This window comes from Zalophus californianus, chromosome 4 (assembly GCF_009762305.2).
Source record: "Zalophus californianus isolate mZalCal1 chromosome 4, mZalCal1.pri.v2, whole genome shotgun sequence".
Classification (NCBI taxonomy): domain Eukaryota; kingdom Metazoa; phylum Chordata; class Mammalia; order Carnivora; family Otariidae; genus Zalophus; species Zalophus californianus.
In genome coordinates this window covers 17707980-17779699 of record NC_045598.1, presented here as the reverse complement: position 1 = coordinate 17779699, position 71720 = coordinate 17707980, and the positions used below count along the sequence as shown (strand labels likewise).

The window sequence follows — 71720 nt, the reverse complement described above, 5'->3', positions numbered from 1 at the left end:
TTCTAAAGCTAAATACATGCCTACCTTCACATTCCACAATTATAACCCTAAGTGTACACCCAAGGGATGTGACTGCACAGAAAGACACGCAAAAGCATATTCCTAGCAGCCTGAATGGTAATAGCCAATGGCCAGAAACAATTCAAATGCGTCAAGAGATAAACGGATAACAAACTGGTGTAGCCACATGGTGGGTACTACTCAACGGCAACAAACAGCCATGTGCACACTCAACAACATGGATGAATCTCAAAAACATAGACTTATAAGCAAAAAGGAGCCACACACAAGAGCACGTACTGATATATGCAAGAACAGGCAAAACAGGACAGAAGTCAGAATTGTAGTTACCTCCAGGAGGGGGCTGGCATAGACTGGGAAAGAACACAGGAAGCTGAATGGTTTGCTGGAAACCTTCTCCATCTTCATGTGGGTGGTGGTCACATGGATGTGTCCACATGTAAAAATCCACTAAGCACTTAGGGTTGGGACAGGCTATGAACTTTGTCATCTGTATGCTATTCCTCAACAGCAAACAGAGAGGAAGGGAGGGAGGCCGGCATCCTTCTTAGGAGGCATGATAAGAAATCAAATTGTCTATAATCATCTGCTGACTACTTAAAGAGGGGTACGTGCTTAAATCTATCAAATACGATGTGGCTTCATAAATCCAGATGGATACATGATAACCACATGAAAACCAATGATAAAGAGAAATTTCAAGCTGCTATAAAACCTCTAAAGGTTATTCGAGGCAGTGCACAAACTGGACAGTTGCCACTGAGGAACACTAAGAAAAATCCTTAGAGTACTAAAAAGGGTCCAATTGGTTTTATGTCTGTTTCCTCTTTTATGACAAATAGTGACGCCCTGAATCTTCCTATGGACAAATAAAACTGCTCCTAATCAAAAAGGCAGTTGGCCAAACATATACATAAATCCCAGAAAACGGGGGTGGAAATGGTTCTGATATAATGCTTATCCAACTATAATTTGATAATTATTCTTTGGAATAATGGAGGAGAATGTGGAGGTCTGGCTGCCACTTGGTGTTTGGGCAAATATTTCAAAAATTATGCTTCCCTGTCTCCCCAATAAAATATAAATATCTGAAGCCACCTGACCAAGTTGATGACCAAAGCCAGTTCATTAACTCAAGACATTTTTCAGATGGCTGGTCAGCTACACAAGTTTCCCCACGTTCAGATAGTCCATATAGTTCAGCATTTGATTTTAAAAGAAACAATGCGATGTCCCACATTAGGGGTAACCCAGATAGGTCGTGATATAGCCATACCTTGTAATATTATAGAGTACTTAAAAATCATAAAGTCTTCAGTCAAAAAAAAAAAATCATGAAGTACAGGTCTATTTAAAAAGATGCTCAGTTTCATTGAAAATCAAAGAAATGTACATTTAAACCTAAAGATATGTATTTTACAGAATTGTCTGTAGAAAAAATACCTAGGAACAACCTAAATGTCCATCAATAGGGGAATGATTACGTTATGGTGTACAAATACCACAGAATACTACGTAGTCACAAAAAGAATGAAGTAGATCTACAGCACTGACAAGGAAAGGTGTCTATCATACATAATGAATTGTTTTTAAAGCCACAGAATAATATGTATAGAGAAGCTTTTCAACTTAAACTTCAATGTCTACAGTTTCACGGAAGTAAAAACCCCAGAAAAAAAAAAAAGCATGTTGCTCTTACCCTCCACCAACAGGTGGCATTGGCTATAGGGAAAGGTCGTTTTAGATTTGCCACCGTGAACAACACAGTTGGTGTTGCTGTCCTTGTGCCCGAGTAATTTTTCACACGTCATTGACCCCATGATAACCAATAAGCATAAAGCCATTGTGTCTTCAAAGTACTAAGATGAGCAATTACAAAAGAAACATGTAAAAATAGTATTTACATCAAAAGTGGTGAGAAAGTGAGGAACGTAATGGTACATGTGCTTATGGAAGGAATTGTCAAAGTAAGAACAGTTTTTATCTATTTTATTTTCTTTTTCTTAAAGTAGGCTGCACACCCAATGTGGGGCTTGAACTCACAACCCTGAAATCAAGAGTTGCATGCTCTACCAACTGAGCCAGCCAGGTGCCAAGGGGTCGGTTTTACATGCAATATAGGGAAGGAGCTGTGTCCATTCCATCAAAGATGAGCCAGACAAAAAGGAAAAGTGAAACTCATGGACAGAAAAAAGTTTCCGTCTGTGGCTAAATCATCAGGATCCAATCTGATAGCTCTGCACTAATTTGTCTGGAAGTAAGCAGTGGGAAGGGTGGAAGTTACAGCCCCAATTTAAGTCAGCCCTGATGAATTTAAGGAGAGGGAAGGGGCCAGGAGCCGCAGGTAGCTGTGGATCCTCCGGTTGCCCACCAGCCCACCAAGCTCTTCCACTGCTCGAGGTTTCGACACGCTTCTACTCCTTAGAGAGAAACAGTGGGAAGGGGGTTGATTCCCCAGCCCTGGGGGTTGGAGGAAGAGGGAAGAGTAAATGATGCTTCTGCTTGCATGCTAACCCTGGCAGGGTTTTTGTATTGCCAACATCACCTCACACGTACCTGTGCGGGAGGAACGTGAAGATTTGTCCTAAGAGGCTCAAGGTACAGGCAAGGCAGACCCATAAACCAAACCAAACAAGTCTTGGTCGCAAAGGCAGTCATCCAAATAAATCCCCAAAAAGGAAGCAAAATCGTTTTCCTCCAGGACCCCCCCCAACTGCCCCCCCACCTCCCCCTGCCACAGCAGGCCTCCCTCCCCCACCCCACCCCCACCACTGGCTGCAGTACCTCCCTCCCACATTCAAGTTCAAGGCAGCCTCCCTCCAGGGCTGGCGGCCTCTGTCCAGGGCTGGCCGAGGGGGAGGGCGGCCTCATTATTTTCCATTGGTTCTGGAATCTATGTTTCCCTTTGGCTTTCATAGTTTCTCCAGGGCTGATTTTAAGGAAGAGAGCTAATGAAACTAGTCACCAAGGAGTGACCAGAGCAGAGAAGCGAAATTAGCTTTTTCCCATTTCTGCCTCTTCTCGGAATGCCATCTGCCACCATACCCCTATAAGATAACATTCTTGGGGCGCCTGGGTGGCTCAGTCGCTAAGCATATGCCTTCAGCTCAGGTCATGATCCCAGGGTTCTGGGATTGAGCCCTGCATCAGGCTCCCTGCTCAGTGGGAAGCCTGCTCCTCGCTCTCTCCCTGCTTGTGTTCCCTCTCTCGCTGTGTCTCTCTCTGTCAAACAAATCTTTTTAAAAAAAGATAATATTCTTGCCTGATGCCATGATAACCAAAAGTTAATTTAATTGTTTTGCAGGAAATCAAGATTTCATCAAGAAGCCACACTATGGGCCGCCTGGCTGGCTTAGTCGGTAGAGCATGCATCTCTTGATTTCAGGGTTGTGAGTTCCAAGCCCCATCTTGCGGGTAGAGCATACTTAAAAAAAAAAAGAAGAAGAAGAAGAAGAAAAAAAAAGCCAGGCTGAATTGAACCAGTCAGGACCAGTGACCTCCTCTTTGAGCTCAACAAAAGGAGATCAACCCTCCTTTACTTAGTGACTTCTTCTATCTGATTTTGAATCAAGTAGCTCCTCTCCCAGATCCTTTTCCACTTGCCCTTAAAAACATCTCTGACTCTACCCTTTGGAGAGGTGGATTTGAGGCTTGTGCCGCCCTCCCCCATCTCCTCTCCTTTTTCGGCTTTTCGAATGAATTTTTCTTTGCTGCACCCTCAACATCTCTGCAGTGGGCTTTGCTGCATGTCCGGCACACATGAACGTGGACTAGCAACCCAAACTAGTCTATCATTTAAAATGTGGGAGCTCACAGTGTCTTTTAAGGTTTTTTAAAAATTATTGTTTAAGTATAATTTGCACACAGAAAAATGCACAGGTCTTAATTAAGGTGTACAGTTTGATGCGTTTTGATGAATATATAAAACACTAATACCAACACCTAAAACAAGTAGAAAGAGTTAGGAGTCCCCGGAAAAAGAAAGATGAGACATAGTTTTCTTGCCATAAGAAAAGTCACGCTAGGCCCCCAGACATCTTGCATGATCTACGCCTAACCCGCACTACTTGCCCAAAGCACATTTCTTGCCGACATTCCTGGGATATGTTGAGATTGCAAAAGAATCGACCCCGGGAGTCAGTGATTTTAAGGGAACAAAAGAATATAAGAACAGTCACTATCGGGCCAGGAGATAACCTAATCATATCAAGGACAATAAATCAGTGGTAAAACTCCCAGTGCTGATTCAAAAGTAAAGATTGACCTGATACACATTCTTGAGTTATCTTTGCAGGACTTAAACCCCTTTGAACACTCAGATACCAGACCAACGAAAGCCAGGGAATTGGTGCTGACCCTCACTGGCTTCGTGACTTCGATCCACTAAGACCTTGACTCTGTCACGTGAAGATGACTTTTGCCCCAACACCACACTGCATTCTCCATCGTGCCACCCCCTTCATGAATCTGTGTGCACCCTTGGCTTCCAACTTCCCCAGCTTTGTTGTTGGAGGAGACCCCACTTTGGGAAATAACCCCCGTGTTCTCCTTTACTCATTGCAAGTGAAACTCCTCCTTTTCCTATTCTTTTGGCTCAGTTGCGTCTTTGGCTCAACATCCACCAAGAGGCAAACCCAGGTTTGGGTAACAGTAGGAACTTTTTATCAACCATGAACCTTCGTGAACCTTTGCCGGTCGAGCCCCTTCAGAGGTGATCCCTGTTCTGACTTTTACAGCCATATATTAGTTTCTACCTGCTCTTGAACTTCATATCAAGTGCAATATTATGTATATCTCAGTCAACCCTGAATACGTTTTTAAATCTAAAAAAAAAAAGTTTAATTTTGAGTATAGGTTGGGAGGGTGGCTAAATTCATCTGGCAGAAGCCCTTGTGTCAGCTAAGTACCATTTACTTTGGGGTACCCCACTTCACTTAGCATGTGCCTGGCTCCACTTGTCTGGGGAAAAAAATCTGGAACAACAAATCATCTTAACACAAAAATACAGAAGGAAACATAGTTGACTGCAAATAATATCACAAACATTAAGTCCACATATAAATATTGAACATTACTCGAAATCCAGGTTTGAAATTATTACTCTTGGGGCTACTGGGTGTCTCAGTCAGTTAAGCTTCTGACTCTTGATTTCGGCTCAGGTCATGATATCAGGATTGTGAGATCAAGCCCCGCATTGGGCTCTGCACTCAGCAGAGAGTCTGCTTGATTCTCTCTCTCCCTCTCCCACTGCCCCTCCCCAAGATAAATTTTTTTTTTAGATTTTATTTATTTATTTGACAGAGAGAGAGACAGCGAGAGAGGGAACACAAGCAGGGGGAGTGGGAGAGGGAGAAGCAAGCAAGCTTCCTGCTGAGCAGGGAGCCCAATGCGGGGCTCAATCCCAGGACCCTGAGATCATGACCCAAGCCGAAGGCAGTTGCTTAATTGAGGCACCAAGGCGCCCCGATAAATAAATCTTAATTAAAAAAAAAGAAAAGAAAAAGAAATTATCACTCTTGGTCCCCATGAGGCAGGCAGGAACCTCTCCTGTCTGTAGAGCAAGGCAAAAGGGCCCACAGTGACCACAGAGCTGACTGCAAACAGGTTCATTAAGTGATCCACTTTGAAATAGCCATAGGCCCTAACTGACCAATTACAACCAAGAACAGGCCCTAAGATTACCAAAAAAGGGAAAATTCCAGACATCCTCATACTCCCTCACTGCACCCTATTAACTGTGGCTCCTCACCACCGCCTTGGGGCAGACAGTCTCTCCTGTGGTCCTACCTGCCACTCACTCCCTGATGGTGTTTTCAGTAAACTTCCATATCTTTTATTCTGCCTGGGGTGAATTCTTTCATTGCCCGTGGAGCCAGCTCCACCTGACCCAAGCGCCCCACATTTGGTGGACCCCATCCCAGACGAGCCCCCACATTGTCCTGGGTTCTCAGCTTCATACCCTGTTTCCAGCTCTCTTCCCCTGACCCCCATGGTGCTTCCTAAATTTCCCATAAGTCTGACCTCACCCTGAGAGCCCCCTTATATTTGCCAAGTGCAGGCAAAGCCTTCCAACTCATTTCCCATTTATTAGAATTTTCTTCTCACTATATTTTTTTCTCCACAAAAGGAAGTTTTCTCTCCTGCTGGAAAAAAGAAAAAAAAAATTCTTTCAGTCAGGTTTAGTGATCGTGACCCTCAGAAATGATACCCAACAAAGAGATTCACAGGTGAACAGGAATGTCCCAGAACTGCCACAGTGACACGCGGCAGGGGGTGGGGGGGGGTTGCTTCTGTGGTTTGTGTGCACAGATGAAGTCCTATCAACAGAAAGTTTGCGGGTTTCACCAGCTAACACGTGTGGAAGGGCAGGATGCCGGCTGCCTCCTCTCTGGGGCTCCTGGCCCCCTACTGGATCTCTCCAAGGGCTGCCAGGGGGCATCTCCCATGTCTTCTGCCCACGCCAACCCGCTCCAACTACACATCTTTCGGCCCCTCTTGGACCAAAGCCCCCGCGTACCGTTGGAATGACCTCTAATGTAACTGCCAACACTGCCCAAACCACTCCTGCCCCATGGCCACCTCTCTGGTGCTACCACCGTCACTCACACTGACTTGGCCACCCAGCTCAGCTCTGATTGCCCCGCATCTGGTCTGCTGCTCTGAGTTCCCAGAAGCCGTTGCCACCTCCTTAGCAACTGTCAAACAAAGCTGGACATGAGTGAGAGCGGCAAAAACGGATTCTATTCCGTAACTACTGACAGTTGGGAAAATTGCGGGGCTCTGTTCCAATTTGTGCAGAGGTGACTGGGTGTTTTAAAGGAAAGTTGAGGGAGGAGGGAGGGGAGAGACTGGGAGATGATCCTTCCCGACAATTACTCTTCAAAGGAATGGCTCTTAGGACCTTGGGAAAGCCACTCCTGACTTGTAGGAGATACTTACTACATCTCAAAAGGACAGAAGAAGGAATTCCAAGCCCCTTTTAGTAAATGGCCTAAGAAAGAGAGGTCAGAGTCTATGCCAGGTTGTGGCTAGAACACAGTGAGTTCTTTTGACAGCCCTGAGTTTTTCCAGACAGGACCTCAAAAGGGGGCTGGGTCAACCCAGAGACTCCTCCATAGGCTTCTAGAAGCCCTGCTAGGGTTGGTCAGGTTCCTTAGTGTGGGGGTTGGGACAGAGTCATCATATCCGAAACTTCTTGCAGTTCTCACTACCCATCACCCTGATCCTCCACCTTAAGCTAGTGACTAATGGGCTTGCCTTTGCTACTTGCCTACCTGCCTCCAACCTCTGTTCCTGCCCACAAGCTGCCAACACCACCACCGATGGCCACTTATCTGTCTCTGCTATTGCCTGTCCGCTGCTGGCAGGGGAAGAACTCCACTTTCTCTGTGCCTTGGTCTCCTGTTGCTACAACCCTCTCAGCTTTTCCACCCAGAGCACTCTCCTTGCCCAGTGTAACCAGGAGCCACCACCAACGGGTTCCAGCCACAGCCTCACCCTGGGCAGAAAGCCACGGCTCACATCCCACCCAAGGCCCCATGCCTGATCTCAGAGGGGGCCGGATTCCTTCTTCCCCATTGTCGCCTCTCTCCCTGGACCATAATCCACCTACAGCTGGGTTTAAGAGGATCCATCCACCCCACTACCACTCCACCCCACCCCACCCCCACCAAATATGCTCAAATAAATTCTATCCCAAGTAAAAGCAAAGTTCAAATTATTTCCCCCAGGCTTATGTAGATAAACAGCTCTAACCACACAGCAGGTACTATTTTTTTTTCTATTTTACAATGTAATCCGATGTGGATTTTATCTTTTAATCCTTCCCCTCATCAAGACGAAGCTAGGGCATCTGAAACTCTCCCTCTGGGAAGTGATGGAGGGTGTAGCAGAACAAAGAATCCATTCTTAGCTTTTGAGTTTCAAAATAGACCTTGAAATTCATGGCCAAGGCCATATTTGAGGGGGGAAAAAAACAGGGGGAGGAGGACAAGGGAAGGAGGAAGCTGAATTTTAAAATCTAAGTCATGAAAGATTCAGCCCATAAAATTTATGTCTTAATAAATTCCGAAGAACGTACAATAAAGTGGGAGCAGTTTTTCCAGTCCCAGGATTGCAAGGAGAGCAGGGAAGCTTAGTGTTGATATGGCACTGAGAAGGGGCCCTTCTCCCTGCCACCCTCAGTCCCTGGTCCCTTCCCAAGAACGGGAATAACAATGGAATCCCATAAAGGCTCACTGAGGGCGCAAAAGCAGAGAAGACCAGAAGTGGATGCCCTAGGGGGCTCATGAAACTCAAGCTCTGGGCCCCTGACTTCCAAGGCCCTACACCTGATTTTATAGTAGTAATATTTTATTTTCTTGAGAGGGCCCCCAGAACTGCATAAGCTCCAGGATCTGCCCCTGAAGGTCCTTGAGCTCCCTTCTGAGCAGAGCCAGGGAAAGGAGCAGGCCTCAGAGGACCCAAGCCTACCATCCTAAGAAACCCAGGCAGCCTATTTGAAGATAAAACCACAAGGAGCAGGGACTCATCCTCACTGAGGCCCCAAGCAACCCACCAGCTGACTGCAGTTGTAGAGCGATCCCAGCCAAGACCAGCAGGAGAAGCACCCCACCCTGGCCCACATAGCTGACCCACAGAAGCCTGAGCCAATAAAATGATGGTTGTTATAAGACACAAAGCTTGAGAGTGGTTCATTACACAGCAATAGGTAGCTGATAAAGTTCATTTGGACAAAACATTTATTGGTAAAAAGAAATAAAAAACACAATCATTTCTATAGCATGAGCCTTCTATTTTTAAAGATGTGTATACCTATGTATTCTGAGTATATGCAGAGAAAATGTCTGGAAGATCACACAAGAGACTGAACAGTGTTTGGAGAAAGGGGCTGTTGGAGAAGAAAAGACACCTTCCATAGGTTTGGGTGTTTACAAATGTGCATTACATTTAAATAAAAGGAAATTCACTGAGTACAACTTGTCTATGTACCAGGTACTGTGCTAGGCATTAGGGTCCAAAAATTAGCTAGACATTGTCCCTGCCTTCAGGAAGTTCCCACCTTGAGTGTGACAACATGCAAGCAGACCAGTGGAGCCATGCAGACACTATGATAGTGATTTGGGGGGTGGGGGGGCAGGCAAAAGAAGCCATGGGACAGGGAAGGAAATGAGCACACCGAGACATACTGAAAAAGTTCACAGGGGAGACTAAAAAATGGGTAAATTCTAGCTGAGCAAGACTCAGGGCCTGAGAGTCGGGGCAGAGGGCGGGGGTGGCACTTCCCTCTCTGGGCTTCAGATCTTCATTCCAAAATGAGGGAATCAGGCTAAATTATCTCAGGGCCACTTCTAGTTCTGAAGCTCTAGATCTTCACCTTCTTTTGCTCGAATGGCATTCTCCTGATACAGTGCAAATTACAAAACTAGTACCATTTTTAGCGGGGGCTCAACATGTGGACAGAGCGAGCAATCAGGCCTCAGGGATGTGAGCTTCTTAAACAGACTTCTGCAGGCAAATACTATTTTGTGCTTCTGTGATTCAGATGCCACATGTGTGGATTTCAGATTCAGGTATAGTCCAGAAAACGTTTTTCCTCTGCCATCTCAAGTTCTCAGCTAGGACTCTGGAACAAAAGACAGATTAACAAGAGAAAAACAAACAGAACTTTATGAACATGCGTATCTCAGGTGTACATGGGAGAAACTCAGGGCTCAGTAACTCGAAGAGTTTGCTTAGAACTCAGGCTTATGTAGCATCTTCAACAAAGAACAAAGGATTTCTAGAGAAATGGCAGGACACAGAAAAGTGGTTTCAGGCTTCCAAGGGTAGCAAACTGTGTGAAGATAAATAAATGAGGGAAATTAATGGAGTAAGGTTTGTTTGCAGATTCCTCTGGTGCCATCTCTGGGCTGGTAAGAGTCTAAAGTAAAGGAAAACTTATATTCTGTCTTTAGGCAGAAAGGGGGAAGGTATAGAGACCTTTTCCTGCATTTCCATTTTCTTAATTGCCTTCAGCTCAAAATAATTCTTATGTTAAAGAGGCATATTTTAGGATTACATATTCTGGTGTCCATCACAAGTTATGTGGACCAGGCATCCATCTGCAGATGGAATCGTTGAAAAAGTTGGAATTTACAAAACAAAAGGTGATGTCTTATCCTGGCATCCAAGGCAAGTTCCTAGAACTTCAGTAGGACTGAGCAATGAAAACACACTGAACTCAGAAAACTGAGTTCAAATCTGGATCCAGGGGCATCTGGTCGGCTCAGTCAGTAGAACATGTGACTCTTGATCTCAATGTGGGTTTGAACCCCACATTGGGCATAAAATTTACTTATAAAAACTGTTTAAAATAAAATCCTTTTTTAAAAATAATCTCAGGGCACCTGGGTAGCTCAGTCAGCCAAGTGTCCAATTCTTGAATTTGGCTCAGGTCATGGTCTCAGGGTTATGAGATCAAGCTCTGTGTTGGGCTCTGTGCTCAGCAGGAAGTCTGCTTGAGTTTCTCTCCCTCTTCCACCTCCCACCCTGCTCTCATTCACTCTCTCTCTTAAAAAACAGATAAATAAAAAATCAATTAAAAATTTTAAAAATCTGGATCCAGATTGTGGGATCTTGGGCAAATTATTCTCTCTCAAATCAATTATTCACTGTTTCTCCATTTACATGTAACTCAAATGTAACTAAGCTTCCTTGGACCTACCCAAGACTTAAAGTCAATCTCACACATAATCACATTAAAATATGAGCGCATGTACACACACACACACACACACACACACACACACACACACACATCTAACTGCAAAGGCAAAGATGAATAATGCGTGTTTTTCCTTAAAGTTTGGAGGAGGAAATCACAGTGCATATCATATAGAAAACTTCCCAAAAATCTTGGCTTTGTAGGGGAGGAAAAATAATTTTCCCTTTACACTTCTGAGCTCTTGGCTGAGATCGCTAAATGAAAGATTAACAAGAGAAAAAAGCCACCAAAGAGTTAGCTTTAGACTTCAGGATTAAATACCATCTTAATAGGGAAAGGGGAGAGGGGATGTAGGCCTCTTAGAGGAGAGTGAGTGATTTTCAGGAAAGCTGAATGGGCCCTTAGAGGGATACAGGGAGATGTCATAGCTTTCCAAGTGTGGTGTCACTTCTAGTCTCCTCTCCTGTGATAAGAGTCCAGTTCATCTTCTCTGGCTGATGAAGCTCCCAGGGAAGGGATCTATGACAATTGAGTTCCTTTTGGAAGACTTATATTTTGGCAGATAAGGGAAGTTCAGAGAAAGCCTTTCCCTGCATTTGCTGTTTTTCAAGTGCCTATAGTTCAAAATAATCACTATGCCAAGGCAGCATAGTTGGGGGTGCCAGGTCCTGAACTCCCACAGTCATATATTGGGGTAGCATGTTATGCTGGCCTTCAGCTCTTTCCTCAAATTTCTCCCCTTTGGCAGTGGCCACAGTTTTTCCTCTCTCTGCTCTGTCTTTCTCTGTCTCTATCTCTGTCACTCTCTCTCTCTCTCTCTCTCTCTCTCTCTCTCTCTCTGTCTCTATCTCTGTCTCTATCTCTATCTCTCTCTCTATCTCTCTGTCTCATCTCTCAGCCTCTCTCCATCCTCTCAGCTACTGATACCCCCCAAGCCTTACCCCCAGATCCGGCTATCCCTTTGCTCTGAATAACAGTGACTCCACCTGGCACCCTCCTTGGAGGATTCTCTATAACCAATTATTGAAATACCTCTGGTCTCAAAAACTAGAGGAAGAACACGGATCCTACCAAGTCATTGAGAGGATTAAATGAGATAAGTATGTCAAGCACCCAGCACAGAGTGGCAAATGCATGGGGTTGCGCTTTTCGCCTTCCTTTCTCCTGGACAGTAACTGATAGATCAAAGTGGAAAATGGGACAGTAAAGCAAGCTGCCGTAAAGAGAACTGTTGATCACTGAAAACCAGACTTGGTGCTGAGATTTTGGTGTATGTGACCTTGAGCCCCCCTCCCTCTACCACGTATTTCTAAAGTCCCCACCATCCCCCTTCACCCAGTCATCCCACTGGGTGGGATGTAGTAATTCAGACATTACTTCTTGGCCACTTTCCTACCTGACTCTTACCCTGTTCTCAGCTACCTACCAGTAGGTGTTCATGGACTTCCCTAAATAAGCAGGTAGGGTAAAGGACCCACTCTCCCTTCTTGCTGCCTTGGAAACCCTTCTACACTCTATTCAGAAGCCACAGATTGTTCCAGTCCCTGGCAGCAAAACCCAACTGCCCCCAGGTCTACCTCCAAACATGTGGTTTGGAAACTTTTTAATGAAGCATGCATCTACCACCATGTGACCCAGCCATTCCACTCGGAGTATTACCCAAGAGAAATGAGAGGATATGTTCACACAAAGACTTATATACAAATGTACATAGCAAATTGATTTGTGGTAACCAAAATCTGAGAACAACCTGAATGCCTATCAACAAGAGAAGGGACAAACTACAGTCACTCCACACAATGGAACTAGCAATGGAAAGGAATGAAGGGCCAGTCCGAGAAGATTCAGATGAATCTTTTTTTTTTTAAAGATTTTATTTATTTATTATTTATTTGACAGAGAGAGACAGCGAGAGCAGGAACACAAGCAGGGGGAGTGGGAGAGGGAGAAGCAGGCTTCCCACTGAGCAGGGAGCCCGATGTGGGACTCGATCCCAGGACCCCGGGATCATGACCTGAGCAGAAGGCAGACGCTTAATGACTGAGCCACCCAGGCGCCCGCCACTCAGATGAATCTTAAAAACATCATGCAGAAGACTGTTGAATCACAGATCTGTACCTCTGAAACAAATAATGCAATATATGTTAAGAAAAAAAAAAAGAAGAAGATAGCAGGAGGGGAAGAATGAAGGGGAGTAAATCGGAGGGGGAGACGAACCATGAGAGACGATGGACTCTGAAAAACAAACTGAGGGTTCTAGAGGGGAGGGGGGTGGGGGGGTGGGTTAGCCTGGTGATGGGTATTAAAGAGGGCACGTTCTGCGTGGAGCACTGTGTTTTATGCACAAACAATGAATCATTGAACACTACATCAAAAACTAATGATGTAATGTATGGTGATTAACATAACAATAAAAAAGAAAGAAAAACATCATGCAGAGAAAAGAAGGCCACCACCAAAGTGTACATGCTAGATGAGTTCATTTATATGAACTTCTAGAAAAGGCAAAACCAATCTGAGGTGACAGACAAGGGATCAGCAGCGGCCGGGGACCAGAGGTGGGGGAGGGGGTCTGGGGGAGGGAGAGTAACTGCAAGTCAGCAGGAAGAGACTTCGGAGGTTGATGGAAAAGTTTCATAACTTGATCGTAGTGGCTATTCCCCACGTATAAACATTATTAAAACCCATCAAACTGTACACTTGAAATGGGTGCATTTTGTCACATGTAAACCGTACTCAGTGAGGTTGAGCTCTTAAAAAAGGTTGTTTCAGCAGGGCTCTCAGTGGCAGGCTCTGAATGTAATAACTGGAATGTAACCGCAGGAAGAAGGAGCTGTCCCAGTAACCTAAGGAAAGCCTTCCTTGATTCTAAATCTGGGAGGCCCTGCAGCACGCTCCCCAGAAGGCTTTGTCACCTAGGGTCCAGTTTCCTAATTCAGTTCACCATGCCAAAGTTCATCATGCTGTGGGCTGAGAGCAGGCCCGAACTATTTCAGGCCCAAGGGCAACATCCTTGAGAAGTCCTATCTGGAAAGAGTGGGAGATTGCCATGGCAACCTGTCCCAGGCCCAGCCCTGGCAGGACTCCAAGGCACACAAATAAAGCCATAGGAATGTGGTGCAGGGCTGGGGCAGGGCAACTAGGCAGTTGCCAAGTTTCCATGAAAATCAACTTTGGGAGGCCTCAGCCTCTAGAAGGTGTCAGTAGGGAATACTGGGTCCCAATAGGATCAGCCCAGGGAAATGTAACACATTCATACATACATGCGCGCGTGTGCACATGCAGACACACACACACACACACACACACACACACACACGCTGATTGCAGGACAGCAGTACTGTTTCTTGAAAAAGAGACCTGATAAATAAGAGCACTGGCTTCTGAGCCTGACAACAGTGATTCTGGTGCTCTAGGTCATGATCACAGCAAGTTTCTGAACTAGTTAACCACATGGCCCACTCCCTCCCCGACTCCTCCTCGGCTCACCTTCTCCATGAGACCTTCCCTGATCTCCTTAAATCAAATTGCAGCCTCCCCTCCACCCCGAACTCCTGCTCTGCTTTATTTTTCTCCAGGGCACTAAGCACCACCTGACATAGCATGGTTTACTTATTTATCTGGTTTGTTTCCTTGTTAATGTCAGCTCCATGAGGGTGGGGAATTTTTGTTTGTGGCATCTCCATTGCCTAGAACAGTGCCTGGCACATGGGAGGTGCACAAGGAATATTACAGGGTGAATGTGTGGACTTCTCTGAAAATGCATTTTCTCCTCAGCAAAATGGGGATAATTCTACCCCCATGGGGTTCATGTGAAGGTTAAAGGGTTTAAGACTGTAGGTCAAGAACCCAGCCCTTAGTGGGTGATTCACAGTTATAGCTTTCTTTTGGTGAGATATAATCATGAAGAGGCTTCTCATTATTACCCCTTAGCACTTTGGTCCTTATTTAAAAACACCTTTCACTGGATCTTACCTTGCCTCCCCAAACCCTGAGCCCAAGAGCGTACCTGTGTCCTAGTTCTGCAAAACCACTCATTGGTAAAGACAATGGAACCAGAGATTGGGTCCTGCCTCCAAGTATTTGTTAGGAAACTGAGTGAATGAACTAATCCATTCTTAGGAAAGCAAGCTCTTAAAAACATAAAGACGATTTGAACAGGCAGACAATGTTTCACCTGTAAAAAAAGAGAATAGGTATTTCTCGTATCCATAACACGTGCCAGATGGCGAGTTAGGCACCTGACGTGTCTTATGTTGTTTTACCCTTGTGTCAACCTTACCAGGAAGGTATCTAAGAAGGAAGAAATTGAGGCCGAGAGGCTATGACACCAGCCTGACACCTCACAGCACTAGGCAGTGGGGCAGGAATTGAAGCCAGAGTTGCTCAAGCCCCAAAGCCTGTGTTCTTCCTACAACCCACCCCACCTTCTTTGAAACTTCACTTGGTAAAAGGTCTCTCTGCCAAGCTAGGGAGTTTGGATATATTTTGTAGACAATTCTAAAAATAAAAAAGCTACTGAGTAGAGATATACAGGAACTCCTAGGAAGGAAGAATTATTTTTGCCTACGATAAGTCAGAAAAGAGACAGAGAGGAGCTGCAAGGGACTTGTATTTCTGGTTCATTAACTCCTCTTTGGGGAGGTTATCACTGGCTTTGGGTTCCAACACATGACAATGAACAGCACTCTCTCTTCATACGAGTTTTCCATCTTGTCATATTTCAGCAGGTCATTCCTTTGGGATCCTTTATTTTTATTTATAGCCTTGTGCATCATTTCATTGCCAGCATTTAGCGTGTTCTGGCAACAGCTAATTTCTGAGGGGCTGGAGCCTCCCTCACTACAAACCTGTAAGAAAAAGCAGAAAGCATGGAATTTGAAGCCTGCTGGAACCAACTTTTCATGTTCCACAACTTCACGAAGGTAGCTTGAAATTAGCCAAGGTGAAAGTCTTTACACCCCAGAAACTGACAAATGCTACAAATCAAGGTTTCCCCCCCCCTTCTAGAGAGCCAGTTGTGAAACATGGCACCAACACGCAGCTGACTCAGCTATTGTAAAAGGAGTCTGAAAACTTGAGTTTTAGCTTCGGGTCATTACTAACTCCCTGTAAGCCTTACAAAGTCATTTCATTTCTCTTGACCTCAATTTCTTTATCAGTTAAATGTAGGGAGATTGAGTAGATCAAAAAAACCAGGACAGCGTGGCAATTCATCAAGCAATTTTCAGTAATTTTTAAAAAAGCGGGGGGACACCTGGGTGGCTCAATCGGTTAAGCATCTGCCTTCGTCTCAGGTCATGATCCCGGGGTCCTGGGATGGAGCCCTGTGTTGGGCTCCCTGCTCAGTGGGGAGCCTGCTTCTCCCTCTGCCTCTGCCCCTCCCCCCTGCTCATGTGCACACTCTCAGTGTCTCTCAAATAAATACATAAATAAATAAAATCCTTTTAAAAAAGAAAAGAAAACCATTCATTAATTCCCTGAGAAGCCCAAACAAGTTAACGTAATAAATAAATTGTGTCTAGTGGTGAAAATCTTTCAAAATCTGAAACCTGGGGGAAGAGCAATTAAAGCAGTCAGCCGTCTGTTGCCTTCAGCCCAATGTGCTGAGCACCTGAAATGGGTCAGTCACTGCTAGACACTGATGCTATCATGCTGAAGAAGACCTAGTCTGCCCCCCGGGAGCTTACAGGTGAGGGAGGCAGACAGACAAGCAGGCATGCATCATAATAAATAGAATCTGGGCTCTGAAGGGGTAGGAACCAGGATTTAAGACGGCATACAGCAGGGGCACTATTCAAGTTGGAGAGCTGAGCATGGCTTGGGAGAAGGGATATCTAATGGGAATTAGGTCCAGAGGTCGAACACTGTAGGAACATTGGGGAGTTGCAAGTCATCAAGAGTAGCTGGAAAGCATGGTGCGAGTCGATGCTGGAACGTTGTGTAGGGCCTTCGGTATCAGGTAGAAGAGTTCAGAATTTATCTTTAAGGGCAGTAATTTGAGCTTTAAGAAAGCTCATTCAGGTTGTTATATGGAGAATGAATGGAAAGGAAGCAACACTGGAAGCTGGGAGACCACTTCAGTGGTCTTGTAGCAAATGAGTGTGGTGGCCTGAGGCAGAGAGTGGAGCCTCGTGATACTGTGATTTATAAGAAATTCATATTTGGTCTTTGTCCCCAATCCCTGACACAGGGCTCCTGAAACCCTTGTAAATTCCTAAGTGAGAAGAGCGCTGGGAGCATCTTTTGTTTTATTGAAGGGACTCTAAGTGAGCTCCCTATGGTTCTGGATAGGGGCTGCTCACGAAAAAGGCCAAGCCATCATTCAAAGCTTAGAATTTGCAGCCACCCACCCCCACCACCACTTCTCCAGATAGAGGAGAGGGGCTGGAAATGGAGTTAATAACTGATCATGCCCATGTGAAAAAGACTCCATAAGACCCCGATAGCACAGGGTTTGGAGAGCTTCCAGGTGGGTGAACACATCCACATACAGGGAGGGTGACACTCCCCACCTCCACTGGAACAGAAGCTCCTGTGCTCAGGACCCTCCCAGACCCCAGACTCTTTTCATCTGGCTGTTCACCTGTATCCTTTATCATATCCTTTAATAAATTGGTAAGTGTTTCCTTAACTTCTGTGAGCTCTTCTAGCAAATAATCAAATCCAAGGGGGAAGAATTCATGGAAACATCCAATCTGTAGCCAAGTCAGAAGATGTGGGTGACTTGGGGACCTATACTTTTGAGTGGCATTTGAAGTGGGGGGTAGTCTCTTGGGACTCAACTCTTAACTTGTGGGATCTGACACTATCTCTAGGGAGATAGTATCAAAAGTGAGTTAAATTGTAGGATACCCAGCTCGTGTCACAGAATTGCTTGGTGTTGGAAAAAACCCCACACATTCTTGACCAGAGGTGTCAGAAGTATTCTCTGTGAAAGCAAAGGAGAAGACCCTCAGGTTTTTCCATTACAGGACTTTCTGCTTTTTGGATCTTCATTTTCTTCTGGGGGCTCCTGTGTCCACGTAAACAACCGTGTGCTTTTCTTGTTCATCTATCTTGGTCAATTTAATTCTCAGCTCCAGTCGGAAACTGGGTAAAAGGGGTAAAGCTTCGTCTCCCCTACAGAGCCTTTAGGGCTCCAGACCTGATTTTTATTTTATTTATTTATTTTTTTAGGTAGGTTCCACACCCAATGTGGGGCTCAAACTCACAACCCTGAGATCAAGAGTCAGATGCTATATCCCCTGAGCCAGCCAGAGGCACTGCTGATTTTTACCTCTGTATTCTCAATTTAAAGGTCCTTGTCTTGAGACAATCCAAAATAATAGGTGGGGGAGGGTTGGGGGAGGGAAGGAAATGCCCTTAATGCCCTCCTTGCTGGTAGACTTACTTTCTTGAACTGACAGGTACTTCTTACAGAAAGTCCTCTTGAAAGGCCTGACCCTCTTTTGGAGGACTTTGCTAAAAGGGACAAGAAATCACCAGTACACAGACACTTTCTAATTTTTTTTCTACCAGTTCCTCTACTTTTGATTGTCATGACTCTGTCCCAATGTATAGCAGAAAATCGTTTGACTAAATGCCACTAACAAGGGTCCCCAGCTTTCCTGTCTGCAGTGGTTAGGACCGCATTAACTACTACCCTGCCTCCTCTAAGTCAGTCAATTCTACAACTCAGGGTCTGGAATTTCCAGAAACTACCTTAAAATACTAAAATCTAGGGATTCCCTACTGTATGCAACAGAAACTGACTCTGGCTGATTAAGCAGAAAATGAAAGCGTTAAAATGACATCAAGAGCCCAAAATTAATCTGGAACCAAACCAAAATTTGGTTCCAGATTAAGCTTCCAAGAAAAATACCTAAAACCAAAACCCTGGCCTCAGGAAGAAACTGCTGCTTCTGTCACCGCCATGATGCCCTTGCGCCATCATTGGCGCTGCGGCCGGCATCTCTGCTTGAGTCCAACCACCACTGTGCCAGTAAAGCTGTCCCTTCTATGTCAAGAACTCAAGTCAACTTGCAACTACCACATCTCTGAAAGCCATTCACCTCTGCCACCACCCTTGCCAGGAAAAAGGCATCCACTCCAAGCCTCCTTCCTCAGATTGCTCCCTCCTGAATCAAAGTCTCACATGGCTGGGTCTCACTGGCACAGAATAGTTCACAGTCCTGAAGCCTGACCACAAAAGACACTGGGAAATACCTTTCTGGGTTCCTTGGTAAATGGGATTCATGGGGTTGGAAATTCCCCAAACAGTAAAAAGTGCTAAGAAGCCAGAAAACAAAGTGTCTAAAACAAGGTTTATGTGGGGCACTCAAATGGAGCAATCTCACAGATGATAAACATGCATATCTGTAGTTCAGGAGAGTGAGGGAGCATAGAGATGGTGTTACGGGTTCAATTGTGTCCCCTGCCCCCCATATTCACATGTTGCTGTCCTAACCTCTAGTACCTCCTTACAAATGTGTCCTTATTTGAAGATAGGGTCTTTCCAGAGGTAATCAAGTTAAAATGAGATCATCAGGGTGGCCCTAATCTAATATGACTGGTGACATTATAGAAAGGGGAAATTTCGACACAGGAAGAAGGCCATATAAAATGAAGGCAGAGATCTACAAGCCAAGGAACAACAGAGATTGCCAGCAAACCACCAGAAGCTAGGAGAGAAGGATAGAACAGATTTTTCCTCACAGCCCTCAGGAGGAATCAACCCCTTGATCTTAGACTTCGAGCTTCCAGAATATGAGACAACAAATTTCTGTTGTTTGAGCCACTCAGTCTGGTGTTTTGTTACAGCAGCCCTAGGAAACTAACAATAGATTGTGACAATGCAAGAGCATAGAGCAGGAAGGCAAGGGAGGACCAATATCTGGGGGACATAGTGAAGAGAAACCATCTCTTCCTTTGTGACAAGAGGAGGAAAAGCTGGGGGTGGATTGTCTGAGACTGGATTCCCCAGAAGCCATCTGAGATGAGGATGCCTGTGCAGGGATTTACTAGGAAGCATTCCCAGGAATAACCTGTAGGGAAGGGGGAAGAAGGAGCAGGAAGGAAAGGGCGGAGCAAGAATGCAATGACAGCAAAGGATACTGAAGGGTAACCTGACGTGGGCTCACCCCACAGGGGAGCTCTTACACCTTAGCGTTGTCCCAGTCTGAGGGTAAGTTTGCTGGAGTACCTAGCTATGATCCCAAGCCACCCGTCAGAGGTTAAGGGCTGCCCTTTGGAAGTGGGGGTGGGGTTAAATTCCCAGCCACTTCTAGTTCTCTGCAGCAAAGGGCTGCAGGCAGCCCGAGGGCAGTCCTCAGGAGAGACAGAGGTGCTGGCTGGGCAGTGAAAGCACAGGGGGAATTGGTGTGCCGCCAGATGGTCAAAGAATCCAAGGCTACACAGATATGGATTGGGAGACCATTAAGACATCAACACATGAAAGGTTCTAGATCCCCTTCTATTCTATATAATGAAGGGCGGATTAAAGTGTAAAAGAGAAAGCTGACCAGGAAACCACAGAAAGATCACCAGGCAACACTGAAGACCCAGCTGAGAGAGATCATGACCTTGTTATAGCACCAAACACCAAGAGCAAGCAGGTGTGACAGGGTAATGAGGCAAAGAGGAACTTAGAGAACAGAGAGGCCAGATGGCGGGCAGCTGTAGTTTTAGTTTTAAACAAATTTGAAGAACGGGTCTAATGGGAACAAGTGGGTGGGAAAATGGGGAAGGGGGAGAGGGAGTTGTGTGTCTTTCCAGAGTTAAGAGTCCTGGGTGATGCAAGGCCCAGGGTGTGGCCATGGCAGTGGGTACCTCAGGTGGAGCAGAGGTGAAAGCCACTGGAATTGAGGAGGTCAAAGAACTAACAGGCCACCCTTGCCACATCGCTGGCTGCCTATGCTACCCACTCCTCCTCACCTCTCCACCCCCCGCAGAAGCCCAGGGGACCAGAGGGAGAACCTAGGACCGTGTCACAACCATGTCACAACCATGCCAGCTTTAATTGCAGCAAAGATGACACATAATTTAGAAACTTTATTATTTAACTCAAAGACTTTATTATTTAGCTTTATTATTTAGCTCACAGGAAATCAGACTCTACAAGACTGAAGACAGAAGTACATCCACAGCAATGATGGGTCCAGTTTCTTTGAAAAGTATCCCAGAGATGTTAACTGTCCTCTCAAGATTCAAGATGGCCAAGAAGCAACAGACTATCTACCTGGTTTAGCTGTTAGACTTGAGTATGGAGATAATGCTGAAAACTACAAGGACTTGGTACCAGATAATGCAAAACATATTGACGATGCAACTAAAAATGCGGAGCCATCTATCAGCCTGGATGTAAAGAACCCTGGTTTTAAGGCTGATGTGATGGTTTTGGCTAACCTTCTTCAGGAAGTCATGGTGAGGACCTGGTAATGCTTAAAGGCAATTTGCATTTTTGTCCAAGAGCTCCTGGAGGCAGGATGCACTTGCCAATGCAAATCAAACAAAAGAGGTCTTTGCCTGGTGCCTTAGTCAAGAATATCTCAGAACAGGAGATGCAGTTCTTAATGAAGTGGCTCAAATTCTGCTATTGCCACACATAAGAGGAGCTCAGAGAGCTATAGACAAAATGCATGAAGTCATAGCAGCTGCTCAGGTGATACTTGCTGATCCAAAGACAGACCAAGGACAGGGGCGGGGGGGACAGACCAAGACTGGGGAGACTTGGGGAGAGTTGGAGGATAAACATTGTAGGATTTCAGCTTCTCACCTACTTTGTACAACTGGGAACCACGTACGCTCTGGCATGTGTCTGGAAATCAAATGCCACACTTTCGAGGGAGGGATCCAGAAGATTGATGATGTTCTAGTGATTTACCATTATTGCTTTTTCTTTAATAAAGTTCAGGAAAGTGGGGAGAAGAAAAAGGAACAGGGGCGCCTGGGTGGCTCAGCTGGTTAAGTGTCTGACTCTTGATTTAGGCTCAGGTCATGATCTCAGGGTCCTGGGGTCAAGGCCCACGTCTCCCTCCCCCTCTGCCCCCCCCCCCGACTCACACTCTCGCGTGCTCTCTCTCTAAAATAAATAAATAAATCTTAAAAAGAAAGAAAAAGGAACTAACAGGGTGGATTTGGAATGGGTCATCTGCATGGACACTAAAGACTCAGAGGAAGGTCGAGAGCCAGGTGCGGAACACAGCAACACTGACCCTAATAATAATCACTAACATTTTCTGAGTGCTCACCGTGGGCCAACGCTGTGCTGAGTGCCCCCGTATATCTGTATCCCACAGAGTCTTTCTTCTCTTCCTTCGGGTCTCAGCTTAAGTGGAACCTCCCTCCCAGACTCCCTCCCCAACATAGCCCCTCCTTATTCTCTACCTCAAGCCCTTCACAGAATACACATCAGTTTATAATTATTTTAGGCTGTTTACTTCCTAGCTGAATGAGTGTTGGGTGCCAATAACCACTCTACAAGATGGTTGCTATTACTATCCCATTGTACACCTAAGAAAATTGAAGCCCAGATACTAAGTTGCCCAAGATCACGTAGCCACATAGTGGCACCCCTGAGGCTGGGGCCCAGGAATACGTGACTCCTAAAGCCTACATTCTTAATGATACCAGCTCCAAAAAAATCCTCAGTGAGTGAGAGGAGAGCACCAGGAAGTTGGGAGAGGACGGGGCAGGGATGAGCCTATTGGGCGATACAATAGTTGTAGGAACAAGGCCTTCGTGCTAGAAATGGTTCAGAAGTAGCACTGGAAGGAAGGAGGTCTCCTAACCCACCTCCTGCCCCCAGGTGTTGCAGAAGTGGACAATGAGGACCATCCTTTTGAAAGAGCTGCAGAGAAAACTTTTAGAGGAGCAGTCAAAACCCCACAGCTTAGAGTTTAAGGACCTGCCAAGCTAGACCAAACTTCCTTTCATGATTTCCCAATACTCCATTTGGATCAACTCATATTTTATTTCCCAAATGCATCTTGAATGTTTCTCCCTCCAACTTTGAAGCCTGTCATTCCTCCCACCCCAAATACATTCCCCATCTCTTCTGCACTCCCTCCTCTGCTGCGAGCCTACCTAATTTCCAAGTCATGGCTGAGGTTCAATTCCTCCACTAGCCCTCTCCTAAAAGCACCAGCTTCAACCAGCCTCGCGATTCTTTTCTATCCTCAGAACTCCGCTAGCCTATGCCACTGACAAAGACCAACTAGCCTTCCTGGCATCCCTGCAGCACCGACTGGCATATTGCTTCCCACATATCCATTTCCTGGCTGACACCTGGCTGCGGAGGAAAGGGAAAATGAATTGGCAATGCATAGCTGGCTATTAACTGGAAGCCCAAGGCACTTACTGCCCAGTATCAGCTTCCAGCAGCGTCCCATAGGCCCCACTAAGTTTCTGCCTATTTGATTCTGAATTATAATTTGAAGCAGTTTATCAGTTCTGGTCAGCAAACTTCAAAGGAGTTCAGTTGGCCTCCAGAGACACTGTTCTCAGATTAATACCAAGCTAACAACCTAGTTGGGTGTATTAGTAAACTACATAGCTTGCCAACTAACACCAAGTCAAAACCAGAAGCAAGCAAGATGCTTTCACGAGCTATTGCTCAACAAGGATTGTTTCCTGAGAAAACTTTCAAGACACTGAAGTGCAAAGACCCAGAACTAAATAAATTTCTGCTTAGCCATCCTGAGTCTGTTCCTGACAAAATTTAGAAGAAGCAAAGCAGCTACAAATCTTCTTTCTCTATGGAAGTTTTAAGATATGGTACAGCATGATAACTCCTATCAACAAAGAAAATTATTCATAAACACAAAGGGCAATTAGTAAAGAACCTGGAGACATGATTCTTGTCCCAGTTCTGCCCTGGATGATGCCTTGTCCCTTTCCCTCTCTGGATCTGTTTCCCCACCTGAAAAATAAGGAAGTTGAATCATATAATCTCCAACGGACCTTCCAACCATAAAATCCTTTAACTGCTTTCTGCTTTCCTTATTGCAAGACATCCAATTATTCATTGAAAACCATTAATCATATGTTATCCTCAAGGCCACCACATATGACTGTTCAGGTTGTACACTGAACGAATCCAGAGGTCCACCATTCACATTATAGTCTGTGTAAACTATACCCGCGTGTTGGGTGGTGCACAACCTAAACATCCGTACATCGCCACCTTGATTATGCTCTTCAATCTTGTAAATACTTAATGTTTCACTTTTTATTCTCTTAATACGCATTGTTTCCCAACCTTGGGTTCCTACCAGCAGGGATAAAACTACTTTAATATCTGGTACTGAGCAAAGTACTCTCTTATGGATTAACTCTTACTTAGGGACAGGAACTGATGATACTAGCACTAATACACTCTGTTTATTGATCACCTACCATGTGCAAGACACTTTACATGTATTACTGCATATACATATTTAATTCTTATGAAATCCTATGAAGTATAAATTATCATCTTTATCTTTGGATTAAATAAGGGAGATTAAGTAAACTGCCTAGGGTTCATAACCATAGCTAGAAAAGGGCTGGGACAAGAATGCAAATCCAGCTCTGACTCCAGAGTTCATCCTCTTTTAACTCCACTGTCCATTTCACCTGTCCTATGCTCCAGACTCTGCCTACAAACCTGATGGTCTTGTGACATCAGTGAAAAAGTGCAAGTAATTAGAACATTTGGTTAACTGGGAACAGCAGTAACAGAGCATAATCACACTGGAAAGAAAGCCGGCACTCACCAAATTTCCACCCTGATGTCGCTAACTAGAGATGTATTCACCTCTCTGTGGGCCTCAGTGTTCTCCTCTGCCAAATAGGGGTGATGGCTTGGGTCCTTTTTAGATATTCAAGGACCAGCAATTCCTATAGCAACAACTATCTAATTATTTGCATTCTCTGACTTTTAAAGTTTATTAGTTTTTTGGCCCCAGTTAAACTCTTGTGCCACTCTTAGGACCACTTTAGCCACCACGGAGAATTCCTTGTGGTCCCTGCTTCTTTGGGCCTCCCTAAGAGCATTCATTCCTTTACTTCCCCCCTTGCTCTCGAGACCCCAGATCTGAGAGTTTATTCCATATAATTTGTAGCCTTTGAGACACTTGCTTATTATCATCAGCATCCTTGTTTCCTTCCGTCTCACGTCTCTAGGTTTTGGGGGATCTTCCCAATCAGTCATGCACTGCATTCCTATAGAGGGTTGACATGAGAGTTGTGGTCAAGCAGGGGTGAACTGGAAGAATGGAAACTGTTTGCTCTTCACAGAGCCTGCCTTTTGACTCAACATCACTCAACAGAACTAGAAGACATCTGAATGAGCAAACGCACAAATTTCAGATCCAGACCAGGATCTGAGGTTCCTGGTTAGGATCTGAGGTTCTGAATAGTCAAGTCACTGTGACTCTGATTAGGAGGATGGACGCAAACAGAGATCTAAATAAAATTAAAACCTGTGCATTATTTCCCAGGTATAGCTAATATTTTATGCTCCATAATACTTAGATGCAAGATATAATCCTTTCCTTGTTTTTCTTTTTTTTTAAAGATTTTATTTATTTATTCATGAGAGACAGAGAGAGAGAGAGAGAGAGAGAGAGAAGCAGGCCCCCAAGGAGCAGGGAGCCCGATGTGGGACTCGATCCCAGGACCCTGGGATCATGACCTGAGCCGAAGGCAGACACTTAACCATCTGAGCCACCCAGGCGCCCTCCTTGTTTTTCTACACCAAATTATATCTAGCTCTGAACTCTTACCTATCTGGATGGAAAAATGTAATCGTAGTTGCAGGGAGGCCTGCATCCTTCCCAGGATTATACTTGGGTATCAGGGCATTTAGGCAATCCTGAAATTTGGGGGAAGATTCTCTGATCTTCAGTCTATCCAAGTTGACGGTAAGATGCTCATTACCCAAAACCATATGGCCCATTAAAAGGTGTCAGCCCAGGGGGGTGGGGGGGGTGGGTTAGCCTGGTGATGGGTATTAAGGAGGGCCTGTATTGCATGGAGCACTGGGTGTTATAAGCAAACAATGAATCATGGAACTCTACATCAAAAACTAATGATGTAATGTATGGTGATTAACATAATAAAATAAAATTAAAAAAAAAAGATGTCAGCCCATAGCATCCACTCCCTCCATGCCCAGCCCAGCCATAGAATGGAGACCCCACTCACTCCCAAAACTCCCATGATGCTTAGGGTTTGAACCTCGGGGCTCCATGCAGCACTTACAGCAGAGTTGCTCTCCGTCCCGGAGTGCCGAAAGGTGGCTGGCCAGGCACTGGTTTCTGCCACTCTTGGGACCTCAATAGCCACCAGGGAGAGTTCTCTGTGGTTCCTGCTTCTTTGTGGCTCCAGCCCATGCTGTCCAAGTCCTGAAAAGGGGTGTGTGGTGGGTGAAGCCTAGATCACAGTTCACACCTTAGCTGCAAGTGATGCTGGGAAAACAAGTGTCAAGCTCTATAGTATCTAAACCATGAGGTAGGCTTTGCCTCTCGCCGAGAGACAGGAAGTGGGGAATCCCCCGAACAGGGCATGGGCAGGAAATGAGAACAGCAAATGTCTACAGAGCTTCAACCCGTGGATCCTGGGAAAACCCCTGTCCTCTCTAAGCCTCTGCTCCCTCCACCAGAAATAAGGATAACAGCACCTACTTCCCAGGGCAAAAGCCCAGGAGACAAGGCAAACCTGGGGGTTCTGGCCTCACTGTCTCATGGGTATGGCAAGATTGGGGAAAAGGAGATTGGATCCCAGGAAAGGGATGAGCCAGCTGTAAGGAGCATAACTAGAGGTGATTATGTTTTTATCATCAGGGGGAGGAACTAAGACGAAATGCCCATTAAAAGTGGATATAGTCGGGTGCCTGGGTGGCTCAGTTGCTTAAGCGACTGCCTTCGGCTCAGGTCATGATCCTGGAGTCCCAGGATCGAGTCCCGCATCGGGCTCCCTGCTCGGTGGAGAGCCTGCTTCTCCCTCTCCCTCTGCCTGCCTCTCTGCCTACTTGTGCTCTCTCTCTATCTCTGTCAAATAAATAAATAAAATCTTAAAAAAAAAAAAAAAGTGGATATAGTCAAGGGGTGCCTGGCTGGCTCAGTCGGTAGAATATGCAACTCTTTATCTAGGGGTTGTGAGTTCAACCCCCATGCTGGGTGTAGAGCCTACTAAAAAAAAATTAATTTTTTTAAAGAATTTTTATTTATTTGAGAGAGAGAACATGAGCAGGGAGAGGGGCAGAGGGAGAGGGAAAAGCAGACTCCCTGCTGAGCAGGGAGCCCAACTCGACTTGGGGCTCAATCCCAGGACCCGGGGATCATGACCTAGGCCGAAGGCAGATGCACACCAACTGCCACCCAGGTGCCCCCCCCAAAAAAATTTTAAATAAATAAAAGTGGGAGTGGTCCAGAAGTCATTCTTTTCCAACAGTTATCAGTGAGCAAAGAGGATTCTAGAAAGAGTCAGACTTAAAGGAAAAAGAAAGAAAAAGATGCTCTAAAGTGGGACATACTGTGCATAGGAGTCAGGACAGACAGGAAAGTTGAAAGATGGGGCAGAGGTCATCTTGCCCTAAATCAGAACCAGATAACACCTTCAACTTCTCACCAAGGACTCCAAGTCACCTGATCCTCCCACATACCAGCAGGCTGTGCGGTAACCAAGTCATGCAGCTTGAGTACAGTGAGAGTAAATCATTAAATCTCTGTGTCTTTGCTTTTCATGACTAAGGTCTCTCCGTGTGGGGGAAAAAAAAAAAACCTAATGCGATTTTTCCCCATAACTGTGTGCCTCCTCTCATGTTCCAGGCACCAACATAAATAATAATTGATTATGAAATACGGTTCCAAAAAGAATGTTAACAAACTTGTTTACTGGTTATTTTTTTTTAATCTCTCCATAGTTTAAGCCTAAAAATAACAAGAAAACTATGATTACATACAATGAGTGTATACGTGTGTGTGTATATTTAAAAAAAATTCTGCACAATACTCTGCTGCCATATATTTATACATCATAATGAGAATATATGTAAATATATACAAACTCTATATTACATATGCATAAAAAAGACATACGTAAGTGCATGTGCATACATATACCCATACATGCATATGTACACACAAACTATACATTTTATTTTAAATCACTGAATTGTATATTTCTAATGGGCATTATTTTATAGTATGTAAATTAAACCTCAATAAAGCTGTTTTTAAAAACCACCCTGCATGAGATTTGAAAGCAAACTGCAAACTAGCTAAATATATTTGCCACAAAAACAACTGAATAGAGGCATCCTTAGAATAAAAAAACCCTCAGGGGCTCCTGGGTGGCTCAGAGAGTTAAGCGTCTGCCTTCGGCTCAGGTCTTGATCTCGGGGTCCTGGGATCAAGTCCCACATCAGGGTCCCCGCTCAGCGAGGAGCCTGCTTCTCCCTCTTCCTCTGCCTGCTGTTCCCCCTGCTTGTACGCTCTCTCTGTCAAATAAATAAATAAAATCCTTAAAAAAAAAAAAAACCCCTCAAAATACCAAGAAAAAAACCTTTACATCCCAGTGGGGAAATGGGCCAAAGAAGAAATACAAATGATCAATAAATATGAGAAAAACCATCTTCTCTAGCAATCAAATATTTTTTTAAAAGATTTATTTATTTTAGACAGAGAGAGAGAGAAAGAATGAGCACTCCGGCGCACAGTAGTGCCAAGTGTGAGTGGGGGGAGGAGCAGAAGGAAAGAATTTCAAGCAGACTCCTTGCTGAGTTGGAGCCAGATGCGAGGCCCCATATGGGGCCTGATCCCACGACTCATATCATGACCTGAGCTGAAATCACCAGTCAGATGCTTAACTGATTGAGCCACCCAGGTGTCCGTCAAATAAACATGGTTTTAAGAAGTAAAAATTTGGGGACACCTGGCTGGCTCAGTGGGAAGAGCATGCTACTCTTGATCTCAGGATTGTGAGTTCAAGCCCCACATTGGGTGTAAAGATTAAATAAGTAAATAAACTTTTTAAAATATTTTATTTATTTGAGAGAGAGAGAGAGAGAGCATGAGTGGCAGGGAGGGGCAGAGGGAGAGGGAGAAGCAGGCTCCCCACTCAGCAGGGAGCCTGACGTGGGGCTCAACCCCAGGACCCTGGGATCATGACCTGAGCCGAAGGCAGATGCTTAACTGACTGAGCCACCCAGGCGCCCCATTAAACTCTTTTTTTTAATGTTAAAAAAAATAAGTAAAAGTTTTAATTTATAAAAATGGCAACTCCCTTTTTAAGGTTCTATCCAGAACTGGGGAGGGTGACTGGCCCAGGCTGAGAAAATTCCTGGGGGTCTCCCAGATATCACCTCCCTTCCCAACCAAGACTGAATTAAGTTCTCCTGCTCACATTTCCGAGTCACCCTAAATTTATGTCTATTATACCTTCTCATTACTGGCTGTTACATGACTGCATCACCCAGTTAGATTTCAAAGCCCTGAGACTGTGGCTTATTCTTCAGTTTATCCCCGTGGCACAGAGTATAAACCCCACACATATTCACTGTATGTTTATTGAATGAATAAGGAGGGTGAGCTGATACAAACTTTGCAAAAGGTTTTTTTTAAAAGATTTTATTTATTTATTTGAGAGAGAGAGAGAGAGAGAGCACATGGGGGGGGGGAGGGTCAGAGGGAGAAGCAGACTCCCTGCTAAGCAGGGAGACCGATGCGGGACTCGATCCCGGGACTCCAGGATCATGACCTGAGCCGAAGGCAGTCGCTTAACCAACTGAGCCACCAAGGCGCCCTGCAAAAGGTATTTTGATCAAATATATTAAGTCCTTAAATTCAAATTCTTTGACTCGCCAATTCAACACTTAGGAATGTGTCCTAACCAAAATGTATAGAAAGTTGGATATACAGTGATGTTCATCTCGGGTTAAGTTTTAATAATGGAAATTTGGAAAAATGCAAATATCCAGCATTCAGCAATGGATTAAATTTTTTTCTATCTTTACAGTCTGTTTTTTTAATTGTGGTAAAATATACATAATATAACAATTTATCATTTTAACCATTTTAAGGTATACAATTCGGTGACATTTAGCACATTCACAATGTACAACCATCACTCTTTAGTTCCAGAATACTTTTTTAAAGATTTTATTTATTTATTTGAGAGAGAGAGAGAATGAGAGATAGAAAGCACGAGAGGGAAGAGGGTCAGAGGGAGAAGCAGACTCCCTGCTGAGCAGGAAGCCCGATGCGGGACTCGATCCCGGGACTCCAGGATCATGACCTAAGCCGAAGGCAGTCGCCCAACCAACTGAGCCACCCAGGCGCCCTAGTTCCAGAATATTTTTATCACCCCAAAAAATCTTGGATCTGTTGAGTAGTCACTCCCCATTTCCCCTTCCCCATCCCCTGGCAACCACTATCTCCTTTCTGTATAGATTTATCTATTCTGGATATTTCATGTAAATGGAATCATACAACATGTGGTCTTTTGTGTCTGGCTTCTTTCCCTTAGCATCATGTTTTCAAGGTTCACCAATGTTAAAGCATGGATTGGTACTACACTTCTTCTTATGGCTGAATAATATCCCACTGTATGAATATACCATTTTATTTATCCATTCATCAGCTGGTGGACATTTGGATTGTTCCCACTTTGGGGTACTGGGAATAGTGCCACTATGAACATTCATGTCCAAGTTTTTGGTTGAACACCTGTTTCCAGTGCTTTGGGGTATATACCCAGGAGTGGAATTACTGGATCATATGGTAATTCTATGTTTAATTTGTTGAGAAATTTCCATACGGTTTTCCACAGCAGCTGCACTTTTACATTCCCATCAGCCATGCACAAGGATTCCATAGATTAAAATTTTAGTCCGCAGTTTTGCAGTGCAAGACCGTCCTGGCATGAATAAAACAAAGTCCCTGCTTTTAAGAAACTGACATTTGGCCTAGGGAGTCAGGGAATAAACAAGTAAATATATATTAATCTTCTGATTTTTTCAACCATTTAAAAATGTAAAACCCATTCTTGGTATGCAGATCACACAAAAACAGGCTACAAGGCCAACCTGGCCCAAGGTGCTATGGTTTTCTGACCACTGGCAGATTGCCACATCAAAGCTGACCCCTGATATGATTCCTCACAGTTGGTCACAATCGACCCTATCCGTAAGAAGAGGCGGGGTTATTGTTCCACCATGGGGGTTGGGAGGAATATGTATGGAACCCAGATGATCCAGTTAGATCCCTCTGGATATCCCTGGACAGTTGTACTGTGAAGGGGCAAGTGCTGTAACCCTGGCCTGAGAAGGGCATGGTGACCAGGGGCTCAGACCACCACTGGGTAAGCCATCAGGATTTGAAGAAGCACTAGTGAGGATGAGGGGAGAGGAGCCGGGAGAGGGTGAGTACCAGCTGTGGCTACCGGGGCCCTGGTTCATCCCAACAGCCTCCCTCTTCTAAGTCTTCCCCTTAGCAAGAGACACCCCTGGGACCTATGAAGGAGCTGCTGTGCAGTAATGTACAGAGAAGAGGAGCTGCATAAGGCTTGAACTTTGGCCACTAGGGAAGTGTGCCACTCAGATTCCCATCAGGGGTGCCCCTACCCCAAAGGGTGTAGTTAGCGGGCAGTCTCAGCCACAGTGCCTTCAGGATCCACTGCAACGTTTGATCCGAGGCCATGCTCTTCCCGGGCAAACCCAACCAAAGACTGAGCACAGTGGGGATTCTAGGGCCAAGCCATTTTTCTCCAACAAAGGACTCCTCCATGGGCCATGAGTTGGTAAAACTTTCTCTGAGCTGTACTTCAGTATGAGGTTCTTCCTAGCCCTTCTCTTCCTTCCCCCTCTCTTTTCACAGGGTCAGATCTGGTCTGAAGACCTTCCCTGCCATCTCCGGCTCCCTTTCCCCTTTTTATTTCACAGGCACTAGCCCCAAGAAATCTCTTGCATTTCTCACCCCATCTTGGTATCTGCTTCCTGGAGGACATAACATATAACCCAGCAATTGCCTTTCTAGATATTTACTCACGAGAACTGAAAACATATATCCAAAAAAAGACTTGTGCACAAATGTTCATGGAAGTTTCACTCATAATGGCCCCCAAACCAGAAACAACCCAAATGTCCAGCAACAGGTGAATGGATAAACAAATTATAGTACAGCCATGTGGGTTAGTCAGGGTACTCCAGAGAAACAGAACCAATAGAACATGTGCATGTGTATTTTTCCATTCATTTGTTTATTCATTCATATAAAGAGATTTATTATAACGAATTGACTCACCTGATTGTGGAAGTTGAGAAGTTTCAAAATCTGCAGTTAGTAAACTGGAGACCTATGAGAGCCAATAGTGTAAGTTCCAATTTCAGAGCAGGAGAAGACCAATGTCCTAGCTCAATCAGACAGGCAAGCAAAATTCCCTCTTATCCAACTTTTTGTTCTATTTCAGTCTTCCATTGAGTGGATGAAAGCCCACCCACATTAGGGAGGATAATCTATTTTACTCAGTCTACCAATTCAAATGTTGGATGAGATCATCCAAAAACACTTTCACACACACATCCAGAGTAATGTTTGACCAAACATCTGGCATCCCATGGCCCAGGCAAGTTGACTATGTTTCCTTACTTTGTATGTTTCAAACAGTGCCTGACCACAGCTCAGTGATACCCAGTGCGGAGTCTCCTTGAGATTCTCTCCCTCTCCCTCCCCCTCTGCCCCTCCCCCTGCTTGCTTGCATGCTCTCTCTCTCTCTGACAAATAAATCTTAAAAAAAAAAAAAAACTATATTTACTAAAACTAATGGCCAGGGAAGATATTTTTTTTTTTTGAAGATTTTATTTATTTGACAGAGACAGAGAGAGAGAGGGAACACAAGCAGGGGAAGTGGGAGAGGGAGAAGCAGGCTTCCCACTGAGCAGAGACCCTGACGCGGGGCTCAATCCCAGACCCTGGGATCATGACCTGAGCCAAAGGTAGACGCTTAACGGCTGAGCCACCCAGGTGCCCCGGAAGATATTCTTTATAAAATATTTGGTGGGGAAAAAAACACATTATAAAATTGTATATACAGTATGACTCCAATTTTAACAACTACATAAATGCATAGAAATGCATAAAGGTTTAATAGTAATTAGTCCTGGGGTGCCTGGGTGGCTCAGTCATTAAGCGTCTGCCTTCGGCTCAGGTCATGATCTCAGGGTCGTGGGATCGAGCCCCGCGTCGGGCTCCCTGCTCCGTGGGAAGCCTGCTTCTCCCTCTCCCACTCCCCCTGCTGTGTTCCCTCTCTCGCTGTTTCTCTCTGTCAAATAAATAAATAAAATCTTTAAAAAAAATAGTAACTAGTCCTGAGTGGTAGGATCACAGGTGATATTTGTTTCCTTTACAGTTTTATTTCTGAAATTTTAAAAATAAACACTGGACATTGATAAGTAAGGAAAATGTTATTTTAAGACATTAAAATGAGGCCAAGATAGAACAAGTGATTTTACCTTAAGCAAATTCAAGGTAGCAATCTACATGCTAATAGATCATCTAAGGAATATAATGAACAAATGTGTGCATTCACAGTGACTTCACCCACACAGAAGAACCAGTGAGAGCTAGAGGTCAAAAGAACCTGAACTCAAGTAAATTGATAATGTGTATATTATGTTTGTGCTGTAAAGTTTCCAACACACAAGTAAGGAAACGTCTAAGCTAAGTCCTCCTCAGTCCAGGGAACTTGGCCTGTTGCCTACTCATTAGTGAAAAGCCTTATAGGAAACATCAGGCACGTCTTATTAAATAAATTTAAAAAGCATGCTCCTAATTGTTTGCCCATGGAGACAGAGACCCAGTACTGAGTACTGTCTGCAACAATTGCCTGAATTAAACGGTTGTACCAATAAAATTAATCTTGAAATATGGCTCAAGGTTTTGGTTCTGCTTATGGAGACAGGCTCAGAATTCCAAGGTTTTAACACACAGAATTTGCACCAGTGAGTCTCCCTCTAGCAAGTAGCACAACTCACTCAGGCATGATGTCTGTGCTATGGTGCATAAATTTAAAAAAAGCTGTTTCAGGATCAAGGAAATTCATAGTTGTATATTTTACATTTTGGTCTTACTTGTGTGGTTCTGAGAATACTATCCAAGGCAAGTCGTTTTCTGACATAAATGCCAATGAAACATAATTTCTTCAAGAAGAGATGCAGTACCACAATGGAATATTATGCAGCCATCAAAAGGAATGAGATCTTGCCATTTGCAACGACGTGGATGGAACTGGAGGGTGTTATGCTGAGTGAAATAAGTCAATCAGAGAAAGACATGTACCATATGACCTCACTGATATGAGGAATTCTTAATCTCAGGAAACAAACTGAGGGTTGCCGGAGTGGTGGGGGGGTGGGAGGGATGGGGTGGCTGGGCGATAGAAATTGGGGAGGGTATGTGCTATGGTGAGCGCTGTGAATTGTGCAAGACTGTTGAATCACAGATCTGTACCTCTGAAACAAATAATGCAATATGTTAAGAAAAAAGAAGATAGCAGAAGGGGAAGAATGAAGGGGAGTAAATCGGAGGGGGAGACAAATCATGAGAGATGATGGAGTCTGAAAAACAAACTGAGTGTTCTAGAGGGGAAGGGAAGGGGGGATGGGTTAGCCTGGTGATGGGTATTAAAGAGGGCACGTTCTGCGTGGAGCACTATGTGTTATGCACAAACAATGAATCATGGAACACTACATCAAAAACTAATGATGTAATGTATGGTGATTAACATAATAAAAAATTTAAAAAAAAAGAAGAGGTGCAGTAGCAACAGACCATTTTCAGAGATTAACATTTGGCCTTGGGAAAAATTACCAGCCCTGGTATATGTGCTCAGAGTGAAATGTGGCGCTCTTAACCACACCAGGCAGCACTTTGATGAGGGAGTGTTGTACTTCCACAGTTCCTCGGTGTAGCTTTCTTCTCCCCCCACCTGCAGCACATCCGTAGTTTGGTCAACTGCCCAACGCAAGCTCCAGCTGGCCAAAAGATGTTTGCTGTTTCTATTTTTCCCAATATCATCTTTTTCAAGGCTCTGGGATCCTCAAGCACAAAAGATCAAAGGGGCATTTGGTATGTGAAGCAGAAAGCAATTCCAGTTAGTAAATATTTGTGCCTCCCTTGTTCCTATTATTTCTCAATCATTATGAGTAATAACAGTAATTGCTAACATCTAGAACAGACTTCATGGGCATGCCACCTATGCGGGTTACACGGGGCACCACACTCCAAACAACCCTGCACTTGGCTTAGTGCTCTGCTACTGCCATCTTCATAATTTTTGAAATTTTTCATTTTGCACTGGGCCCCGGAGATTATGTAGCCAATCCTATTAACATTTAGAGGGCAGACTCTGTTTATAAACCTTTACACATACTAAACTGAGTGGCTGGAGTACCACCTATGTAAATTTCCTTCATCTCTTAAGGTAATCACAGAAGGCTGTTTTCCAGGTACTAAAAAATGTCTAACTCAAGAGGGGGCAGTGCTCAGCAAGACCTTCCTACACAACCTACACAACCTTCTGTTTAAAAAAAAAAAAAATTTAACTTTTACACTACTGTCTTATATCACTAATCTGCAATTACTTCAGTTGTTATTTGCTTATTTTCTATGAAAACCTAAGTTCCATGTTTTTCATCACTGAATTTCCAGCATCTAGCACAATGTCTGACACATAATGGGTAATTAATGTTTTAATAAATAGTGTCCAAAGCTGCTTGGAAAACATAAATATAGAAAAATAATAGCTCTGTCATCACCACCCATGTCAAGTCATGTAATTGCTTTGGATGCTGATTGATGCAAAAATACTGCTTTTATGGCCTTTTGTAAAATAAAAGCTCATTTAATAAAACAGTACTTGAGCCCCTGCTACCTGCTTGGCATTGTGCTACATGCCAGAGACATTTTAATAGGTGATCCCTCATCTCCAAAAGTTGAATCTGATAGAGCAGGGAATGATTCTTAATCTGTGGTCTGGTAAGGGTCCCTAGGACCCTTTCAAGGGGTCAAAATTACGGTAAACATGATTTGCCTTTTTCATGCGCTGTCTCTCACAAATAGAGTGGAGCTTCCCAGAGGCTACATGATGTGTGATGGACAGTGGAATGTGTGTTTGTGTGTTATTACGACCTAAAACTTTCTTCATTTTAAATTCTGGTTCAGCAAATATTAACAGCTATAACCCACGTAAGCAGAACTCTGTGGCGTCTTCCATAATTTGTAAGAGAGTTAAAGGGTTCTGAGACCCAAAAGTTGGACCGTTAGCAACAAAGAATACCTGTGGATGACTATGGAGACTAAGATGTGAGGTCTGGGTTCCAATCAAAAGGTTGAGAGCGGCCTTTAATCAGGAGGAAATAGGATGGACTGGTGGAGAAAATGACCAAGAAGGGTGTGAGCACGGGCAGCCCCGACACGGGTCCTCAGGGAGTGCTCCCACGACGTGCAGAAAGCCCTGGGGAGGCTGGCCCACCCTTCTGCAAGGACACATGCCTCCCTCCCTTTCACACCCAATAAGAGAGAGGATGTAAATTCTTCCCTTGCTAGTCAGCGATCTAACAAAAGCCAGGGCATAAGTTGGACGAGACAGGAAGCCGTACGGCGGTCTCTCAGATTTCTAATGTTTAAAACTCTGGTTAGCAATAACTGTAAATTTTGGCGTAGGGGTTAAAACGTCTGTTTCCTGTCTTGGAGGGGGAGGTAGGGGAAAACCGGCGCAAGGCACAAAAGGGCGGGAAAATAAAGCACTAAAGAAAGAAAGAGCGGGCTTGGGGGAGGGGGAAGAGGCCGCGCAAGAAGCCAATGAATGAGACCGAGGCTGCGGCACGTAGCCCAGCCGCCCGCCTGCGCAGGCGCACGCCCGGTGATCTCGCGGGAAAGAACCGTTGCCGGTCCCGGCGTTGAGCCCAGGTAGGAGGGGGTGGAGGCGGGAGTGAAGTCTCGCGAGAAGAGGCGGTTTCGTAGCGGAGCCGTCTGGCTGAGTGTCTGAGGCTCCGCCACCGGATCCGCGGACGGTTTACTGAGCCCGTTAGTACCTCTGCCGAGACTCACGTTGCCGTCATGTCCCGATACCTGCGCCCCCCCAACACGTCTCTGTTCGTAAGGAACGTGGCCGACGACACCAGGTGTGTACAGAGGAGGGACTCCAGGTCTGCCCGGGGAGGCCGCAGGCGCTTGGGGAGGACCCGTGCGGCGGCGGCGCGCTGGGCCGGGGGAGGGGAAGGCGAAGATGGCGGGTCCCGCGCGGGCTTTCGGGCCCCAGCTAGGCCGCGCCGCCGGCTCAACCGCCGCGTGGGAGCGAGGGCGGCTCCCCTGGTTCTCGCAGGCCGCCGCGGGGAACGCGGGCCGCGTGGCGGGGTTTCGGCCCCCCTCCCCCTCCGCACCTCGGAGCCCCTTCCTCCCCGCTTCCTCTCGGCAAGTCCAACCCCCGCCGCGGCCGAACATCCGCTCCCCATTGATTTGAAGTTCACGTTCTTTGGGGTACACGCCCCCTTGGCCCCGAGATTTTTTTTGGTTTTGGTAGTTAAATTGCAGGGAAATAACGGGATCGGGGGAGGGGCGTGTATGGCAAAACATTCGCAACCCTTTTTTGTCGTGTTATAGTTCTGATTTTTAAAATGTTGGAGGAGATGTTTGGGGCGCCTGGGTGGCTCAGTCGTTAAGCGTCTGCCTTCGGCTCAGGTCATGATCCCAGCGTCTTGCGATCGAGCCCCGCATCGGGCTCCCTCCTCAGCGGGAGGCCTGCTTCTCCCTCTCCCATTCCCCCTATTTGTGTTCCCGCTTTCGCTGTGTCTCAAAGAAATAATTTAAAAAATCTTTAAAAAAAAATGTTGGAGATGTTTGGAGAGAGGGAATGTCGAAAATTGAAAGATAAAATTATTCCAGTTAGACGGTGCGAACTAGTTCTTCCCATTTCCCGGAAATAACTGGTCACCCTTTCAGAAGTGAGGTTTAGGAATTCTCTACCATTTGGATGTTGATAGGCTAAATTGATTAATCCAGACCTTGCCTTTGTTCTCACCAATTGCCTTAATTGCTTGTAGTTGCCGTCAGAATTTTTTGGAAGAGATGGTATCACTAGGGAGAGACGTTACGTTTCACAATCACTTTAACCCCCCAAAAGTGAAATTTATTTTTGTAGCCTTGTGTTATTTACACTTTTCCGTCCTAACTATAAGTAGGAAAGTAAACATCTAGAAAATTTTTCCCTTGTCACTTTGACTTTTTATTATTTAAGGAGTTACATATATTTGTGACTTCTATTTTTCAAACCTTTACCTCCTAAGTGTCTTAACGCTGTCGCTAAAATTTTAGGATGAAAGTGCTAGGTATTTTTCAGAGTACTAATCTTGGTTTGATACTATAAAAGCAAAACATTAGTAATACTTATTATATGGAACCTAATGATACCATGCCTTTTATGAAAAATTAAAGGTGTGGTTAGAAACAATAGATAAATTTATGACCAAGTTTCCTTAGATGTCTTTTCCTGTTGTTAATGTAAAATAGTAATAATTTTTATTACAAATTGCATTATCTTCCAAAAATCTTGGATCTTAGCGTTCCTTTTTCAAAAAGATAGATTGCCGGCACATTTTTCGTATGTTCTTACAGTTGGCTCTTGATGTTGAGATTTAGAAAGCTTGTCTGTTTCAGGTCACCCAGGGATACACAGTCCCTTTCATTAATTGATAGATTACAGAAAGATACCTATTTCTTACAAAGAAATTATTTTGAAAGAAGTGAACATAAAAATTGGGGGTCTTTTTATGATGTTTTAGGTCCGAAGATTTACGAAGAGAATTTGGTCGTTATGGTCCCATAGTTGATGTGTATGTTCCACTTGATTTCTACACGCGCCGTCCAAGAGGATTTGCTTATGTTCAATATCCTTTCTTCAGATGGCTGATTAGTGAGGGGTGTTGAAGTTTGAAATTCAAGTTTATGTAAGAGGTAACATCTAAAAAGTAGTTTACTTTTGTCCTCTAATAAATGTTTAATGTCTTCAAATTTTTGAAAATTAATTCTGACTCACACATTGCTCTTAACTATTTCTTAAAGTTAATCCAAAAATAGTAAAATATTTAAATTCCCATTCATGCTGCTGAAACTCAAATCAATGATTATAAAATGTGATTTAAATTTGAATACACTCTGGTTGCTACCACTTAATGTAAGTCAAATTAAAAGTTAATATGTTCTTGTGCTTAGCAATTAAAGTTTGGTATTGTCTGTTAATTTGAATCACTTGATCAAAAACAAATTGTATAACAATGAGGTAAACTTCTTTAATATTGTCCCCTAATTTGCTGTCCTCTGTTGTTACCTCAGAGAATGTAAAGCTGTACAGTTATGGCGACCCCAGAGAGAAAGCATGAAAGAACCTTTAGAGTAGAGTTCAACACTTAAGGCAAGTAGACAAGCCAAAGACCTCTTAAGGATCAGGCTTGAAGAGAAGGGAGAGTTTGGGAAAAGAAAAAATAAAGAAAAGCTGGAAGAAGGACAAGCCTAATGGGAGACAAAGCCTCGCTTTATCTACAAAAGGGGGAAAAGGTTGTTTTTCAAAGTTAAAGATAAAGCCATCTGTCATATTTGGCCAAGCATCTCATGACAAGTCCTTCTGACAAGCACTTAAAGAGTTAAAGGTCAAGATGAAGTTGAATGATGGCCAAGATTAAAGGAGTCATACCTGATGTATCCTACAGAATAACTATTTTCCTTTTTTTTTTTTTTTTTAATGTTTTGTAAGCAGTTAATTTTCAAAACTATTCTGGTTTGGTCTAGTGACAAAACCTGTAACTTAATTTATGTGGGCCTTTGATGTTGTGATTGTGGTCTTGTATAAATGCACTCTCTCTTAGCTTGTCAAGTTAAAGTGTACCAGGATTATAATGTTGTTAAATTTAAACTCAGCATATTTCTGTTTTGGACCAGATGGTCAGATCCCATAGGTAGTAGGCAGTGCTCTTTGGAGTAGCATGAGGTTCTGGGGTCAAGCTGACTCCACAGAGCCGTGCTTAAAGGGGGGACAGGTGCTAGCACTGAGAACTACTTAGAAACAACTCTGGTGGTCTTGTAAGGTCAAATCCACTGGAGATACTACCTGTTTATAGATTTTAAAGTGGCTGTGGGGGGTGGCCACACACATAACTCCAGACTTCTAAACTTAGCTTTGTGAAGCCTGCTGGTCCTGCACTGCTTTAGCACATACCATTAGTTAGCCCTGAGTAGGTTGCAGAAGGCCTTATCCCTTGTATGGGTACCCAATCAAGATCTACGGGAAGTCATTTCCTGACCCAGAGTTTTAGGTGACATTACTACTTCAGTGAGACAGCAAAGGTTTGGGCTGTTGGCGTCGCCCTAGGAAAAATTGTTACTGCTTAAATTCAGTGGGTCTCTTGAAACTTAGCAGGGGTCCTAGTGAGACTTAGGGGAAATGTTGCAAGCTGCTACTTCAGCAAAACTAGTGATCAAGGACAGTTGGGGGAATTGGTTGCAAAGCTCTGTAACAGAATAAGAGCAATAGATGGCTTGGTTTAAAAAAAAAAAAAAAGGCGATGCTTTCCGGCTTACAATGTTGACCTGATTTTACTGGTTTGGGGTGGCCTGGGAATCAAGATCAACAGTAGTTTGACTCAAGAGTATGTGATAGTTGGGCCAGAAGAGAGTCGTCATCTAAAAGAGATCATATACTTCTTATATATATAGTCTTTCTATGGTCTTAAAATAGTTAAAAGGAAGTAGGTCTCAGGATTTTGCAGAGATCCCGATTACGAATTTCTCCATAACTAGCATCTGAGTGATATTTGACCCTGTTCCCAATTAGCCTTCTCTTAACATGTATAGAACTTTGCCATGGTTCATCCAGCCCAGGATTCTGTTTTTGAAGGTAGATCCAGAGAATGAGTTAATCTCAATAATTTTTATACCTTCTAGTTTTAATCCTCTAAAAAGTAAATTATATTTTGCCTCTTGGCATAGTAAGTAGTATACCCATTAAGTGAACTTTTTTTTTAATATTTTAGAGCCCAACTACATTAACCTTGAGGGGTGTTGAGTTTATAGCACTCAAGGTTCTAAACTCCCTATCAACCTTTGCCTTTTCATGTTGAAAGCCCCATGATTTAGGACCTGGGGAAACCTGTCTTTCATTAACATACACATAATAGGTTCAGGAAGAGAGAGCTAGGAACTTGCTATGGTCCGTAATTCCTTTCAAAACAAAATATAGGAAATCTGGTGAGGCAGACTTTTTAATATCTGGAATAAACGGTAGTATCAGTCTTAAAGGGAGTGTCTCTCTTCAGGGGTGTTGTTTAATCAGCTCAAGATCGGCACTCTTGTCTCTCAAATTTGAGAAATATAAATGGGCAAGTTAGAAGAGTGATTTTTAGGATAGAATGAAAATCTACACCCAAACTTAACCCAGTTCCCTTTCCAAAGCTTTTATATCAAACACTGCTCTGAATATTTGCTTGGCTTCCATCAGAATGGTGGGTTTAGGAAAGGAGCTAAATTTGGGCAGAGTAACTTTGTAAAGCCAAGAGTTCTCATAGTATTATGCTGACCATGAGAGAAGAGGGCAGGCAAGGCAACAGCCTCTCCAATCAAAAACCAATACCAGCAGTTTCTGTGTCAGGTTTATAAATGTTATCTTGAAATTCTCAAGTTGAAAAACCAGTCCCAGACCCACTTCTTTGCAGGGAGCTGAATGTTTAGTATTAGGTTAGGGCTTTCCAGTCCAGGAATATTTAGAAATGGTCTGTTATTTTTTGACCGCATGCTTTTATAGTCTGTGCATGGGTGTAATACGCTTTTGGTATAGTGATATCTTCAGTATTTATTGCTTGATTCTGTCTTGATATCCTCAAGTGGGTAGCATACCAGTCTTCCCTGTATGGTAAAAGGAAGACAACTACATGAAATAAAAGTGTTAGGTATATCGGAAAAAAACAGCAAAATAAATTTGAAGTTAATGCTTTATCTCTTGTAAGGTAAGGTATATTCTGCTTGCTTACACAAGAACTATTGGCATTTTCTTTTTTTCCTTTGAAACAAAAATATGAAAAACAGTTTTGGTTTTAAGAAATTTTTGTTTTAGTATACAACATAGAACTGACATTTGTTTTTCTTTGTTTTGTAAAACTTCAAACTCAGGAAAAATTTTTGATAGGATTACTTGGTAGTTCAGCTATAACAGATCTTATTTTAATAACTTTATAATATGTAATCACATGTTTTTTCAAATGTATGCTGAGGAAATCACAAGTGATTTAATGCTGTGAAGTGTCTATAGCTGAATCAACCAACCTAAGTAAATGAGGTCTGGATGATTTTCTAGAATAATACTGAGAGATTGTGAATTGTTCCAGACTTCCAACTGAACGTTCATTCATTATCAAAGTATGCAAAACTTCCCAAGCCCCTTAACATTTAGCACATTTGAGGATGTCCGTGATGCCGAAGACGCTTTACATAATTTGGACAGAAAGTGGATTTGTGGACGCCAAATTGAAATACAGTTTGCACAGGGGGATCGAAAGAGTAAGTACCCTTATGCTTAGTATCTATGTATGTATAATACGTCATTTTTAAACAGTGCTTTCATACCTCTTTTTGGAAGTATTTGCAATTTGTCTATCTGTTCAAAATCTAAAAAGAGTTTTTGAAAAGATAGAGTATCTCACATGCTTTGCAAAAACGTAGAATGTGAAGATTAGAATGCCTGAAATGTGTTGGACTTTTTAAGAAAGTGGATCGATACTGTCTGCTGTGGCATGTTTAATATACTGGGGTGGAATTAAAAGGGAAATAATTTGGAAAGTATTGGGTCTTTTCAGCCATTTCTCTTCATAGAGAGATCTTCAAGATATAATTGGGTATTTGGGTGCTTGGCTGTGGAAATGAACAGATAGAATTAAACTGAGAAGGATTATAGGTGAAACCTAGAATCAGTTTTATATTAGTCTGTGGTTTTTATTATGCAGGCAAGCACCAGGTGTTAGCCGCTAATGAGGCAGGAGTACAAGCTTTGGAGTCGGGTAGACCTGGGTTTGAATTTGGGCTCAACCATTTTGTTACCTTGGGCAAGATACTAAAAGGGGTGAAAATAGCTGCTGAAGAGAGGAGGAGCATAGAGGTAGACACTAGCTACCAGTAATTCTCTGGTTCTTGGGTTGGGTGATGGGTTCTTGGATATTTGCTGTGGTATTTATATAAACACGTACACTTCCAGTATCTGCTTCATAGAATCGAATGAGATAACAGGAATTGAGGACTGTCCAGAGATGCTGGTATGTCTAAGGCATCCAATAAGTGCTCTTTTCCACTTCTGTTGTGCTCTCTCAGACCCGTATATAACCATATATCACTGCATTTTGATACTAAAACATTGTTCGTAGGCTACCAGTTAAGTGTTTTGTCATTGTTAATTGTGTTCCTAGTAAATGAAAACCAAGCAGAGTAATTCCAAGTTATCATATGGTTCATTCATATTTTAATTTGGAAATCTTAATGTGGTAAATTTTCTTAATGTTGAAGTAGTTGGCTTATTTTTGGACAGCAAGCTAGATGGTGAAAAGGTCTCTGAAAAAAATATTTGGGAAGATAATTGAGAGTATCATTTTTAACATAAAATGGTATTCTGGTAGACATCCTCAAAAACAAATACCTTTTCCAAGATTAATAGTGACAATTAACCTTGACACAATTTGGGGATATAAGGGGAAAGAATACAGAAATTTTTCTTATAATTTGAAGACTTAAAATAGTGGGTTTTGATGTTTTTAAATATTTCTGTTCTGTGTATTTCATTAGCTCCAAATCAAATGAAAGCCAAGGAAGGGAGGAATGTATACAGCTCTTCACGCTATGATGATTATGACAGATACAGACGTTCTAGAAGCCGGAGTTATGAAAGAAGAAGATCAAGAAGCCGGTCCTTTGATTACAACTATAGAAGATCTTATAGTCCTAGAAAGTAAGTGTGATGTGTAGTACAGTCATCTGTCAGAAAAGATTTATGTTTGTTAGCTTTTAATTTTTTTATCTTTTTGTACACTTTAATTACATACATTGTATGCTTCATTGAAACTAAAAATATTTTAGTGCTTCATTTAAAAAGCATTATGGCTCACTTTTTTTAATTAGAAACTTTAGAAGACTGTAAATAGACATTTGTCACTGTTTGCTCTTTCTGATGTACTTTTTAGCAGTAGACCGGCTGGAAGACCACGGCGTAGCAGAAGCCATTCCGACAATGATAGGTAAATAACTTTGCTTTGAAAAAGACTTATATGTTTTTCAATTTCAGAGTGAACTTTTGCTCTAAAAATAACAAATTTGATTAATATAGAATCTTAATTTTTACTCTAATTGTATCTCTCCTCTGTTTTGAAAGATTCAAACACCGAAATCGATCTTTTTCAAGATCTAAATCCAATTCAAGATCACGGTCCAAGTCCCAGCCCAAGAAAGAAATGAAGGCTAAATCACGTTCTAGGTCTGCATCTCACACCAAAACTAGAGGCACCTCTAAAACAGATTCCAAAACACATTATAAGTCTGGCTCAAGATATGAAAAGGAATCAAGGAAAAAAGAACCACCTAGATCCAAATCTCAGTCAAGATCACAATCTAGGTCTAGGTCAAAATCTAGATCAAGGTCTTGGACTAGTCCTAAGTCCAGTGGCCACTGATAGTATAAACCTTGATATTTTTAGGCATGTATCATTCATTTACTCATAGTTTGGTTTACTTAAATTATCAGGAATACAATGTTGCAATGATGCTTAAAAAACACTTGTCAGTTTTCCCTGTACCAGGCAAATGGTTATAATTAAAATGATATGCTGTTGAGAAGCCACTCTTAAGAGTCCAGTTTGTTTAATGTTACGGGCAGCTACCAATTTGTGGTGTCTCTGTATATTTTTGTAAAGATTCTCATTTTTTATGCTTGAAGTATTGGTGAAAAGATGTTGGTTGACCATAATTTGCAACATTGTCTTATTAAAAATAAACTTTCATATCCATATTTGGTAGAACTGTTAACCTAGAAATGTAGCTTGCTAATAAGATAGAATGATACAAAAGTGAAGTTGTAGCCACAGTACAACACTGACTGATCAGACACATTTAGGTTCAGGGTGGACCTTTTTGTCTTGTTAAGATGTCTAGGCCCGTGATAATAGTTAATTTATAACAGAGTGTGGAATAGTTCTTTTGTTAACCCCACTGTCTTGGGGAATGATGCCAACTGGGTTAAGTGGGATTTGGGGGAAGATTGAGTTTTTGACTGAAACATGGAGCCTTCACTGCTTTTTTCTGGTTTCTTTGAAGATTTGGAACATATAAACATCAGAAGAACTCACCTTAAAATTTGAGCAGGTCAATGATGGCAGAAATAATTTTAAGGGGGGAAAAAAATGCTCTCATGTAGTTACTCTCAACTTTAAGGAGCATTGTTGGTCACATTGCTTAGTTTTCTTACTGCTGTTAAAAAGCAGCAAGTAAATTGTTTCAAAGTAGATTTTGTTTATGCATATGCATAGTGTAAAAGAACTGAATTTTGATGCTTGTAGCACTCGGTCTGTGCATTTGTATCAAAATTTGCCTACCACTTTATGAAGGAGGCTTGTTCTTCACACCTCAGCTTATTTCATGTGAGGCAAGTTGAAAGAGAACACTCCCAATTCTAGGTGATTCTGTGGTGCCATGAAATTTAAAATATTTTGGAAAAAGAATTAATTAAGAGTCACATCTCTGAGTTTGATTATCAATGTATAGTACCTGGCAGTACCTGACTAAAAAAGAAAACAAGACCCTAACCATTTATAATTTCTAGCATTTCTCTGAGAGATCGTTTGGGGGGAGCAATAAAAGGGAAATGTCCAATCTCATTTCAGAATAAAAGCTAGCATCTTTAAAATTTTTAGATTGCTTGCTTGCAGGTATAAGTAAGAAATATTGTGGGGAAACGATTCCTTTTAGAGGATTACTTTTTTTCAATTTTGGTTTTAGTAGGCCTTGCCTGTAAAGAACAAAAGATGGTTTTTAAATACTGTTTGTGGAATGTGTTTAAAGGATTGATTCTAGAACCTTTGTATATTTGATAGTATTTCTAACTTTCATTTCTTTACTGTTTGCAGTTAATGTTCATGTTCTGCTATGCAATCATTTATATGCACGTTTCTTTAATTTTTTAGATTTTCCTGGATGTATAGTTTAAACAACAAAAAGTCTATTTAAAACTGTAGCAGTAGTTTGCAGTTCTAGCAAAGAGGAAAGTTGTGGGGTTAAACTTTGTATTTTCTTTCTTATAGAAGCTTCTAAAAAGGTATTTTTATATGTTCTTTTTAACAAATATTGTGTACAACCTTTAAAACATCAATGTTTGGATCAAAACAAGACCCAGCTTATTTTCTGCTTGCTGTAAATTAAGCAAACATGCTATAATAAAAACAAAATGAAGGAAATAATGATTAACTGGAATTATTATAGTTTTGAATGAGATTCTAAAATAACAATGGAAACAATTCTTTGTAGATTTAGGAATATTTTTAATGAGTGTTGCACTAGGCACAACTAATTTTTCTTTGGAGGTGATAGAACTTGCCAGAAAGGTACATCTTTTATATACTACTTAAAAATTCCTTATGTAATGTCAAAGTTGTTTCATGATTGCTTATTAAGCCCCTTGGGTTAAATAACATAGAGATTATTGGTAGTATTAAGTAAGTATTAAAATGAAATTTGAGTCAGCTAATTGTAAATTTATATTTTCATTATTGGATGGACCAATAATTCTGCTCTTCCTGTCCTAAACAAGATGCATTGGGCCTTATATTTATGGCTTGATTTAAAATACTTTTTCATTGAATGTCAGTGAGCAGTTAATATAATATATTAAGTGATAACCACTTTGGGGAACTGGTTTAGGTATTTTATGGTTTGCGTTCTAGCTACTTTATAATGGCAACGATTATAGCTAATACTTCCTGAGTATTTATGATGTGCCAGACACAGTCCTAAAACTTGATGTGTTAACTCATTTACTTTTCACAAAACCCTAGGAGAAAGATACTTTGGTTTACCCCATATCACAGATAAGGAAATGGAGATACAAAGAAAAGGCTATAAAAGGCAGATCTAAGATTTGAGCCCAGGCCTGGTCCTTAGTGATTTTTTTCTTTTAATGGACTATAATTTGAGGAAAGTAGATTGAGGAGATAGCCCATTGAAATTGTTCTCAGTCTTTGTGTAGAAACAGAAGGCCTGATGATTTCATTTTTATTTATGTCACTTAATATGACTCACCCTATTCCTTGAGAACTTTATAGGTTACTTCTAAAGTGACATACCTAACAGCTTCAAAAGGACTAAATTATAGTTGAACCCGTGATAGTTAGGATCCTACTCATACTTGATGAGGATCCTTACACAGTGCTTTAATTTTGGGCTGCATAGTTCACAATTAGGGAGTATCTACTATGTGTCTGGCACTGTTGGCAATATTAGAGTAGATCATTTGAAGACTCAAGTGAGGACTGACACTTCACCTCTCTTTTTACTTAAGATCTCTGCATTTTGTTTTGTTTTGTTTTGAAGCCAAATAAGCAAGAAGAAAAATGACAGATAATGCTTCAGTGAGAAAGGAAAGGTGCTACATAGAGTATGAGCTGTTAAGTTTACAACCCAGGGAAAAGACCTGGGAACTATTGTACTATTTTCTTGAAAATTTGGCCCAGTAAGCTGCTACATCCAGTTCAACTAACAAAATCCTGTATACCACAGAGAAGAATAAAGAAAACCAAACTGACAAACATCCTTCTTTTATTTAAGACCAAACTGCAGCTGGAATACCCAGTACAGTTCTGCTTACTACACTTCAAGAAAGATCTGAGAAAGCGGAAAAAGAACCAAAGAAGGGCAGTTCAAGCGACCAAAGGGTGGGTGGAAGGTGCTGCAGTATGAATACTGTACGAATATTTTGACTCTGGTCTGAAAAGATAAAAGAATGTTATCGAAACTACATGGAATAATTGAAGTCCCTTCAAGTTTGAAAGTAAGCATTTTAGGACAAATAAAAGGAAATTCAACTTTGTACTTGTGGAAACTAATCCCTAAATCTGAATAGGTTTATATTGATTCATGGGTAACAGGTCCATAATAAATGAATGGAAACTAGGATGTCTGAATATCAAGGAAGACAGCCATAGTCTCTTACAGTGCCTCTATTGGTCTGTCTCAAACTGAATTGGGTGAGAAAAGGTATGGTCCAATATAAACTTTTTCTTGGTTATCTCTTAAAATCAGTTCCATTTTTGCTATTGGCAAATCTTGCCTTTGTTTATTCCAGTGCCAGTGTTTTTCTGCTTAACGATTTGCTTTGTTGGCATCTGAGTTTATTTACTTGTATGCCATGTGCAGTTTACATCTTCCTTATGTTCTCTTTCCCAGGTAAATTCCAATTATAATACTTGACATCTAGCTAAGAGGGTCCATCTTGTCTCACCTCTGTCCTAAGTCAGTATATTCAGCAAACATTTATTTACTGAGCCCTTACTGTGGGCAAAAATTGTACTGGGTAATTGGGGAGAAAATTCACTTATTTAATAAATGTCTACTGAGCACAATCTAGTGAATCATTACAGTATGGCCTCATTGTTTTGAGGTGTATTCGTAACTGTTTTACACCATTCATATCTTAATGTAATTATAAAACCCAGAATACTATCAAAGATAATTTTGTGATTATCTGCCATTTAAAAGTATCCAGTATTTCTGTTTGCATCCCATTAATACAAATAATGAAAAAATGTTTTAATCTGTAATAAACTGATTTATTGTGCAGTGACTGTAATATACTAGAGTTATATTAAATTGTTAACTCTGCCTCCTCAAACACATATTAGGAAATAATCCCCAAAATAAGTATTTAACTTTGCATTAGATATAAAGGAGACTCTGGGTGCTATAATTAGATTATTTTGAGGCAGACAGAGAGCTGTTATCCCAACTGATTTAGTATGTTCTGTAATTGAGAAAATGTTCACCAGATTATACTTTTTAGTGATTTACATGTACATTTTATAGGGGACATGTTCTGTGTATAGTGAATAAATAACTTTTATAGTATCACGAAAATGTTTTGGATTCCTTAGTTCCTTATTAGGATATGAAGTTTATATGTTGACTCTTCCATCACTCACATTTGATTTTTGTCCTATTTCTGCCACACATTTTAAGCTTTTTGTGTAAAGTTATTCATTTAAAAATACAGAAGTGTTTAAGCCTTTATAAAAAAATGTTGAAAATATTGCAGAATACGCATAACTATGGGAGATACGAAATGGAGGCATTTTTACCCCCGTTTGATTAAAAAAATTTTTTCAAACCTGCCTAAGATCAACAGCAAATAAGTGGCAGATCCAGGTTAGAGTTCATGGTTTTTTCATTTGGTGGTTCCTTTTTACTGTTTTGTGCCTTTTTTTTAAATCAAATGGGAAATTTTTTATAACAGAAGTAATGGACAATTCACGACGCAGGAAGATTTAATAGACTTAAGAAAAACTTAATACCAGAAAGTATTTTGTTTGTAATCTTTCTGGATGAAAAAGAGGTTAAATAGAAATCAAGATCTCACAGCTATTGCGACTCAGGCTCTCCATCCTGGCTTTCCAAATTTCAATCTCCTTGTATTGCATTTTGGCCATATTCTTGTTTACAAAATCCTGAGATACTTTGAAAAAGGGAGGCTATGACTTAAGACAGTACAGTGATAGCTGAGGAATAATCTTAACAGCATTTCTACCAGAAGGTCAGAGCTTTTTAGGAGTAAACGTTTTCATTGATAAATGAAGTAAGCAGCCTATTTTCATTCAACTATTGACATCTATAAGATGGAGGTAGTTGCTAGAGAAAAGTTTCCTTCTCTTGGGTTTTTTTCCTCTGCCCCTCTCCTCCAACAGTGTTGGTTATGTTTATTGCATTTGTGTTTCTATGTATCCCTAACAGTTGTTTCACCCTATTGGAAGTCGGGACTCTCTTATTTGGAATAAAAAGCAAGGCATGTAAAAATTCCTTTCATTGATAACTGACAGAGTAGTTTGTAAAGAAGTGAAAAAAGGCCTTTGTGTCTAGATTTTTGTAGATCCCATTTCTTTGAATGCTAGAGTGAAATAAACTTGGTCTAGGAGCCAAAAAATTTGGTTTTATTTTTTTTTTTTCTTCCCTTAGGTATAGCTGTGCCTTCCATGTTTGCAGCTGGGTAGGCTTTCCTCATTTGTGTTGAGGCTTTTGAGATGTACTCTCCCTCCTGTTTTACAGAGAATTGCCAATGAGAATGCAATTAAAGAAACTAGAAAACCAAAACCCTTCAGTTTTCCACCATGTGCTTGCTTTTGGGAAGAATAGAACTTAACCAGAAATTAAATGTAGGATAGGTCATGGACCCAGATTCCATACTATACACTGCCATCAGAAAGATGACAAATTAAAATTCCAGCACTGAAGACTCACGCTTTGGCTGACTTCACCTTAGAGGATAGGTTGGTTCTCACAAGTACAATAGTTTGGGAAATTCCTGTAGGCTAACCAAAACTATTAGTAGCTCTCCAAGGAATGAGACGTTGATCTGATGGTTGATCTTTTCTTTAGGTCATCCCTAGCTATTGAAAACTTTATTATAGTTAAAAGCCTTTTTTGTACTCCCATCCTCAAATCTGGACACTTTTATCACTTGGGTCAATCCCAAACCAAAAACCTAGTATGTATTGTGTTAAGTCCAAAACTAACACACCTGGGCTGCGAACTGTTAAATCCAGTGAAATTCCTGTGCAGTTACAGAATTTAACAGTCCTTGGCATTGTTCATAGACCTTACACTGGGAATAGAACAGGAAAAAAAAAAAGACTCAAATTTTTATTTCCTCCAAATTATTTCCTATGCTTTGCATGATAATGTAATGGCCTTGCCTTGGGGTTCACCACCTATTGAACAAGTTGAAGCTACCCCCTCTCATTTGGAACCTCTTAGCAAGTGTGGTTCTTGTTGTGCTTTTTTCCCCCCAAAGCCCCCTGGTGGAAATTATGCTTTTATATATAATATAGGGACATTAAGGGTTCTTGTCAATTTGAGGAATTCTTTTGTTTTCTACAAACCTCAGTCACCCTTAGAATGTAGTAAAAGTGGGGAGAGGCAGGTAATTAAACCTGCTTTGACTTGATAATCAGAAGCTTAGTTTTCAAAGTATCCTGTGGCCTTTTACTGTTAAACCTGCTGGGGTGGGGGGATCATGATAGAATGTCTTTTATCAGGCACATTGGTTGCGTCTTAAAAACCAACAGTCCTTCCATTTTTCAGTTGGGTTAATTATGTGCATTCTAAGAGTAAGACAGTCATAAGTTTTTTATAAAATACAAATAAGCCACTGGGGGGGGAGAAGCAATTTTATTTTAATTTCATGCTTGAAATTCACTTATGTACATTAAGTACTATGTAAACTTGAATTTAGGATAGCACTATTTGACTTGAGCAATATTATTACCTCATCTAAGTTTACTTGGAGAAATACTACTTGGCCATTCTGCTTTAAAATGTCAAAAAGCTGCCAAATTAGAATAGGGCACTTAGAAATTTTAAATTGACTCGCCCACACACGTTTGTAATTTACTGTTGGGTTAGCTGTTATACTTAGGTAAAACATGGTATCAACAAGGTATTATGCAAGAAATTACATCTTTTGCATAAATGGTCCCCTGGGTTGCACTGTGACTAGTAACAAAAAATATATATACTGACATACGCTAAACTATATCTGTTATAGATTACAAAAATTATTGAAAGCCAAAATGAATCTTTAAGGTTGGAGGGACCCTTTAATAGTTAATCTTTGGGCTTAAGGAAGAAAAATTAAAACAGTCCCATACTGCATTTCACATCTCTTAAAAATAGGAAGTGTTTTAGCAGCTTAAAACCTTTACAGTTATATAAAACTTATTACACTATGATTTACTTTGAAATATAGTTTACAACCAGATCAATTATACATACACTGGCACTTTAGCACAAGGGCAAACTTTAAAAACAAATTATCTTGGACCTTTAAAATCAGGCCATAGTATAAAAACAGAGTCCATGGTCTTACATTCAGCAAATTCATACTAAAATATTCTATTTTCGTAGGATAAATGCCAACAAAACTTTACATATGCTACAAGTTTATTACATATATTTACATGGCTCTTTCCTAGGTACTTAAAACTTTCACATTATATAGCTCCCCACTTTTAAGCTTTGCGGGGAATGAGTTGAGACCAGATCACTGTCAGAATAGCTTATGCAGTGCTATAATACAAAAATGTATTTTGAAAGCTACCCAGTGACCACCAAATACTGTCTCTAAAAAATGGTTTTGGTGCTTTAGTTGGCAGATACTGCATGAAAGAAAACGGCCACTGGGGTATCTGGTCTCATTCTAAATTAGATAGCCCCTAGTGCCCTTTCCACATTCACCAGCACACAGTTTACTAAAATGCAACTATTAAGAAAAATTCACATTTTCTTTTTGGCAGTGCATCAGGTTGTTGGCGTATTACTGGTTTGGGTGGTTCTAGGACTTAAAACTCAAATATTCAACTACTTTTCAATCCCTGTATGTCTTTTAACTGGATGCTTATAATCAGATTGATTCGTTTTCAACAAGTAAATCTGATCCATGACTGATATTCTTAAATTAGTATTTTTGCCCAACCAATAGGAAAAGCTTATTACCATTCCCCAAATCTAAACTTGACAGGTTTAAGAGTTACTCAATTGAGAACACAATATCAAGTACAATTACCAATAATTTAGTTAATTTTAAGTTGCACTGATACTACCATTACAACACAGTGCACACAACAGGGAAAACAGGTTAAGATGATGTCTGTATTTTCTACATTAATTAGCAGTTTTACAGATAAATTCCCTAGTGAATTTGGTCTGAACAATGGACAACTACCCTCAAATATAACTAAATTTAAACATTAGTATCTTACTTTATACCTGTACTTTAAGTAAGGTTTTAAGTTGAAATGTCATTATTTCCTTATCAGAAGGATTAAAAGAAACTGGAACCCAGTGGCTTGGTGGTTTAGGAAGAACACTTGGTGATGGTGGCTCACTAAACTTGGCTCCAGCGTAGTTCTGATTAGTCTGAGACTTAAAAAGTAAGCTAGGACTTGATAAGCTAGAGTTCCAGTTTTGATTATTTGGGAAATTTTTGTTTTTCCCCCCATTTTGCATGGCCTGCCGTGCAGCTGCTGATGAAGTATAAGTATGTCCTCTTTCTTTCTTCTTATGAACGATCTTCATTTGGGAATTCTGATCCTTGGTCTTCTGTCTGTTAAGCTGTTGCTGGTTCTTACTAACGTTTCTTGATTGAGGGGCTGGAATGTTATACCTCTCTCCGCCACCCATCTTCAGCTTCTTTGTCACCTGTTAAGTAGTGGAAGTAAAATACTGAGCAAAAATCCAGTAAGAAAAGTTAAAAACGTTAAGGTTCTGTAGCCCAAACTTCTAACTCCAGAATCGTTTCGAAAAGACTCAAAACTGCTATTCATCTGCTTTAACTTCACTGTATGTTCACAATTATATGCACAGCCTTTATTACCTTCTTAAAAAACCTTATCTGCAAATTTGAATAATCACTTTAAAAATAAAAACAATTAGTTTAGGATGTTTGCCCCATAATGAATTTTATACCTTTCAGTCTGCTTTTCGGATTGCAGGATTTCCACTACCTGTCCCCTTCCTTGCTGCCAAGCCCAGGATAATAGATGTTGCTTTCTGCCGGATCCTTTCCTTTGTCTCAATACAGAAGTTTTCATGGGCCGATCTGCTGAGTTCAGCCTAGGAGCTGAGGCCAACATCTGAGTCTCCTCAGCACACAAGTTTGAGAGAAGTCCTAGCTAGAAAAGTGAAGATTACTTCGTTACTTCAATTAAAAAAAAAAAAAAAACGGGGAAAAGTGATCGTTTATATATATTCACTACAGAAATAGTTTAGAATGGCTACTTCCTGAACGAAGACAGAAAATAATCTTGTAACTGTCACCATTTAGGAACTCTTCTCAGCCCTGCGATCCGGGAACTGGGGGACGGGGGTCTGCAAGTGCCACAACGAGTTATCTTTTTCCCGGGGGAAGTTTTCAGAGTTTCACACTGATTTTGTCCCAAAATGTTCAAACCAGGGAAGCCTAGCTCTTACAGCCATGCCAAGAAACATTTAAAATGAGTTTCCTAAGGAGACCACGTCTTATTCGAATTTTCCAATCTTGCGACACATCACGTATCCTTTTTCAAAAAGCCTCCTCTCCCAACACGTCTACGTCATGAAAAGTGTCTCCTTTAGTTATTAACTCTCGACTCTTCCGCATCTTAAAAGTTTTCACAGGCCATAACCTAAGCCGATTTTCCACCTAAAATATACCAAAAAATGCCTCCTTTGAGTGAGGATTAAATATTCCAGGTTTCATTTACTATCCCAAGAAACCGGTTTACCAAACAAATCAGCCCTCTCTTCGGAAGAGTAAGGGCCTTGCAGACTTGTTTTAACAGCCCTTGAGTCATCCACCGCGCGAGCCCAGAAAGTTCGGGCCTTCCGACGGGGCCTGGCTTCCGAGCGGCTCACCGTTCTCGACCCCGGCCCTGGGCCCGGGTGCTCCCTGGCCGCCCGCGCCCGACCCGGTTTCCAGATCTCGCCTCCCCTCGCCTCCTTCCAACAATGGGGAGCGCGGCCGCCAACATGGCCGCGCCCGCGGCGCCGCCGCCACTCACCCACTTCAAGCTCGGACAGCGGCGGCGGCGGCTTCTGCTCGGCGTCGAAGCCTCCCTCCCCTTCCAGGGAGAGACGAGGCACGGAACGAACAAAGCCCACGGGCACCGATGAGCTAGCTGCTGGCCACCTTGGCGTCCCGACCCGACCTCCTCCTTCCGCCTCTACCGACAAAATGGAGGTGGCGACGAGGGCCGAAGCAGGGCCGGGAGGCACGGCGGCCAATCAACACACGCCGACGCGCCGCCCAGCCAATGATACGCGCGCCACCGCCTGTTGCTGGGGCCGGCCGGGGCGAGGGAGGCGAGCTTGTGGCCTAGGGTTTGAAATCCTCCCCCGAGAGGAGCATGTCGGGAACAACTGCTGCGGCACTGGCGGCAGCCCGCGGGTCTGCGGACGCGCCCGCCCCGCTGCTCCCGGCCCCGCAGGGTTCGGGGGCGCCCGCGACCCCCGGGGCCCGCCTGGCCCGCGCGCGCTCGGCGCCCTGGAAGGGACATCAGCCGCCCTCCCGGCCCCAGCTTCAGCCTGGGCGCCCGGCGCGCGGGCCCTGCGGCCCTAAGAGCCCGACTGGTCCCCAGCCCCCCGGGGGCATTACCGAAGCGGCCTCGGTTCCCGAAGTGGGTTCGCTGGGCCTCGTGACCAGTTTTTACAGCCGGAAGATCCTCAACAAAGTTGCCTCCCGAGGCCTGGCCCCTGCGCACTTTGCTCCTGACGCTCCTCTCATTCTCCTCGGTCACGAGAACTTCTTTGCTGCCCCCGAAGCTTGCGGTTCCCCTGCGGTTCCCTCTTGAGTCCCCGACCCCCGCCTCGAAACTTTCCGAAGTGGCCTCCCCTGTGAAGGCGTTTCCCACACATGCGCCGATCAAGTCAGTCAGTTCCCCCTTTGTGTCCGCACTGGTCCTTAACTTAAGTTAGAGCCCTTCATCGTCCCGCCTGGTAACTGCTCGTGTCCGTATCTGTCACACCCCCTCCCACCCCCACCCCCACCCCCACCCCCACCCCCACCCCCGCATCACCACACCCTCGAGGGGCGAGGCCGGGTTTTATTTTTCTGAGCACAGTATCTCGTACGTTGGTAAGTGCGCAAGAAAAGTTTGTTGAGAGAACGGGGGCTCCCTTACTCCCCTTTCTGCCCAGTTCTAAGTGGAAAGGGGTAGTAAAAGCGATAGTTCCGTTGATTATGCCAGCGAGGTGCAGGGAAGAGGGAAAGGGCAACTTCTTTGGGGTAAATGGATAAGCGGCCCAAAATGAGTGTTTTAAAAGAGACGCCAAATTCTTATGAACATAGGATACATGTTCATTGCAGGATTTATATATACTTTTTATGGGTCCCACATAATTCGTTTTTTAATCTTCAGTTTTTTGCTACCATCATCCCCCACCCCTCTGTCTTTCTAGCCATGGACCTTAAGTTTTCTTAAGAAAACTTCCTTAAGCAACTGCATTTTTAAAAGAGAAGTTTGTTAATCAAATTAATTTGGTAAAATATATAGAGGAGATATTTTTGAGCATGGGGCTTTCTGGTGCTAATCATATTGTAGTCAAATAAAATGTGTATAATAAGCACCTACTAGCTTACTGAAAGTGTAATCTGTTTCCTAAAAACTCAGGAAGCTGGCTTAGACATCTGGCCAGATAATACCCAGGCTGTATTTAATGAGTTCAAGATTTTAACTTCAGAAAAGACTCTTACTATGACATATTTTTTTTAAGATTTTACCTATTTATTTGACAGAGAAATAGAGCACAAGTAGGCAGAGCGGCAGGCAGAGGGAGAGGGAGAAGCAGACTCCCCACTGAGCGGGGAGCCGACACGGGACTCGATCCCAGGAGCCTGGGATCCTGAACCGAGTTGAAGGCAGACGCTTAAACGACTGAACCACCCAGGCGCCCCACTATGACATGTTTTTTAATATAATGGTTTGTAGGGTGAACAGTCTGGTTTCAGTCTGAGCACTTTCTTTTTCTAATTAATAGCAAAGATTTATGAAATGCTAAGGGCTTATCACTGCATTTTACATATTCTAGCTCATTGAATACTTACACGAAAGTGTATTTTATATCTCTAAATGTGTTTTTTTATTTAAATTCAATTGTACATCATTAGTTTCAGATGTAGAGTTCAGTTATTCATCAGTTGCATATAATATCCAGTGCTCATCTCATCACGTGCCCTCCTGAATGCCCATCACCCAGTTACCGCATCCCCCCACCCACCTCCCCTCCGGCAACCCTCAGTTGGTTTCCTATAGTTGAGTGTCTCATGATTTGTCTCCCTCTCTGATTTCTTCCCCTTCAGTTTTCCCTCCCTTCCCCTGTGATAATCTATGCTGTTTCTTATAGTCCACATATGAGTGAAACCATATGAAATTGTCTTTCTCTGACTGACTTTCTTCGCTCAGCACAATACCCTCCAGTTCCATCCACATCAGTGTAAATGGTAAGATTCCATACTTTTTGATGGCTGAGTAATATTCCATAGAATATATATGCCACATCTTTTTTATCCATTTACCCATTGATGGAGATCTGGGCTCTTTCCATATTTTGGCAATTGTGGACATTGCTGCTATAAACATTGGGGGGCAGGTGCCCCTTTGAATCACTATGTTTCTATCCTTTGGATAAATACCTAGCAGTGCAATTGCTGGATCATATGGTAGCTCTATTTTAAACTTTTTGAGGAACCTCCATACGGTTTTCCAGAGTGGCTGTACAGCCTGCATTCCCACCAGCAGTGTAGGAGGGTTCCCCTTTCTTTCTCTGCATCCTCGCCAACACTTGTTTCCTGACTTGTTAATTTTAGCCATTCTGACCAGTGTGAGGTGGTATCTCATTGTGGTTTTGATCTGTATTTCCCTGTTGAGTGAGTGATGTTGAGCTTTTTTTTTCATGTGTCTGTTGGCCATTTGTATGTCTTCTTTGGAGAAATGTCTGTTCATGACTTCTGCCCATTTTTGAACTAGATTATTTGTTTTTTGGGTGTTGAGTTTGATAAGTTCTTTTTAGATCTTGGACACTAGCCCTTTATCTCATACGTTGTTTGCAAATACCTTCTCCCATTCAGTAGGTCTAATTCTTTTTTATTCATATCATCCAAGTATCCTTCAAATTCATCCCCACCACACCCACCCCGTCCTCCTTTCTCTCTACACAAATTTGATTGTGTTACTATTTATTTGTTTGTTTGTTTTAGAGGGGGGTGGAGGGGCAAAGGGAGAGGGAGAAAGAATTTTAAGCAGCCTCCACACCCCGTGTGAGCCCCACACAGGGCTCGATCTCACAACCCTCAGATCATGACCTGAGCCAAAATCAGGAGGCTAACACTTAACCAACTGAGCCACCCAGGCACCCCTGTGTTACTTTAAAAAAAAAAAAAATCATTGGCTCCAAATTGTATTACAGAATTCAGTCACCCTGTTCTCTGATTCTTACCTGTGTAAGACACTTATAAACACACACAATGTACTGGATAGTTTCTCTGCCTTCCCCTTCCCTGTGCTACCTTGCTTTTTGCTTATCTGCACAAATTACGGGGTAGGTGCTATTTTGATCTCTACCGTGCAGATGAAAAACGTGAGGCCCGTAAAATTTAAAGCAGACAGCCACACGCTAAGACCCCAGAGCCCAGGCTCTGTGTCCCCTGCAGTATTTGTGTCTGAGTCGCCTCTGTCTTCCCGTGCCTGAAAGGCACTCTGCCCAGAGCGGACACTGAGTGGCTGTTGACGGGACTGGCAGGCCTGCTAGGGCAGTATGAAGCCTCCATGTCTGCCCGGTCAGAGTCAGGCTGCTCTCAGGAGAGCACCGTTAAAGCCTTTACCATGTCCCAGACCCACAGCAACCTCTCAATGTAGCTCCAGCCTCATCCTTCGTTAATATTTACCAAGTGCTGGTAACAGCTCAGAACTGGAGAGCGGGAGCCAAAAACATTCCCTCTTCAGGACATCTGATGCAGCCTCTCTGCCTATCCCCTGCCAGTCTTTAAAGTCGGTGCCACCAACACACTCCAATTAGTGGTTCTCAGTTCAAATAGGAAAGTGGTGAAACAAAGAAACAGCGCTCAGGATGTAAATCAGCCACAAACGCTGGGAGCCAAATGCATAATAAATACGTGGGTGTTTAATACAAAACATTTATTTAACCAAGATTTATCTGGTGCCTTCTTTGAGGCAGGCACTCTGCCAAGCCCTGGGGATACAACAGTGAATGAGGCTCCATCCCAGCTGTAAAAGACTCAAAGGCTCTTCCCCTGACAATTTATCAGAGAAGAAACCTGGGTGTCTGGGGAGATTCATTTCCTCAGTTCTTCCCCTGAGAGTCAAGGACAGACAATGCCAATTGTAAACACAGAAATTAACCTGCTAACATTGCTACAGAGTTGGGGTTACAAACATTGAACCTGGGCTCCCTGGAATGGAAGGGAAAAGGAAAGGGATCTGCACACTCTGAAATCCTTTCCCCAGGAGGATACATTTTGAATTCCATACCAGTGGGAGCCAAAATCAACAGAATCTGTTACGTAACATTTACCTACCTAAGTACAAGTGGGGCAAAAAGGTGTTTCAGAAAGTCTGGCTTTGCAGGATCAGCAAGTTGCAGGCTGATACTCGTATTTAACCCCACGAGTGAGGCAATCCCACAGGTTTGCCACACCTTCCAAACCCGTTTCTAGTCGGACTCACTGGCTTTCAGGCTGGATCATGCACCTCCCAGTTTGTCTAACTCAAAGCAAGCAAGTTCTTGGAACTTGCCAGGAAAGCAAAGTAGAACACCTGTCTGGTGTTTTGATGTGCCTTAGGGCTTTAATCTTGTTGCCAGACTGATATCAAAACACACACCCCTCCACACACCGCGAATGTGTTTCCTGGGGAAGCATCTGCCTCGCATTCCCCAGTTGCTCACCCATTCCCCAGCCATTGCAAATCAGTTCTCGGCCATTACAGCCAATTCGGTGTAATCACTAAATGGGGTACAGGAAGTCATGCTAAATTCCCACACTTCCTGTGACTCTGACCCAGGGCTCCTCAACCTCTGGGACCTTTAAAGGATTCTGATGCATGGACTCCCACCCCAGAATCAGAATCTTTGAGGATGGCTACTTGGGTGCTCCAGCTCCAGCTCCAGCTAAAGGGTGGCAGAATCTGCCATGGTGGCATGAGGATTATTTTGAACTAAAGGCACTTGAAAAACAACAGGTGCAGAAGGTCACTCTGACCTTCCCTCCCTTTTTCTTCCTGAAAACAAAAAAGAACATTTCCCATGTGAAAGATGTCCTCCTACACCAGGAGGAGAGAAACATTCTTATCACCAGAGATGGGGGCGGAAGCTGAGAGAATTCTGTGCAAACAGACCCGGTCAAAATAACTCCTACCTTCCTTTAGACTCCCCATATATTTTAGTTATTTTCCCACAATTGTATCTCTTATTCAACCTATTATAAAAGCACTTAGGCTTTGCCACATCTTTGGGTCCTCATGTCCTTATCACTTAAAATTTACATGAAATTAATCTGTGTGCTTTTCTCCTGTTAATGTCTTCTGTCAATTTAATTCTCAGGCCAGAGACCCTAAGAAGGTAGAAAGAAGGTTTTACTTCCCCTACACAGCTAATTCTAATGTCTCACTCTGGTTGAGAACTACTGCTCTAAGTTTTTCTAAGAGGAATCCCCTGATGTGGGAATGTATGCATGAAGGGGACCCCCTTTGTCCTCTGTAATCCTCAAAGGTGGTGATTATACCAAACAACCACAAAAAAAAAAAAAAAAAAATGAGCACCCAGAGTTATTTTAGATCAGCTTTGAAAAGTGTTCATCACACAGGTGGACTCCCGGGGTCTACCCTCAGTTTCCTTGCTAGTCTGTTCCAAGCTTTCCATTTCCTGGCCTGCTCGAAGGTCTGAGTTCTCAGTACTTCAGGCCAGCAGCTGTGTGAACAGAAAGATGGGTGGCAACCTTGAGAAGAACAACCCAAACAGGCTGAGGCTGACAACCGGATTGATAAGGAAAGGAAATCTGGGACACCCAACACTCACTGAAAAAAAGTAGTGGAACATGGGAGCCATCTATTTCTATGTAAGAGCGTGACTGTCCCTGTTTCCCAACTATTCACATCCATGGCACGAAGAAGAGACACAATATCCTTAGGTTTCATGGAAGGCTCTAAAATGAATCCAGTGAGATATGAAGCCACTCAAGCTCCCACCATGTTTTCTCAGCTTGACAATCGCTGAATTCCTATAGACATTTTTCTCTTACGCTGCCTTCTTTTGCAGCATCTTGCATTTTTAACATATTCCACATCTACAATAGCAGAGTTTTTTCACATCCATTATCTCACTCAATCTTGGCATTCACTATCCAGGATAAGGCATTATTACCATTCTATAGGAGAAGAAACTGAGACTCAGACTTGTTCGGGGGTCTGCAACAAATATTTTCTATCTTAAACATTTTTATTGGAGTTTGTCTTGTTACATAAAGTGACATGTATCAACTGTAGCAAAGGCAGGTCAACAACACAAACAACCAAAAACCACTCCACATCTTACCTCCCAGGGATAACCACTGCTAAGGTTTTGAGGGAATGTCCTTCCAGTCTTTTTTCCATACTGAGAGGCAGTGGGAAGTGGGAAGAGCACAGACCCCAGAGCCTGTCCACAGGCTCAGCTCCGCAGCTCACTAGCGTCCGATGTTGGCGGGCTTTCCAACCCTCTGCAATGGTAGTTTCTTCATCTGTAAAATGGGGATAATAACCGCACCTAACAGCGTAAGGATTAAACAAATCAACATCTTTGAAGTACTTAGAACAAGTACTTAGAAAGCCCTCCATTACTGAGTTTTGGGTTTTGTTTTGGGGTTTTTTTGTTTGTTTCTTTTTTCTTAAAAATGGTAATGGTAATAAATGGTACATATTCTTTTGTTACCTGACTCTTACTTTTCATGTTTTAAACTCAATATATTGTGAGCCTGGTTCTGTGTATATATGCCTACCTACCTACCTCACTAACCGTTATTTTATGTTACGGCTTATCTGTCATTAATTTTGCCATCCCTGACTGCTGTTTCCAATTCTTTGCTATTATATGCTGAGCTGAATATCCTTACAGATAAATCTCCCTTTTCTCAAAAAAATTTCCCTAAAATAAATTCCTAGAGGTGAAACTGCTACGGTAAATATATAGGTAAGACTTTTGACTTACCCCACCCCCACCCCCACCATCAGGGTTTAAGGTCAAATCTCAGGCCTCTGGCTCTATTATTCTCCCTCCTGGTTACTTAGAGCTGCTTCTCTTAACATTCGCTCTGTCAGAGGAGTGGGTGAATTAATGTAGAAAAGAATTAGTCAAAAGTATTTTTGAAAAATTTTGTTTTATGGACCACAAGTTATGTATTGCCCCCACTTCTAAGAAATATGCCTGTGGGACAGCTCTTTCTTCAGGAAGCTTGATGCTAGTAAGATCTACTTATTCATCACAGCTGACAACCTCCATAGCTGTCAACTTGACAAACGTCTGGATTTTTCCACTGACTCAGGCAAGCCAATGTTTGTCCTCTGGCTGACTGCTTGGGTTTGGGCAGAGACTGCGAGTTGAGCTTCTGTGGCACAAGAGACTGGTTTTTGCCACAACTGACAAAAACGCACAGATTGACATAGTTTTAATAAATGATTAAAAGTGCTCGGTCTAGTTGACTCCATGGGGTGACTCCCACTCGTGAGAAGAGCAGGCACCAAGGGTGTCTCCATTAAACCCACAGCTTCTAAGGCATGGGGACAAAAAACCTGCCCAAGGACAGCCTGATCTCTTGACTCCAGTTCATCATGGCTGAATTTTTATATCATCTCCTCGCCTTTAACTGATAATATCTTTATTTTATTTTGTTATAACTGTCACCTTGTAGGATTCAAAGGTATGATTTTTTGCATATTCTAAATGAGCCCCTCATTAGATAATAGTATTAAGTATTGAGCACTTTGTTATGAGCAAGACACTGTGCTAAGCAATTTATATGTATTATCTTATTAAATTTTCACCATAACCCTCCCGAGGTCAGTCATATTTCTATCCCCATTTAACAGATGAGAAAACTGAGGCTCAGAGAAATAGGTTAAGTGATTTGCCCAAAGTCACACACAGAGAACACAAACCTGGGTCAGTGTGATACCAAAACCTCTGCTCGTGGCCCTGTTACTGGTCTCCAGGGCCCATATTCCTAGGAAGGGCTCAGAATAGAGCTTGCTGTGGGATGGGAGCCTTTCTGAGTCCAGGCTATCAGCAGCCCAATAAACTTGCATATATATTCTTGATGCCTTTTAGAAAGAAAAAAAAAAAGGCAAAGAAAAACCAGAACATTTATATTCCTCCATATATGGGGTTATTTTCAAAGGCATCCTGCCCACGAAGGTACATCCTGCTACAAGGGTATATCCTGCCACGAACGGATGCTGCGAAGAGACAGAAGCTTAAGGAACTTCTGCAGCAGTGAGCTTGAGGGGAACACCGCCCACTGCAAAGAAATTGTAACCAGGTGAACTCATGAAGAGGAGTCGCTGAAGGACCCCCCAAAGGTGCCCATGATAGAAAGAGACGGCTTTAGGTATCCATCAAGCAAGGAAAACACAAAGCCATCTGACAAGATTTTTGGTCCAGAGAGAATTTCTTGCTCTCCTTTACTCTTCTTCCCCGACTGCAATCCCAGAGATGTCAAAAACTAGCCTGCTGCAGAAGGCAGAATAAGGAATTGCGGAGCATCCAACTGTTAACCAAGCTTAGAGTTCTGATTATCACCCGGGCTGACCAATTTTAATTACTGAATCAAAATTGAGTTTAAAATTTAAAGTGACATGGGGCGCCTGGGTGCCTCGGTCAGTTAAGCGTCTGCCTTCGGCTCAGATCATGATCCCGGGGTCCTGGGATGGAGCCCCGCATGGGCTCCCTGCTCAGCAGGGATCTTGCTTCTCCCTCTCCCTCTGCCCCTCGCCCTCCGCTCATGCTCTGTCTCTCATTTCCTCTCAAATAAATAAAATCTTTTTAAAAAATAATAAATAAAAAATAAAATTTAAAGTGACATATCCAAAATCTATAAAGAACTTATCAAACTCAACACCCAAAAAACAAATAATCCAGTCAAGAAATACGTAGAAGACATGAACAATCATTTCTCCAAAGAAGACATACAAATGGCCAACAGACACATGAAAAAAATACTCAACATCACTCATCATCAGGGAAATACAGATCAAAACCACAATGAGATACCACCTCAGAATGGCAAAAATTAACAACTCAGGAAACAACAGATGTTGGCGAGGATGTGGAGAAAGGGGAACCCTCTTACACTGTTGGTGGGAATGCAAGCTGGTATAGTCACTCTGGAAAACCGTATGGAGGTTCCTCAGAAAGTTAGAAATAGAACTATCCTACAACCCAGCAATTGCACTACTAGGTATTTATCTACAGGATAGAAACATAGTGATTCGAAGGGGCACCTGCCCCCCAATGTTTATAGCAGCAATGTCCACAATTGCCAAAATATGGAAAGAGCCCAGATCTCCATCGATGAGTAAATGGATAAAAAAGATGTGGCATATATATACTATGGAATATTACTCAGCCATCAAAAAAAGAATGAAATCTTGGGGCGCCTGGGTGGCTCAGTCAGTTAAGCGTCTGTCTTCGGCTCAGGTCATGATCCCAGGGTCCTGGGATCGAGCCCTGCATCAGGGTCCCTGCTTAGCAGAGAACCTGCTCCTCACTCTTCCTCTGCTGCTCCCCCTGCTGTGCTCGCTCTCTCTCTCTCTCTCTCTGTCAAGTAAATAAATAAAATCTTAAAAAAAAAAACAAAAAAAAGAACGAAATCTTGCCATTTGCAATGACCTAGATGGAACTAGAGGTATAATGCTAAATGAAATAAATCAGAGAAAGACAAATACCATATAATTTCACTCATATGTGGAATTTAACAAAACAGATGAACAAAGGGGAAAGGAAGGAAAAATAAAAAGAGAAGGAGACAAACCATAAGAGACCCTTAACTCTAGGGAACAAACTGAGGGTTGCTGGAGGTGGGGGTGGGAGGATGGGGTAATTGGGTGCTGGGGATTAAGGAGGGCACTTGATGTAATGAGCACTGGGTGTTATATGCAACTGATGAATCACTAAATTTTATCCCTGAAACTAATACTAGACTGTTAACTAACTTGAATTTAAATAAAATAAAAAAAAATTTAAAGTGACCACAGGATTTTAGTACCCAAAAGAAAGGGTGGTAATGAAAATATCAACTAGTTTAGTACACACAAAATCCAATTAGACATTTGATTAATCAACATTAAACAGCCAGTAGGGCCATCAGGAACATACTGGTTAAATGTCAGCCCTCCCCAGGAGTAAGCAAAAAGTTCGCCTCGCCATGAAAATGGATGTTTTGTCCACTAGTTGGAGAAGAATTATCAACCTTGAGCATATTTAAAAGAAGAATAGGGGCGCCCGGGTGGCTCAGTCAGTTAAGCATCTGACTCTTGGTTTCAGCTCAAGTCATGATCTCATGGGTCGTGAGATTGAGCCCCCCTCAGTGCGGAGTCTGTTTGAGATTCTCTCCCTCTGCCCCTCCCCCCCCACTCACACTCTCTCACTCTCTCTCTAAAATAAATAAATAAATCTTTAAAAAGAAGAAGAAATTTGTGGCACCTGGCTGGCTCAGTCAGTAAAGCATGTAACTCTTGATGTCCGGGTTGTGAGTTCAAGCCCCACACTGGGTAGAGAGATTACTTAAAAAATAAAATCTTGAAGAAGAAGGAAACAGAGGAGGAGGAGAAGTTGTTTATGAAACTAGTAACAGATCATTAAATGTATGAACCAAGGGGAAAAGAACATTTCCACAATAATCGTTTGAGACTTCAACACCACACTCTCAATGGCTAGAACAACCAGATGGAAGGTGAGTAAGGAAATAGAGGATTTGAACAATATAATAAATGAACCAGATCTAACAAATATGTAGAGGACACTCTACCCAACTACAGCATATACTTTCTTCTCACATGCACATGGGACATTCTCCAGGATAGACCATCTTTTAGGTCCCAGGTTAAATCTCAATAGACTTAATAGTACAGGGATCACTGAAAGTATCTTCTCTGACCATAACAGGATGAGGTTAGAAGTCAATAACAGAAGGAAAACTGAAAAATTCTCAAAACTGTAGAAATTAAACAACATACTTTTTTCAGAAAATGCAAAATTTATTTCAACTGTACATAACAGATTTTTTTCTTAATAAAACAAACTCTTCATTGCCATAAGCAACCACTAACAATAATATGCATACTGTACAATATGATGCAAGATTCAGGTATACATCCAACTGAGTCTTCAAATGGCAGTCACCCACTAAAAAATGGCTCTCCCATTCACAGAGGAAAAGCACAACATATGGATTTTTTTCAAGGAAGGTCTTATACCACTATATACCATTACTGTGTTTTGGCAATTTTATGTAAAGCACATAATTAATATAGCTTATATACTATGGCAAGCTTAAATTCAGTGTTAACACCATGTAGGCCCCCTGCAAAAGGCCTGGAGATGGTTTACACCTACCTTCTGGTTCAGGGTCTTCACCCTCACACTACAACACTAACTGTACACATGGCCACCACAGATAAACAACACACTCTTAAACAACCAATGGGTCAAAGAATATATCATGAAACAAATTAAAAAATACTTAAAGTTGAATGAATATGAAAGTACAACCTACCAAAACTTTTGGGACTCAGTGAAAGCAGTGCTGAGGGGAAAATGTTTAGATACAAACACATTAAAAAACAAGACAAATCTCAAACCAACCATCTAACTTTACAACTTAAGGAAATAAAGAAGAACAAACTAAACCCACACCAAGCAGAAGAAAGGAAATAATAGAGATTAGAGCAGAAATAGGTGAAATAGAGAATAAAAAAAAAGAGAGAGAGAAAATCAACGAAACCAAAATTGTTTCTTTGAAAAAAAATCAGTAAAACGGACAAGCTTTAACTAGATCGACTAAAAAAAAGAATATTCAAATTACTAAAATCAGGAATGAAAGTGGGGACCTCACTACCAATTTTACAAAAATAGAAAGATTATCAGAGAACTACGAACACTTGTACTCCAAGAAATTGTGTTACCTAGATGAAGTGGAAACATTCCAAGAAACAGAAAACCTACGAAGCCTAAATCATGAAGAAACAGAAAATCTGACTGGACCTATAATAGTAAGGAGATTTAATCAGGAGATTGAATCTCCTGAGAAAGAAAAGCCCTCCACCTAATGGCTTCACTGGTAAATTCTACCAATATTCAAGAACTAACACTAATCATTCTCAAATGTCCCCCCCCCCCAAAAAAAGAAAGAATTGAAGAGGAGGGAACAAATCCGAACTCATTCTTTAATATCCTGATATCAAATCCAGACAAAGACACTACAGGAAAGGAAAACTACAGACCGATTTCTCTCTTATGAACATTTCTACAAAAGCCCTCAACAAAATACTATCAAACTGAAATCAATAACATAGTGAAGCAATTATACACCATGACCAAGTGGAATTTATTCTGGGAATGCAAGGATGGTTCAACATACAAAAGTCAATCAGTGTGATACACCACATCAACAGAATGAAGGAAAAACACGTGATCATCTCAATTGATGCAGAAAAAGCACTTGACAAAATTCAACCTTTTTTCATGATAAAAACACTCAACAAACTAGGAATAGAAGTAAACTATTTTTAACATGATAAAAGTTGTATCTGAAAAACCCACAGCAAACATCATACTCAATGTGAAAAACTAAAAACTTTTCCTCTAAGAGCAAGGACAAAGTAAAGATGCTCACTTTCACCATTTCTAGTAAACATAGTCCTAGGAGTTCTAGACAGCCTGGGAGTTCTAGACAGAGCAATTAGAAAAAAAAATTTTTAAATAAAAGGCATCTAAATTGAAAAGGAACAAGTAAAATTACCTCTGCTCACAGATGATATGATCTTATACATAGAAAACCCTAAGGTTTCCACCAAAAGACTATTAGAACTAATAGATAAATTTGGAAAAGTAGCAGAATACAAAGTCAACACTCAAGAATCAATTGCATTTCTATACAGTAATAATGACAATATGAAAAGGAAATTAAGAAAACAACTCCATTTACAATAGCATTAAAAAGAATGAAATACTTAGTAATTAAGTTAACCAAGGAAGTGAAAGACTTGTATAATGAAAACTACAAAACATTGCTAGAGGAAATTAAAGAAGACATAAATGAATGAAAAGATATCGAAGTTCATAGATTGAAAGATTTAATATTGTTAATTTAATATTGTTAAGATGTTAATACTGCGAAAGTGATTCAATGCAATTGTTATCAAACTCCCAATGACATTTTTTTTCAGAAATAGGAAAATCCACTCTAAAACTTATATGGAATTTCAAAAAACCCTGAATATCAACTAAAACAATCTTTCAAGAAAAGCAGAAGAACGAAGTTGGAGGTCTCACGCTTTCTGATTTCAAAACTTAACTACAAATCTGCAGGATTCAAAACAGTATGATAGCAGCATAAAGATAGATCTGCAGATCAATGAAATAGAATAGGGAGCCCAAAAATAAATCTTCACGTATATGGTCAAATGATTTTCAACAAGGGTGCCAAGACCACTCGGAGGGGACAATCTTTTCCACACCTGGTGTTGGGAAAACTGGAGATCCACATGCAGGAGAATGAAGTTGGACTCTCATCTTATACCACAGACAAAAAATAACCCCATAGATAGACAGAGTTAAACAAAAGAGCTAAAACTCTAAGTAAAACTTGGAATAAAACTTCACCACATTAGATTTGGCAATAATTTGTTGGATTCTGGGGCGCCTGGGTGGCTCGGTTGGTTGGGTGATTGCCTTCGGCTCAGGTCATGATCCTGGAGTTCCGGGATCGAGTCCCATGTCGGGCTCCCTGCTCGGCGGGGAGTCTGCTTCTCCCTCTGACCCTCTTCCCTCTCGTGCTCTCTATCTCTCATTCTCTCTCTCTCAAATAAATAAATAAAATCTTAAAAAAATAATAATAATTTGTTGGATTCTGACATCAAAGGCTCAGTTGGTTGAACTTCTGTCTCCTGATTTCAGCTCGGGTCATGATCTCTGAGTCATGGGATTGAGCCCCATGTGGGGCTCCACGCTCAGCTCAGAATCTGCTTGAGATTCTCCCTTCCTCTGCCCCTACCCCACTCACTCTCTCTAAATAAATAAATAAAATCTTTAGGAAAAAAAAGCACAGATAACAAAAGAAAAAATAGGCAAATTGGACTTCATGAAAACTAAAAACTTCTGTGCATCAAAGGACACTATCAGTAGAGTGAAAAGGCAACCTATGGAATAGGAGAAAATATTTGCAAATCATATATCTGATAAGGGCTTCATATCCAGAATATATAAAGAACCCCTAAAAATCAACAACAGAATAACCTAGTTCAAAAATGGACAAAGGCCTTGAATAGATATTTCTCCAAAGACTACAGATGGCCAATAAACACTTGTGAAAAGATGCTAATGACTGATCATTAGGGAACTACGCATCAAAACCACAATGAGATACCCCTTGACAACCATTAGGATGACTCTTATTAAAACAGAAACAAAATGCAGAAAATAACAAGTTTTGGCAAGGATGTGGTGACATTGGAACCTTTGTGCATTGTCGGTGGGAAAGTAAATTGATATGGCCACTGTGGAAAACAATACAGTGGTTCTGGAAAGAATTAAAAATAGAATTACCATATGAACCATCAAGGCCACTGCTGGGTATACACCCAAACGAATTGAAAGTGGGGTCTTAAACAGATATTTGTTCTCAGCAGCATTATTCACAACAGCTTATTCCTAGAAACAACCAAGTATACATTGACAAATGAATGGATAAGCAAACTGTGGTATATACATACAATGTAATATTATGCAGCCTTAAAAAGGCAGGAAGTTTTGACATATGCTACAACATGGAGAAAACTTGAGGACATGAGGCTAAGTGAAATAAGCCAATCACCAAAAGATAAATGCTGTTTGATTCCATTTACATGAAGTTCCACGAGTAGTCAACATCAGAGAGAGAAAATAGAATGGTGGTTACCAGGGACTCAGGGGCTGTGGGGGGTTTGGGGGAAGGGCAGGAATGGGAAGTTATTGTTTAACGGGTATAGAGTTTTAGTTCTACCAGATGAAAAAGTTCTGGAGGTGTGTGGTGCTGATAGTTGTACTTAAAAATATACTTAATCAGGTTGCCTGAGTGGCTCAGTGAGTTAAGCAACTGACTCTTGGTCTCAACTCCAGTCTTGATCTCCAGGTTGTAAGTTTGAGCCCTGAGTTGGGCTTCATACTGGGCATGGAGTAAACCTTTTCAAAATACAATACAATACAATACAATACAATACAATACAATACTTAATCACTGAACTGCACACCTAAAAATGGTTATGCAGGTAAACTCTATGCTATATGTATTTTACCACAATAAAAAAAATTGAAAAAAGTAAAATAAAGATATGTTTTCATTTTTTTTTTAAGTTTTATTTATTTAAGCAATCTCTACACCCAACATGGGGCTCAAACTCATGACCCAGAAATCAAGAGTCACAGGTTCCACCGAATGAGCCTGCCAGGTAACCCCAATACTCCTTTATACCATGGATCTTCTTTCTCAGGATACCATTACACATGCTTGACATATATGGGGCCCGAGGTAAAGGTACAAATGGAGACCCACATATCATTTGTCTAAATATTTTAATGGGACAAGCTAAATTAAAGCTCTTCTATATTCCTACCTTGTCAAATGGACATTTATAACAACAAAATCAACCTCAAACCTTCATACCATTGGGGTGAAGTTGCCTTCTGTTTCAAGGCTGTGGGGCTGTGGAGAAGCATTTCCCTGGTCCTACACAGTGCTAATCAGAAGAGTGGATGCTGAGGGTTGGGTTGGGCCGCCTGAGTACCAGAAGTGCCCACGTGCCGTTGTCATGCGGAGCAACCCACGTGGCCACATAGCCATTCAACCCCTGGCTGACAGAAAGGTTTGCTCAGATTTTCTGGTTTGCATTCCTGTATTCATTTCGGAAAAGGGTGATAATGACCTGCGTGTGTACTTCATTGTTAACGATTATTTTTTGTAATTTGACTTTGAGGGGCGCCTGTGTGGCTCAGTTGGTAAAGTGTCTGCCTTTGGCTCAGGTCATGATCTCAGGGTCCTGGGATTGAGCCCCACATCTGGCTCCCTGCTCAGCGGGAAGCCTGCTTCTCCCCCTCCCTGCCCCTAGCTCGTGCTCTCTCTTGCTATCTCTCTCAAATAAATAAATAAAATCTTTTTAAAATTTTGATTTTGATATTTCAGTTGTACCTCTTATTCAATAAATGTATTTTATGCCGGGTTGTGATACGGGGCCTTCTAAATTGTGGAGCACAGAGCAAGGATCTCTCTTGCCTGAAATAGGAGGTGATGTATCAGCTTATATATCCCTAAAATCTAGTAGAAAGGCAATCGAGATCTACTGGGATATCCAATAGTCCTGTGGCCGCTATGTTCATCAGAAGGGCCCTGGAGCAGGCAGTGGGCACGTAAGTGCCTTGGGTTGCCTTTTCACTTTGTTGATAATGTTGTTTGATGCACAGAAGTTTTTAGTTTTCGTGAATTGCAATTTGCCTCTTTTCTATTTTGTGGTCTGTGCCTTTGGTGTCAGAATCCAAAAAAATCATTGTCAAATCCAATGTGGTGAAGCTTTTATTCCAACTTTTCCTAAGAGTTTTAACTTTTATGTTTAGATCTTTATCCATTTGTGGTTCTTTTTTGTCTATGGTATAGGATGAGAGTCCAACTTCATTCTCCTGCATGTGGATCTCCAGTTTTCCCAGCACCATGTGTGGAAAAGATTGTCCGTCCCCTGCTGAGTGGTCTTGGCAGCACCCTTGTTGAAAATCATTTGGCTGGGGCACCTGGGTGGCTCAGTCAGTTAAGCAGCTGCCTTCGGCTCAGGTCATGATCCCAGGGTCCTGGGATTGAGGGGAGCCTGCTTCTCCCTCTGCCTGCCGCTCCCCCTGCTTGTGCTCCCTCTCTCTCTCTCTCTCTGTCAAAT

General features: G+C 42.3%; 2 protein-coding genes and 1 pseudogene across 12 annotated transcripts; 2 read left to right on the top strand and 1 right to left on the bottom strand.

Annotated features, from left to right (window-relative positions):
- Positions 1-18641: 18641 nt before the first annotated feature.
- On the top strand, positions 18642-22625 carry LOC113926981 (annotated as a pseudogene).
- A 13986-nt stretch (positions 22626-36611) lies between these two features.
- SRSF10 (serine and arginine rich splicing factor 10) lies at positions 36612-48891 on the top strand. 8 transcript variants are annotated; one of them, XM_027577586.2, is made up of 7 exons: positions 36633-36872; positions 38529-38633; positions 42188-42291; positions 43564-43726; positions 43959-44012; positions 44147-44248; positions 47587-48891. In XM_027577586.2, exons 1-7 carry the CDS (start codon positions 36808-36810, stop codon positions 47645-47647), a joined length of 654 nt encoding a protein of 217 aa, XP_027433387.1. In that variant the 5' UTR covers positions 36633-36807; the 3' UTR covers positions 47648-48891. The 8 variants fall into 8 exon arrangements, with proteins under 8 accessions (XP_027433225.1, XP_027432902.1, XP_027433063.1 ...); XM_027577424.2 differs by lacking the exons at positions 44147-44248; positions 47587-48891 and adding an exon at positions 47353-47580 and having other exon boundaries at positions 36612-36872; positions 43962-44012; XM_027577101.2 differs by lacking the exon at positions 47587-48891 and having other exon boundaries at positions 36620-36872; positions 43962-44012; positions 44147-47346.
- Positions 48892-51175: 2284 nt separating this feature from the next.
- PNRC2 (proline rich nuclear receptor coactivator 2) lies at positions 51176-55501 on the bottom strand. Of its 4 annotated transcripts, XM_027578701.2 has the most exons (4): positions 54564-54733; positions 53842-54205; positions 53491-53696; positions 51176-53223 (listed from the first exon to the last, which is right to left on the bottom strand). In XM_027578701.2, the coding sequence occupies exon 4, from the start codon at positions 53203-53205 to the stop codon at positions 52786-52788; it is 420 nt and encodes a 139-aa protein (XP_027434502.1). In that variant the 5' UTR covers positions 53206-53223; positions 53491-53696; positions 53842-54205; positions 54564-54733; the 3' UTR covers positions 51176-52785. The 4 variants fall into 4 exon arrangements, with proteins under 4 accessions (XP_027434502.1, XP_027434417.1, XP_027434328.1 ...); XM_027578616.2 differs by lacking the exons at positions 53842-54205; positions 54564-54733 and adding an exon at positions 55157-55501; XM_027578527.2 differs by lacking the exon at positions 53842-54205.
- Between the last annotated feature and the right edge of the window lie 16219 nt (positions 55502-71720).

Excerpts from the sequence above, each read along its gene's own strand:
- SRSF10 (XM_027577024.2), top strand. The coding sequence starts at position 36,808 with ATGTCCCGATACCTGCGCCCCCCCAACACGTCTCTGTTCGTAAGGAAC. Across the intron at positions 36,873-38,528 it reads AACGTGGCCGACGACACCAG|GTCCGAAGATTTACGAAGAG; the intron begins GTGTGTACAGAG and ends ATGATGTTTTAG. Across the intron at positions 43,727-43,958 it reads AGATCTTATAGTCCTAGAAA|CAGTAGACCGGCTGGAAGAC; the intron begins GTAAGTGTGATG and ends TGTACTTTTTAG.
- PNRC2 (XM_027578616.2), bottom strand. The coding sequence starts at position 53,205 with ATGGGTGGCGGAGAGAGGTATAACATTCCAGCCCCTCAATCAAGAAAC.